Source organism: Lagenorhynchus albirostris, chromosome 11, assembly GCF_949774975.1.
Source record: "Lagenorhynchus albirostris chromosome 11, mLagAlb1.1, whole genome shotgun sequence".
Taxonomy (NCBI): domain Eukaryota; kingdom Metazoa; phylum Chordata; class Mammalia; order Artiodactyla; family Delphinidae; genus Lagenorhynchus; species Lagenorhynchus albirostris.
In genome coordinates this window covers 57187365-57259453 of record NC_083105.1, presented here as the reverse complement: position 1 = coordinate 57259453, position 72089 = coordinate 57187365, and positions in this window count along the sequence as shown.

Genomic DNA, 72089 nt, shown 5'->3' with positions numbered 1-72089 from the left:
TTGGCATAGAGTTGCTTGTAGTAATCTCTCATAATCTTTTGTATTTCTGCAGTGTCAGTTGTTACTTCTCCTTTTTCATTTCTAATTCTATTGATTTGAGTCTTCTCCCTTTTTTCTTGATGAGTCCGGCTAATGGTTTATCAATTTTGTTTATCTTCTCAAAGAACCAGCTTTTAGTTTTGTAGATCTTTGCTATCGTTTCCTTCATTTCCTTTTTATTTATTTCTGATCTGATTTTTATGATTTCTTTCCTTTTGCTAACTTTGGGGTTTTTTTGTTCTTCTTTCTCTAATTGCTTTAGGTGCAAGGTTAGGTTGTTTATTCGAGATGTTTCCTGTTTCTTAAGGTAGGATTGTATTGCTATTAACTTCCCTCTTAGAACTGCTTTTGCTGCATCCCATAGGTTTTGGGTCGTCGAGTCTCCATTGTCATTTGTTTCTAGGTATTTTTTGATATCCTCTTTGATTTCTTCAGTGATCACTTCGTTATTAAGTAGTGTATTGTTTAGCCTCCATGTGTTTGTATTTTTCACAGATCTTTTCCTATAATTGATATCTAGTCTCATAGCATTGTGGTCGGAAAAGATACTTGATACAATTTCAGTTTTCTTAAATTTACCAAGGCTTGATTTGTGACCAAGATATGATCTATCCTGGAGAACATTCCATGAGCACTTGAGAAAAATGTGTATTCTGTTGTTTTTGGATGGAATGTCCTATAAATATCAATTAAGTCCATCTTGTTTAATGTATCATTTAAAGCTTGTGTTTCCTTATTTATTTTCATTTTGGATGATCTGTCCATTGGTGAGAGTGGGGTGTTAAAGTCCCCTACTATGAATGTGTTACTGTTGATTTCCCCTTTTATGGCTGTTAGTATTTGTCTTATGTATTGAGGTGCTTCTATGTTGGGTGCATAAATATCTACAATTGTTATATCTTCTTCTTGGATCGATCCCTTGATCATTATGTAGTGTCCTTCTTTGTCTCTTCTAATAGTCTTTATTTTAAAGTCTATTTTGTCTGATATGAGAATTGCTACTCCAGCTTTCTTTTGGTTTCCATTTGCATGAAATATCTTTTTCCATCCCCTTACTTTCAGTTGTATGTGTCTCTAGGTCTGAAGTGGGTCTCTTGTAGACAGCAAATATATGGGTCTTGTTTTTGTATCCATTCAGCCAATCTGTGTCTTTTGGTGGGAGCATTTAGTCCATTTACATTTAAGGTTATTATCGATATGTATGTTCCTACTCCCATTTTCTTAATTGTTTTGGGTTCGTTATTGTAGGTCTTTTCCTTCTCTTGTGTTTCTTGCCTAGAGAAGTTCTTTTAGCAGTTGTTGTAAAGCTGGTTTGATGGTGCTGAACTCTCCCAGCTTTTGCTTGTCTGTAAAGGTTTTAATTTCTCCATCAAATCTGAATGAGATCCTTGCTGGGTAGAGTAATCTTGGTTGCAGGTTTTTCTCCTTCATCACTTTAAATATGTCCTGCCAGTCCTTTCTGGCTTGCAGAGTTTCTGCTCAAAGATCAGCTGTTAACCTTATGGGGATTCCCTTGTGTGTTATTTGTTTTTCCCTTGCTGCTTTTAATATGTTTTCTTTGTATTTAATTTTTGACAGTTTGATTAATATGTGTCTTGGTGTGTTTCTCCTTGGATTTATCCTGTATGGGACTCTCTGTGCTTCCTGGACTTGATTAACTATTTCCTTTCCCATTATAGGGAAGTTTTCAACCATAATCTCTTCAAATATTTTCTCAGTCCCTTTCTTTTTCTCTTCTTCTTCTGGAACCCCTATAATTCGAATGTTGGTGTGTTTAATGTTGTCCCAGAAGTCTCTGAGACTGTCCTCAGTTCTTTTCATTCTTTTTTCTTTATTCTGCTCTGCAGTAGTTATTTCCACTATTTTATCTTCCAGGTCATCTATCCGTTCTTGTGCCTCAGTTATTCTGCTATTGATCCCATCTAGAGTATTTTTCATTTCATTTATTGTGTTGTTCATTGTTGTTTGTTTCATCTTTAGTTCTTCTAGGTCCTTGTTAAATGTTTCTTGCATTTTGTCTATTCTATTTCCAAGATTTTGGATCATCTTTACTATCATTATTCTGAATTCTTTTTCAGGTAGACTGCCCATTTCCTCTTCATTTGTTAGGTCTGGTGGGTTTTTATCTTGCTCCTTCATCTGTTGTGTGTTTTTTGTTTTCTCATTTTGCTTATCTTACTGTGTTTGGGGTCTCCTTTTCGCAGGCTGCAGGTTCGTAGTTCCCGTTGTTTTTGGTGTCTGTCCCCAGTGGCTAAGGTTGGTTCAGTGGGTTATGTAGGCTTCCTGGTGGAGGGGACTAGTGCCTGTGTTCTGGTGGATGAGGCTGGATCTTGTCTTTCTGGTGGGCAGGTCCACGTCTGGTGGTGTGTTTTGGGGTGTCTGTGGTCTTATTATGATTTTAGGCAGCCTCTCTGCTAATGGGTGGGGTTGTGTTCCTGTCTTGCTAGTTGTTTGGCATAGGATGTCCAGCACTGTAGCTTGCTGGTTGTTGAGTGAAGCTGGGTGCTGGTGTTGAGATGGAGATCTCTGGGAGATTTTCGCTGTTTGATATTATGTGGAGCTGGGAGGTCTCTTGTGGACCAGTGTCCTGAAGTTGGTTCTCCCACCTCAGAGGCGCAGCCCTGACTCCTGGCTGAAGCACCAAGAGCCTTTCATCCACACCGCTCCTTAATTTGGGATGATTTGTTGTCTATTCTGGTATTCCACAGATGCAGGGCACATTAAGTTGATTGTGGAGCTTTAATCCGCTACTCCTGAGGCTGCTGGGAGAGATTTCCCTTTCTCTTCTTTGTTCTGATAGCTCCCAGGTGCTCAGCTTTGGATTTGGCCCCGCCTCTGCGTGTAGGTCTCTGGAGCTCGTCTGTTCTTCGCTCAGACAGGATGGGGTTAAAGGAGCCGCTGATTTGGGGGTGTGGCTCACTCAGGCCGGGGCGAGGGAGGGGCACGGAGGGCGGGGCGAGCCTGCGGCTGCAGAGGCCGGCATGACGTTGCACCGGCCTGAGGCGCGCTGTGCGTTCTTCCGGGGAAGTCTTCCCTGGATCCCGGGACCCTGTCAGTGGCGGGCTGCACAGGCTCCCCGGAAGGGGGGTGTGGATAGTGACTTGTGCTCGCACACAGGCTTCTTGGCGGCGGCAGCAGCAGCCTTAGCGTCTCCTGCCCGTCTCTGGGGTCCGCGCTTTTAGCCGCGGCTCGCGGCCGTCACTGGAGCTCCTTTAAGCAGCGCTCTTAATCCCCTCTCCTCGAGCACCAGGAAACAAAGAGGTAAGATAACGTCTCTTGCCTCTTCGGCAGGTGCAGACTTTTCTCCAGACTCCCTCCCAGCTAGCCGTGGCGCACTAACCCCCTGCAGGCTGTGTTCACGCCGCCAACCCCAGTCCTCTCCCTGCGCTCCGACCGAAACCCAAGCCTCAGCTCCCAGCCCCGCCCGCCTCGGCAGGTGAGCAGACAAGCCTCTCGGCCTGGTTAGTGCTGGTCGGCACCGATCCTTTGTGCGGGAATCTCCCCGCTTTGCCCTCCGCACCCCTGTTGCTGTATTCTCCTCCGCAGCTCCGAAGCTTTCCCCCTCCGCCACCCGCAGTCTCTGCCTGCGAAGGGGCTTCCTAGTGTTTGGAAACCTTTCCTCTTTCATAGCTCCCTCCCACTGGAGGTCCCGTCCCTATTCTTTTGTCTGTGTTGTTTCTTTTGCCCTACCCAGGTACGTGGGGGGTTTCTTGCATTTTGGGAGGTCTGAAGTCTAATGCCAGCGTTCAGTAGGTGTTCTGTAGGAGTTGTTTCACGGGTAGATGTATTTCTGGTGTATTTGTGGGCAGGAAGGTGATCTTCGCGTCTTACTCTTCCACCATCTTCCCGGAAAAACCCTTTATCCTTATTCTCCTGACGTCAGAGGCACTCAGACCTACGGTTGAAGAGGTACCATTAAAGGTGGGAAACTGGGAGAGAGAGGGCACAGTTTCTCATTAAACACCTGTGACTGATATTAGTCCAGGTGAGAGTGAAGTCATTTACCCGTCGTGGGCAGAAGTGGCAGATTTTTTTCAAAGTAAAAATCACGCTGATGCAGAATCTATATTATGCCAACTCTGGTGAGAATTTCGGCGGCCTTTGCTCTTCACTTAGGGCTCAGAACTCCACTTGAGTTCTGAGGTTCACTGTACTGATCATTGACCATGATGTTGGAAAGGATGTTAGCAAGGGATTAATTAATTTTCTTAGTTCTATTGAGATGTAACTGATATATGCCTCCAATTTTATAGTTGAAGAAACCGACTTGTTCAGTGTCACACTACTGAGGTGGCAATGGTGTGCATGTCTTCCTGGCTAACAGTCTCAACTGAAAGCAGCAGTAATAAAGGCAGATGACTAGCCATTAGGTCTGTGGCACTTCCAGAGGGTGAGAGAAGGCAGGAGAGGGGCCAGATTTGATCATCAATACTTAGGATAAGGTTGAGAAGGGTGAGTGTGGCAGGGACTCACACGGACATCAGCAACACATGGGACTGTGTTCAATGTGGGCAGGTGGGCTGTAAAGCCGGATCCATGCTCTGAGCCAGAGGGTGACGAGAGTTATCCCTTTGGGATCTCAACCACACCTTTTGTCTGTCTAATGCCCTTTATCTCCACATAGTAAAGCCGTATCTGGAGCCCTAGCCCTGCCTGGCTGCACACTGCTGCAGCCTTCCTCTTCCAGCTGGTCCTAGGGAGTTTTTTTGCTGCATTTCCTGGGGTGGTGACCTTAAGTCTCCCTGGTGGGTGGACTCTTATTCTGAGCTCACATTATGTGGGAGCAACAATAGGACGATAGCATTTTAGAGCTGGAGGCCAGACCACGTGAATGTAGATATACAGGAAAGGAAGAGGCTATAGGTTTACAAGATGGGTCCCTCAGGGTACATTTGAGAAGAACCTAGTTTGCTTTCTGTTTGCTGAGCTGCGACAACAGAATTGTATAGAAAACCAAAGTATACCCGCGAATTAAACAAGATAGAAGCTTGTTTGCCTGTCTGGTAAAGTCTGGGCAGCTGGATCAGGAATGTGTCACTTTGTAGTGTCAGAGACCCCTCCTTCTATCTTTCTGCTTGACTGCGTGTGACCACAACTGCATGGTCCAACATGGCAACCTGGCCATCTAGCTTGCAGGAGAAAGGGATAAAGAAGAGGCAAAGCCTGCACTCATGAGGATGATTGAGTTAAAGGTGGTGAATGAAAACTACCACATGCTACAGCTGTCTGCTTCCCATTGACCATAATGTAGTCCATGCCCACACTTAACTGCAAGGGAGTCTGGGAAATAGTATTTATTCTATTCTTAGGTAGCCAAAGCATCTACCTAAAAATTGGGAGTCCTTATAGCAATCTCTGCCACATATACATTATCTTACTTGATCCTTACAGTGACTCAGATGAGTGTCATTAGACCCCTTTTTACAAAGGGAAGTAAACATCAAAAGGCCACACAGGTGGAGGTATCAGCACTAGACCCCAGGCTGTCTGATTACTAATACTGTGTTTGTCTCAATATGTTACGTCCCACCAGTGTTTAGCAAGTGCTTCACACATAGTAAGTTCTCAGTAAATGACAGTTATTTCTATTTCTGCAACCATACATAGTATAAAATAGAGCTCTGCTATTTCTTTGGATTATTTTAGGCTGCCTTTTAGTTCCCAGGGTCCCAGTTTTCTGCACTGTGTACCCTGTCTTGTACTGCAGGATGATTTCAGCCCTGTGACAAGACCATTTCTCTCCCAGGGAAAAGAGTCTGCTTAAATATTTGAATTGCTTGGATCTGCATTGCTTTCCAAAGTGAATCAAGCCAATGGTGTATGAAGGGCAATTCTTAATAACTGGATGGGTTTTCTCATTTTGGTCTTGTTAGTCAATTCAGTGCAGTACACTTAAATCAGGAGAGAGGGGACATTCAGTAAAATGGGTTTATTCCCAGCCTCCAGCATCTCTCTTCTGCTCTGGAACATTGTTGGATGAGAGATTTTCTTTTTTTTTCTGCCTGAGGTAGCCAGTGTGCAGTGGCTTAATTGATTTGTATAAGTTCCATTTCTATGGGGCCAAAGGTTATGAGATCATATGAGGAAAAGTGTTCATATAGGTGGTTGAATTATTTAATTAATAGACTGATTATAACTAATGTGAATCTGGCCCTAGAGGTGGCTCACAACGACTGAGTGTTATGTGAACTGTGCTATCTCCTTATTTTTATTTTATTTTATTTTTTTAATCTCCTCGTTTTGCTTTTAAAAATCACCTTGTCCTGTGCCTGAGAATGTACCATGGATGGCAAATTAAATATTAATTGTCTGCAATTCAAATGCATTGTCTTACACTTGTTAATCTTCCTATAGCCAGTTATATATTATCTGACTAAAAGAAAGGCCTTGGGGTCTATATATATTTAAAAAGTCACTTTATTACGGTCATAGCATTTTTCTCACTAAGATTTTTCTCTCCTCTTTATTTCCCCTTTAGGTCTTACCAAAGAAAATATAAATCTGGAGTGTTTTGTACAAAAAAGTACACGAGCATACAAACAGAACGTTTATTTATTGAATTGGATAATTTATCTCTACATCCCAAAACACTTTGCTAAGAAGTGTGTTATTTCCAAACCTTAGTTAGTAAAGCTCCTTCCAGAAGCCTTGGTCATTGCTCTACTCAGAGACAGTGGGAGATGTGAAAACAAGAACCTGGTCTCTGAGAGGGGGTTGTAGGTGCTGGTTGGGACCCAGCCCTTGTCACTAGCCTGACTGCCTTTGAATCTCAGATTTTCTATTTGCCAGCCATGTCACCTTAGGCAATTTACTTAATTTCTCTGTTTTAAATTACTATCTGTAAATTAGGGCTGACAGTAATAATACCTAATGTGTAGGCTTTTGAGGATTAAAAATAAACATTATTATATTTATACAGTGCCTGCCACATATACTAAATGCTACATTAAGTGTATACTATAAACATTTGGTCTTTTTCTCTAAGGCATGGTTTTTACTTGACATGAACATTAATAGGAGACATACAGCATCTCCAAGATGGCCTGAAAGACACACAACACCACTGCAAATGGCCTGACGCAGCTTCTGATTTGGCCATTTATCACTCAGGATGGCTCAGGCTCACGTGAGTTGAGGCCAGAGTGGAGTTGTCATGAGCAAGGGCTTTTGGAGTTGAACAGGTAGGGATTAAACCTTGGCTCTGCCACTTGTCAGCTGGGTGACCTTAGGCAGGTCCCTTACTTCTTCTGAGTCATGGTTTCTTCACCTGTGAAGGATCACTGGGGAGGGATTAAAAGAGGCGAAGTATGGAAAGCACTTTGCACAGTATGTTGTTGGTCCATGGTAAGTGCTCAATAAAGGCTAGATTTTTTTAACCTTTAATATTTTATTTTTAAAATTTTACTTTTACATTTTTTATATTTATACAGTTTTAAAGGTTATTTTCCATTTATAGTTATTACAAAATATTGGCTGTATTCCCTATCCTGTACAGTACATCCTTGAGCTTATCTTACACCCAGTAGTTTGTACCTCTCACTCCCCCATCCCTATATTGCTCCCCCATCACTAGTAACCACTAGTTTTTTTTCTATATCTGTGAGTCTGCTTCTTTTATGTTATATTCACTAGTTTGTTGTATTTTTGAGATTCCACATATAAGCGGTATCACACAGTATTTATCTTTCTCTATCTGACATATTTCACATAGCATAATGCCCTCCAAGTCCATCCATGTTGCTGCAAATAGCAAAATTTCATTCTTTTTTATGGCTGAATAGTATTCCATTGCATATATTTACCACATCTTCTTTATCCATTCATCTGTTGATGGGCACTTAGGTTGTTTCCATGTCTTGGCAATTGTAAATAATGCTGCTGTGAACATTGGGGTGTATTTATCTTTTCAAATTAGTGTTTTTGGTTTTTTTGAGTATATACCCAGGAGTGGAATTGCTAGGTCACATGGTAGTTTTATTTTTCGTTTTTTGAGAAACCTCCATAATGTTTTCAACAGTGACTGCACCAATTTACAGTCCCACCAACAGTGTACAAGGGTTCCCTTTTCTCTGCATCCTCACCAACATTTGTATTTGTAGACTTTTTGATGATAGCCATTCTGTTAGGTTTGAGGTGATACCTCATTGTGGGTTTTTTTTTAAAGATAAATTTATTGTTTATTTAATTCATTTTTGGCTGCATTGGGTCTTAGTTGCGGCACGTGAGATCTTCGTTGAGGCATGCGGGATCTTTCGTTGCGGTGTGGGCGCTATGTTTCAGCATGCGGGCTTCTCTCTAGTTGTGGTGTGAGGGTTTTTTCTTCTCTAGTGTAGTGCATAGGCTCCAGGGTGCGTGGGCTCTGTAGTTGCGGTGCACGGGTTCCAGAGCTTGTGGGGTCTGTAGTTTGCAACACACAGGCTCTAGTTGAGGCGTGCGAGCTCCGTAGTTGTGGCACGTGGGCTTAGTTGCCCCGCGGCATGTGGGATTTTCCCTGACCAGGGATCGAACCTGTGTCCCCTGCATTGGAAGGCATATTCTTTACCACTGGACCACCAGGGAAGTCCCTCTCATTGTGGTTTTATTTATTTATTTTGCGGTATGCAGGCCTCTCGCTGTTGTGGCCTCTCCCGTTGCGGAGCACAGGCTCTGGATGTGCAGGCTCAGTGGCCGAGGCTCACGGGCCTAGCCGTTCTGCGGCATGTGGGATCTTCCCGGACCGGGGCACGAACCTGTGTCCCCTGCATCGGCAGGCAGACTCTCAAGCACTGTGCCACCAGGGAAGCCCGTGGTTTTATTTATTTACTTATTATTGCTTCAGTAGTTGTACCACACGGGCTCAGTAGTTGTGGCTCGCGAGCTCTAGCGTGCAGGCTCAGTGGTTGTGGCACACAGGCTTCTCATTGCGGTGGCTTCTCTTGTTGTGGAGAACAGGCTCTAGGTGCGTGGACTTCAGTAGTTGTGGCTCACGGGCTCTAGAGTGCAGGCTCACTAGTTGTGGCGCACGGGCTTAGTTGCTCCGCGGCATGTGGGATCTTCCCGGACCAGGGCTCGAACCCGTGTCCCCTGCATTGGCAGGCGGATTCTTAACCACTGCGCCACCAGGGAATCCCCCTCTCACTTTGGTTTTGATTTGCATTTCTCTGATGATTAGCGATGTTGAGTTAAGTGCTCAATAAAAGCTAGTTTTTTTTGTTTTTTTAATCATTGTGACTAAGTCCCAGAGGGAGACAATCCAAAAGCTTAGATTAAGAAGGGCCGAACAGCATTTTCCCCCTTTATGTCTTTATTTTCCCTCGGTGTAAAGTTAAAACAAATCCTTTGATCAAAAAATGTCTCCAAAAGGTACTAATGTTAGCTGCATGTTGACTAGTTAAATTCAGTTATTCAGGATAGGTGGGAAACCTTTTGATAAACTGGACCAAATTACAGCTGAACTTTCCAATTCATAGCACATATCGAAATTTCACTGTAAGGCTGTGTCTATGTACATACAATTAAAAAACCTACATTCTTCTAAATCACCATTTGGATGGAATTTTTAAACTTTTCAAACAGTTGTTTTTCTGCCATGTTATAAGAGAAGGAACAAGTTAAGCTGTATACACATTTAAATGCTAAAATCACTACTGTTGATAATTTGCCTCCAATATTGTACAATACAGTTGTAACTATTGTGAAGTGGAGCATAATTATATGAACGGTGTTGAATACAGCTGCCTTGTAGCTGTAACAATCACTGTTTGCTATTATAGTTGTCATATTTTGGATAACATATCACATCAACAAACATTTATTGCATTTTATAAGCAAAGGAGCATGATAAACTCAGAAAGAAACCTAAAGCAAAGCCTTAAAAACTTGTCTTAAATAAATAACTTTTTATTTCAACCCAGTTCTAATACTTATCCAAGAGTGAAAGAAATTCTCTCTGATGGGACATGATGTGAAAAGTGATGGGGAAAGTAACTGAGTTCCAGAAGCCTGGGAACAAAGCTGTGGCCCTCGCCCCTCCCTTTGCTTACCTGGGTACCATCAGTTCCTGTCCTGGAAGATACATCAGCTTCTTGGAGAAACCACCTGTTCACTCTTAATGACTCCGTGGTTTGCTGGTGGTTTGAGACAGACATTAGTGCCAAGAGTTTGCTCAGTCCATCTAGGCTGTTCAATAAATATCAATTAATGATCAGAAGACTTTATTAAAGAGATCCCAGCTTTCAAAATTGACTTCACTGTAACTCTTTTTATTTAAAAAATATTTACATAAAAACTATTCAAAATAAAACAGATTAAAATGGTTTATAGTGAAAAAATTAGAAAATATTACTATAGTACAATCATTATATTGTACACCTGTACATTTAATATTATACATGAACTATATGTCAATAAAAAATAAATTGAAAAAATAGAATAAAAAAATAGAAAATATTATAAACATAAAAAGGTAAATAAGACCCAGCATCACAAATTCATTTGTAAATCCTATTAGTATCATGGTGTATATCTTATTATAAGGACTTTAAAAAACATATAGTCTGGGAACTAAGAAACTAAGGAAACCTGGAATGAAACTATATTATTTTAAATGAAAAGTGCTGAAACAGAGCACTCAGGATTAACTGGTCTCCAGTTCTAGCCTTTTCTGTTCTCCAGTACCCTTTTCTTCACACCACTTCGTTCATGTTGCTTTCCTTACCTTACTGTCTCCCAATTAAACATTTTAAGTTTAAATCTATCTTGCTATCATGACATAATAGGAATAGTAATAATAGCAGTTACAGTTTATTGTTAGCCAACTATATACTAAGCACCATGTTGGGTTTTCTAACATTCCATCCTCACAACTACTATATGAGGCATGTACCCTCATTTCACAGATTAAAAAAAGGTGAAATGCAAGGAATTGATTATCTTGTCCAAAGTTGTATGTTAAGTGGCAGACTGGCAAAATCAAATTGCCACCTGACATTTAAGGTCTTCTTTCATCTGGACCGTACTTCTATTACGTGTTTCTTAATAGAAATAGTAACTATAGGTCTATTTACTGCTCTCTAAACTCTGTGTCAGGGTTCTGTGTACTAATGTTCCATTCCATGAGAGCCAGTTAAGTCCTATCTTCATTTATCCATCCATCCATTCATTGCTTTAACCTTTATTGCACACCTCAGTATGCCAGGCGCTGTGCTAGGTGCCACTGTGGATCATTTCCCAGTTTTTGTTGACTGGTCCGTGATTGTTAGGTCGTTTTTGTATATTTTGTATATTTCTCCCCAGCTAGATTGTAACCAACTAGCAGTGGGAACCTTTAGGGAACATTTGAAAAGGGTATGCCATCTGTGTTATTATAATGACAGTATATAATGACTGTGATGTATGTTATAATGAGGTGCCACTGGTATTAGTGCCTGGAGGCCTGGGATATTAAATATTGCACAATGTATGGAATAGTGCTGCACAGTAGAGCATTGTCCCACCCAAAATGACAGTAGTGCCCTCCTCCAGAAGCACTGCTGCAAGTGGATCTAAGGGCAAATGTCTTTCTTTTAATAAGTTCTCTGTATCTTTATCAAGCCTGGTATACTACTCATTGAAAGCATTGGTTTTCTGTAATGACAATGTTCTCTTGATTAACCAGAAAGTTTAAGTGAGATATTCAGAGAGATGCATTCATGGAGACATGGAATGTGATGATTTCTAGGACTGATTTATTTTTTATTCTTTTCTTTAAAAATAATTTATTAGTTTTGGATCACAAAATATAGGGAAGACACAAGGGCAATGCCTGTGACCCCTTGGGCCATACTTCCCTTCCATAAACACCTTTTAGAACCCCAGACTCGTGCTGCCCAAGCATTCTCTCACATCCTAACAGCTGCAAAGTATAGTACCTGACCATGTGGGAAGCTTAAATAGACTGTCTAGGACTGATTTAGATGAAAGAAAATTATGCTTTCTAAAGCAAATAGGAAATTTCTCTTCACCCATATGTGAAAACTTGAGACTATAGGAATGTAGAAACTCCTCCCTTGACTCATGAAACATTCCCCTCAAATATTTCTATGTACCTCCTAAAGAAGATGGTAGAGTTCACTGCTGTTGCTAAGGTTACTTGTTTTCTAGTCACTAGGCTGTGAGCCAAGGCCACAGCCCCTTCAAGATCCACTGATTTTAAGCAGACTAACAAGATGCTTTGATAAATGGTATGTGAGAGAAACAATATCCTCGTCTCTAGTGGATATCTGTCATTTTTGTTTGGTGCCCCAGTAGTTAAACTTCTTTCTTATTCTTGGGGAGTCCTCGATCAGGTGTAGTCTTGGTGGAAGGCAGGATTTCCATCTCACCACATCGTAGCTGCCAGGACATGAGCACGGGATTTAGCGTGGACAATCAGGTACTGCGGCCCGGACCTTGGCTCTCAAGTGAGCGACTCAAAGATGAAAGGTCAGCTAGAATTTATTCCTGTCAGTAGGAAGCGATGCCTGGTGTTGGTGGTGGCAGTGCTCTGCAGCAGGGGTGGTGGTAGCCTAGCTGACTGTTCTCGTTTGGAGATGATGTCTCTTCTGCTTCTTGTTCTCTAGAGCTTCCTGGGGTCTTTGTCTGTTCGGGCTGCTATAACAAAATACCACAGACTGGGTGGCTTATAAACAGTAGAAACATTTCTCACAGTTCTGGAAGCTGGAAGTCTGAGATCAAGGTGCCAGCATAGTTGAGTGAAGGCCTGCTTCTGCGTTCCAGACTTCCTGTATCCTCACATGGTGGAAGGGCCTAGGGACCCCTGTGGGTCTCTTTGCTAAGAGCATTAATCCAAAATTCTGGAGGGCTCCCCGCTTATGACCTAATCACCTCAATATCCTTTCTCTTTTTATTTTAAGAAAAAGACCCCCTACATCCTAAATTTTAGCTTGGCATTGAGCTACCTAGCTGGAGACTAGATTTTTCCAGCTTCTCTTGCAGCTAGGGGTGACTAGGTGACTGATTCTGGCCAGTTGCCAGTAGGTGGGAGTGATGTGCACAACTTTCAGGTCACATCGTTAAAGGAAGCTGTTTATTGCCTCTTTCTCCTTGGCTGGAGCCTGGATGTGGTGCTGGTAATGCCACCTTGCAGATTAAGACAGTGTCTTAGAGAATGGAAAGCCAAGTGGCAGAAGCCTGGGTAGAGCAGCCTACACTCCTGTTTCCTTCTCCCTACACAGGAAAGAAACAAATTTTCTATGTTGGTTAAGTCACTGTTGTCTGGCCTGTACTAAAGAAGAAGGATCTGTATCCTAATTAGTAGAGAGACTGCCCATTTTCTAAGCCTAGTCCTCCAACCTCCTGTTGTTCCATAAGCCCTCAGTACTTTCCAACAAACTCCCTTTTGTTTAGAATTGTCAGAATCTATTTCTGTTTTTTTTTGCAACTGTTAATAGGAATATTTTAGATAGATACACCTAAAAATGTGGAATTGGCTGATCCCAGGGAGCTGAGTGGAGAGCAACGAGGTCTCACTATCCAAGTCTGGAAAATTATCTGTTCTTACTACTAGTAGTGGAACATCTGGTTGACCTAAGGCCTGACCTATAATTTAGTTCTTCGATCTTTTGCCTACAGGGGCAGCAGCATTAGGAAACTTAGTAGAAAAAATTAAGGTTGTTGGCGTATTTTGACTCCTTCTTGCAAACTTTACTAAGGTCTTACTGAAAGGAGTTTGCTTAGCCTGCAATTGAAAAGAGAGGGAAAAACCTGGCAACTTTGCAGAGAGGCCTTTGATGTAGTGGTCTATAATCCAAAGTGGTTTGAGGTCTAGCAGGTTTAAAAAATCTCTTTCCCAAGCTAAAGTTAGTACAAGCAAAAGCAAGGAAGTAAAAGACTCAGCTGCAGATAAGGTCGGAGCTGAGAGAAGCATGATTCCCCCAGACTCTTCCCAGGCACCTCCTGCTATGTACTCCCTGCTGGAGAGCAGAAACAGTTACTGCTCTCAGGAAGGCCCCGCTGGGATTGGGCCCTTGGAGAGGAGTCTATTAATGGTGCCTTCCTTGCACAGTCTGCTTGGAATTGGCCCAAGGTAAAGGCCACTAAGTCAAGGGCAGATCATCAGAAGAAAAAAGTTCTTAGTCTTAGACTTAAAGTCTACAATATGACAAGATATATGTCTTGGTTACTAGTCACATTGATTGGTTCAGGGATAAGCACAGGATTCCCACAATTAAGAGTTAAGGAGATGTTTCTAGAATCTTCTGGAAAGGGAGCTTTCCTGAGGTTCTTCGGGTGGTACTAGAAAACTGCCCTTTGCCCCTGAGCTTGAATAAGGAAGCGTGTAACCCTGGGACCTCCCTGTGACTATGAGAGAGCCAGGCCTAGGATAAACCTGACCCTCTGGGAGGCAGAGAAGAGAGATGGAAAGACATTTTTTTCTCTAATATGGTTGAGTGGCACATCAAGTCTAGCCTAAAGTCTCTTTATCTCTGGACTTTTTAGTTAATGGAGCTAATAAGTCTACTTTGCTATTTAATCCAGGCTAAACAGAATTTTAGTTGCAACAGAAAGTAAAAGTGATATCTTTTTCTCAGTCATCTAACTTAGCAGTTTGGCCTTTTAACATTTGAGAATCTGCAGGGTCTCTACCAGTATTACTGAAACTAGTTTATGACAGGTCTTGCCAATGAGAGATTCTTGTAAGTGCTGAATATCTAACACTAAGTTCAACCTTCTGGGACTTCCCTGGTGGTGCAGTGGTTAAGGATCTGCGTGCTAATGCAGCGGATACGGGTTCGAGCCCTGGTCCAGGAAGATCCCACATGCCGCGGAGCAACTAAGCCCATGTGCCACAACTACTGAGCCTGTGCTCTAGAGCCATCGAGCCACAACTACTGAGCCTGTGTGCCACAACTACTGAAGCCCATGCGCCTAGAGCCTGTGCTCTGCAACAAGAGAAGCCACTGCAATGAGAAGCCTGCGCACTGCAACAGAGAGTAGCCCCTGTTCGCCGCAACTAGAGAAAGCCCGTGTGCAACAACAAAGACCCAACTCAGCAAAAATAAATAAATTAATTAATTTAAAAAAAGAAGAAGTTCAACCTTCTTCCAAGAATTCAGTACCATCTTAGTTAAGATCTGAGTGGCTGTTCCAGACATCGCTAAAACCCCAGGCACCTCTCTTCCACCTTTATGGTTAGTCCAGTCAACTGTGTCAATAATACTCCAATTTTACGTGGTACCTGGGGCAGAGCACTTCCCAGAGATTTGCCTTCAAACTTTCTACTTGCAACAAGAACTTTTGTCATCATTTCTTCCAGCTTTTAGTGAAGTCATCATAACAATCACCATATTTAATGTTTCTCTTCCTTTGCCTTGGGCAAGATTTGGAGATAACAATTTGTTCTTGCATAAATAGCACCAAAACTGGTATGCACCTTTCTCAGAAGACAAAGTTTACATTATTTCACCAAATGGGATATTTATTCATGCAAAATTGCTGTGACAATTCTTGTTTCAAAAATGGAGCCAGATTGTTCTTTAATGTGGTTAGTAAAGGTCAGTGAGGAACCTGCTCATTTAATAATTCTTGAATGGGGTATGAGGGATGACTGAATTTCATCATAGCCAGTCATTTCTGTCCAAAAAGATTACAGGGGCACTGGGTCATTTCCTCTTTAAAGCAGTCACCTCTCTGAGGGCCAAACCTTCTACGTATACTTACCAGGGTGAGAGGTCCAAATCCGCATTGTTCATATGAAAAAAAGAATCCACCTCATAAACAGGGCCCAGAAAGGAGCAGTAACACCTGAATTTTTTGTTTTTTGTTTTGGTTTTTTTTCAGTAGAGAATTAAGGACAGAATAACTGATGACTCTCTCTAGGTCTTTGGTCAGTTTTGAGATTTTCTCCTCATTGCATGTTTTTAAGGAACCTAAAATTAGGTCTAACCGAAACAAGGAAATTACCCCAAGTTGTGGCAAGTGCCTATGAGTGTTATGCTAGTGAAAATCCTCTGGCAGTGGAGGTGATGCTCTTTCCTAATCCTAACAAGTAAACGATGCACCACGGATGCTGTTTACTTTCTTTTGGGGCTCAGCAAGGTTAGTATTTATCCAGTGATTTCAAAATGACCTGATGAGAATACTCTTTGGAGTAAGTCATTGGGTATGCAGAAAGGAAATGCATTCTGCTTTAACGCCCCTCTGCTCAGAAATGGTGATCTGTGCCCTAGGCTATCAAACATCAGCGCACAAAATTATTCACGAAGTGTTTATGGTTCAAGTGGTAAATTCAGGCATTTGCAAAATGTTGACCCAAGTGAGTCAGCATGGAAAGCTTGATCTTTCAGTTTGATGAAAATGTAATTTTATGGACATCAAGTTGAAGTTCAAAAGTGACATGTCGTGTCACACAGATAAATAGTTTTGCCAAAAACAATGCCATAATTCATAAGCACTTGTCTGGCTAGTGGTACCTATCTGGCTGATAAAGCGAAATGCTTGCTAGTAAATGCAATCTTTATCCCATATTATACATTTAGTCTTTTCTGAATAATAAAGATTGTCCTTTTTTTTTGATTTTTCAAACTTAATTTAATTTTTTTTATTTTTTGAATTTATATTTTATTTTATACAGTTCTTATTAGTTATCTATTTTATACATATTAGTGTGTATATGTCAATCCCAATCTCCCAGTTCATCCCACCACCACCACACCCCACACCCCCTGCTTTCCCCTCTTGGTGTCCATATGTTTGTCCTCTATATGTGTGTCTCTATTTCTGCCTTTCAGACAGGTTCATCTGTACCATTTTTCTAGATTCCACATATATGCGCTAATATACAATATTTGTTTTTCTCTTTCTGACTTTCTTCACTCTGTATGACAGTCTCTAGGTCCATCCACGTCTCTACCAATTACCCAATTTCGTTCCTTTTTTTTTTTTTTTTTTGCGATACGCGGGCCTCTCACTGTTGTGGCCTCTCCCGTTGCGGAGCACAGGCTCCGGACGCGCAGGCCCAGCGGCCATGGCCCACGGGCCCAGCCGCTCCGCGGCATGCGGGATCCTCCCGGGCCGGGGCACGAACCCGTGTCCCCTGCATCGGCAGGCGGACTCTCAACCACTGCGCCACCAGGGAAGCCCCGTTCCTTTTTATGGCTGAGTAATATTCCATTGTATATATGCACCACATCTTCTTTATCCATTTGTTGATGGGGATTTAGGTTGCTTCCATGACCTGGCCATTGTAAATAGTGCTGCAACGAACATTGGGGTGTATATGTCTCTTTGAATTATAGTTTTCTCTGGGTATATGCCCAGTAGTGGGATTGCTGGGTCATATGGTAATTTTATTTTTAGTTTTTTAAGGAACCTCCATACTGTTCTCCATAGTGGCTGTATCAGTTTACATTCCCATCAACAGTGCAAGAGGGTTCCCTATTCTCCACACCCTCTCCAGCATTTGTTGTTTATAGATTTTCTGATGATGCCCATTCTAACTGGTGTGAGGTGATACCTCATTGTAATTTTGATTTGCATTTCTCTACTAATTAGTGATGTTGAGCAGCTCTTCATGTGCTTCGTGGCCATCCGTATGTCTTCTTTGGAGAGATGTCTATTTAGGTCTTCTGTCCATTTTTTGATTGGGTTGTTCTTTTAATATTGAGCTGCATGAGCTGTTTATATATTTTGGAGATTAATCCTTTGTCTGTTGATTTGTTTGCAACTATTTTCTCCCATTCTGAGTGTTGTATTTTCATCTAGTTTATAGTTTCCTTTGCTGTGCAAAAGCTTTTAAGTTTCATTAGGTCCCATTTGTTTATTTTTGTTTTTATTTCCATTATTATTGGAGGTGGGTCAAAAAAGATCTTGCTGTGATTTATGTCAAAGAGTGTTCTTCCAATGTTTTCCTCTAAGAGTTTTATAGTGTCCAGTCTTACATTTAGGTCTTTAATCCATTTTGAGTTTGTTTTTGTGTATGGTGTTATGGAGTGTTCCAATTTCATTCTTTAACATGTAGCTGTCCAGTTTTCCCAGCACCACTTATTGAAGAGACTGTCTTTTCTCCATTGTATATCCTTGCCTCCTTTGTCATAGATTAGTTGACCATAGGTGCGTGGGTTTATCTCTGGGCTTTCTATCCTGTTCCATTGATCTATATTTCTGTTTTTGTGCCAGTACCATATTGTCTTGATTACTGTAGCTTTGTAGTATAGTCTGAAGTCAGGGGGTCTGATTCCTCCAGCTCCATTTTTTTCTCTCAAGATTACTTTGGCTATTCGGTGTCTTTTGTGTCTCCATACAAATTTTAAGATATTTTGTTTTAGTTCTGTAAAAAATGCCATTGGTAATTTGCTAGGGATTGCACTGAATCTGTAGATTGCTTTGGGAAGTGTAGTCATTTTCACAATATTGAGACTTCCAATCCAAGAACATGGTATATCTCTCCATCTGTTTGTGTCATCTTCGATTTCTTTCATCTGTGTCTTATAGTTTTCTGAGTACAGGTCTTTTATCTCCTTAGGTAGGTTTACTCCTAGGTATTTTATTCTTTTTGTTGCAGTGGTGAATGGGATTGTTTCCTTAATTGCTCTTTCTGATCTTTCATTGTTAGTGTATAGGAATGCAAGAGAATTCTGTGCATTAATTTTGTATCCTGCAACTTTACCAAATTCATTAATTAGCTCTAGTAATTTTCTGGTGGCATCTTTCGGATTCTCTATGTATAGTATCATGTCACCTGCAAACAGTGACAGTTTTATTTCTTCTTTCCCAATTTGTATTCCTTGTATTTCTTTTTCTTCTCTGATTGCCGTGGCTAGGACTTCCAAAACTATGTTGAATAATAGTGGTGAGAGTGGACATCCTTGTCTTGTTCCTGATCTTAGAGAAAATGCTTTCAGTTTTTCACCATTGAGAATGATGTTTGCTGTGGGTTTGTCATATATGGCCTTTATTATGTTGAGGTAGGTTCCCTCTATGCCCACTTTCTGGAGAGTTTTTATCATAAATGGATGTTGAATTTGGTGAAAAACTTTTTCTGCATCTATTGAGATGATCATATGGTTTTTATTCTTCAATTTGTTAATATGGTGTATCACATTGATTGATTTGTGTATATAGAAGAATCCTTGCATCTCTGGGATCAATCCCACTTGATCATGGTGGATGATCCTGTTAATGTGCTGTTGGATTTTGTTTGCTAGTATTTTGTTAGGATTTTTGCATCTATATTCATGAGTGATATTGGTCTGTAATTTTCTTTTTTTATAGTATCTTTGTCTGGTTTTGGTATCAGAGTGATGGTGGCCTTGTAGAATGAGTTTAAGAGTGTTCCTTCCTCTGCAGTTTTTTGGAAGAGTTTGAGAAGGATAGGTGTTAGCTCGTCTCTAAATGTTTGATAGAATTTGCCTGTGAAGCCATCTGGTCCTGGACTTCTGTTTGTTGGAAGATTTTTAATCACAGTTTCAATTTCATTTCTTGTGTTCAGTCTTGGAAGGTTATACCTTTCTAAGAATTTGTCCCTTTCTTCCAGATTTTCCATTTTACTGGCATAGAGTTGCTTGTAGTAGTCTCTTAGGATGCTTTGTATTTCTGTGGTGTCCACTGTAACTTCTTTTTCATTTCTAATTTTATTGATTTGAGTCCTCTCCCTCTTTTTCTTGATGAATCTGGCTAATGGTTTATCAATTTTGTTTATCTTCTCAAAGAAACAGCTTTTAGTTTTATTGATCTTTGCTACTATTTCTTTGTTTCTATTTCATTTATTTCTGCTCTGATCTTTATTATGTCTTTCCTTCTACTAACTTTGGGGTTTGTTTATTCATCTTTCTCTAGTTCCTTTAGGGGTAAGGTTAGATTCCTTATTTGAGATTTTTCTTGTTTCTTGAGGTAGGATTGTATTGCTATAAAATTCCCTCTTAGAACTGCTTTTGCTGCATCCCACAGGTTTTGGATCATCATGTTTTCGTTGTTATTTGTCTCTAGGTATTTTTTTATTTCCTCTTTGATTTCTTCAGTGATCTCTTGCTTGTTTAGTAACATACTGTTTAGCCTCCATGTGTTTGTGTTTTTTACTTTTTTTCCCTGTATTTGATTTCTAATCTCATAGCATTGTGGTCGGAAAAGATGCTTGATAAGGTTTCAGTTTTCTTAAATTTACCAAGGCTTGATTTGTGACCCAAGATGTGATCTATCCTGGAGAATGTTCCGTGTGCATTTGCGAAGAAAGTGTAATCCGCTGTTTTTGGATGGAATGTCCTGTAAATGTCAATTAAATGTATCTGGTCTGTTGCTCATTTAAAGCTTGTGTTTCCTTATTAATTTTCTGTCTGGATGATCTGTCCATTGGTGTAAGTGAGGTGTTAAAATCCCCCACTATTATTGTGTTACTGTTGATTTCCTCTTTTATAGCTGTTAGCATTTGCCTTATTTATTGAGATGCTCCTATGTTGGATGCGTATATATTTATAATGTTATATCTTCTTGGATTGATTCATTGATCATTATGTAGTATCCTTCCTTGTCTCTTGTAACATTATTTATTTTAAAGTCTATGTTTTCTGATATGAGTATTGCTACTCCAGATTTCTTTTGATTTCCATTTGCATGGAATATCTTTTTCCATCCCCTCACTTTCATTGTGTATGTATCCCTAGGTCTGAAGTGGGTCTCTTGTAGAAGACATATATATGGGTCTTGTTTTTGTATCCATTCAGTAAGCCTGTGTCTTTTGGTTGGAGCATTTAATCCATTCACATTTAAGGTAATTATCGATATGTATGTTCCTATTACCATTTTCTTATTGTTTTGGGTTTGTTTTTGTAGGTCTGTTTCTTCTCTTTTGTTTCCCACTTAGAGAAGTTTCTTTAGCATTTATTGTAGAGCTGGTTTGGTGGTGCTGAATTCTCTTAGCTTTTGCTTGTCTGTAAAGCTTTTGATTTCTCTGACGAATCTGAATGAGATCCTTGCTGGGTAGAGTAATCTTGGTTGTAGGTTCTTCCCTTTCATCACCTTAAATATATCATGCCACTCCCTTCTGGCTTGTAGAGTTTCTGCTGAGAAATCAGCTGTTAACCTTATGGGAGTTCCCTTTTATGTTATGTGCTGTTTTTCCCTTGTTGCTTTTAATAATTTTTCTTTGTGTTTGATTTTTGGTAGTTTGATTACTATGTGTCTCAGCATGTTTCTCCTTGGGTTTATCCTGCCTGGGACTCTCTGCGCTTCCTGGACTTGGGTGGCTCTTTCCTTTCCCATATTAGGAAAGCTTTTGACTATAACCTCTTCAAATATTTTTTCGAGTCCTCCCTCTCTCTCTTCTCCTCTGGGACCCGTTTAATGTGAATGCTGGTGTGTTTAGTGTTGTCCCAGAGGTCTCTTAGGCTGTCTTCATTTGTTTTCATTTTATTTTCTTTGTTCTGTTCTGCGGCAGTGAATTCCACCATTCTGTCTTCCAGGTCACTTGTCTATTCATCTGCCTCAGTTATTCTGCTTTTGATCCCTTCTAGTGTATTTTTCATTTCAGTTATTGTATTGTTCATCTCTATTTGTTTGGTCTTTAATTCTTCCAGGTGTTTGTTCTTTAATTCTTCTAGGTCTTTGTTAAACATTTCTTGCATCTTCTCAATCTTTGCCTCCATTCGTCTTCCGAGGTCCTGGATCATCTTCACTATCATTATTCTGAATTCTTTTCCTGGAAGGTTGTCTACCTCCACTTCACTTAGTTGTTTTTCTGGGGTTTTATCTTTTCCTTCATCTGTCACATAGTCCTCTCCCTTTTCATTTTGTGTATCTTTCTGTGAATGTGGTTTTCGTTCCACAGGCTGCAGGATTGTAGTTCTTCTTGCTTCTGCTGTCTTCCCTCTGGTGGATGAGGCTATCTAAGAGGCCTATGCAAGCTTCCTGATGGGAGGGACTGGTGGTGGGTAGAGCTGGGTGTTGCTCTGGTGGGCAGAGCTCAGTAAAACTTTAATCTGCTTGTCTGCTGATGGGTAGGCTCAGTTCCCTCCCTGTTGGTTGTTTGGCCAGTGGCAACGCAGCCCACAGGCTCCTTGGTGGGGCTAATGGAGGACTCTGGGAGAGTTCATGCCAAGGAGCACTTCCCAGAATTTCTGCTGCCAGTGTCCTTGTCCCCGTGGTGAGCCACAGCCACCCCCTTCCTCTGCAGGAGACCCTCCAACACTAGCAGATAGGTCTGGTTCAGTCTCCTATGGGGTCACTGCTCCTTCCCCTGGGTCCTGATGCGCACACTACTTTGTGCCCTCCAAGAGTGGAGTCTCTGTTTTCCCCAGTCCTGTCGAAGTCCTGCAATCAAATCCTGCTAGCCTTCAGAATCTGATTCTCTGGGAATTCCTCCTACTGTTGCTGGACCCCCAGGTTGGGAAACCTGACGTGGAGCTCAGAACCTTCACTCCAGTGGGTGGACTTCTGTAGTTTAATTGTTCTCCAGTTTGTGAGTCTCCCACTCAGTGGTTATGGGATTTGATTTTATTGTGATTGCACCCCTCCTACCATCTCATTGCGGCTTCTCCTTTGTCTTTCTCGATGTAGGGTATCTTTTTTGGTGAGTTCCAGTGTCTTCCTGTCAATGATTGTTCAGCAGTTAATTGTCATTCCAGTGTTCTCACAAGAGGGAGTGAGCGCATGTCCTTCTCATCCACCATCTTGAGCCAGTCCTTCTCCAAGATTGTCCTATTTAAGAACTGAAATCAGAGTTAGAAGTCAAGATCTAACATAAAGACACATTTGTTACTTTTGTGCTTCTTTTGCCCTCACAAAGATTAATTTTAGAACAATATAAAACCATAAATTGTGAGTATCTGACAGTACTTCTCTCCTTAGCTCCCCATAGACCAACTGGATAACAATGCTGGGGGTAAAAAAATGTAAAATAAATAAAATAGCTATTGTTCTTGAAGTGCATTTAGTGCTGAGGAGGAAATAGAAGTCTTGTACACAAAAGACTTTCTTTACACTCTGGCCCAGATCTGCTTTCAGTCAGATCTGCTGTAGTCCCTGACACTCTGATCTCAGACTCTGGAAAGCCCCTGCTCTTTTCTACCATGGAGCCCTGCAAACCTTGCCTGGTTATTATGCCTGGTGTGGCCTTCTCTCCCATTCATCTCATGGAGACTTCCGCTCCTCTCTCAACACACAATTCATTTTCTGCCTTTTGAAAACATCTTTCACTTGCCAGGTAGAACTGTTTTTCTGTTGTAACTTGATTATGCTGTTACCACACTCATTACATTATTTTTTTAAATTGAAGCATAGTTGATTTATAATATATTAGTTTCAGGTCTACAGTATAGTGATTCAGTATTTTTACAGTTCATACTCCATTAAAAGTTATTACAAAATATTGGCTATAATTCCCTGTGGTATACAATATAACCTTGTTGCTTCTCTATTTTATAAATAATAATTTATACCTTTTGATCCCATACCCCTAATGTGTCCCTCTGCCATCCCTCTTCCCGGTGGTAACCACTAGTTTGTTCTCTGTATCTGTGAGTCTGCTTGTGTTTTGCTACATACACTCATTGGTATTATTTTTTAGATTCCATATATGAGTGATATCATACAGTATTTATCTTTGTCTGACTTATTTCACTAAGCATAATATTATCTAACTCCATCCATTTTGCTTCTAAAGGCAGAATTTCATTCTTTTTTATGGTTGAATAATACTTCATTGTATAAGACGTAGGGAATGGACTTGAGGACACGGGGAGGGGGAAGGGTAAGCTGGGACGAAGTGAGAGAGTAACATTGAGATATATACACTACCAAATGTAAAATAGGTAGTTAGTGGGAAGCAGCTGCATAGCACAGGGAGATCAGCTCGGTGCTTTGTGACCACCTAGAGGGGTGGGATAAGGAAGGTGGGAGGGAGATGCAAGAGGGAGGGGATATGGGGATATACGTATGCATATAGCTGATTCCCCTTGTTATACAGCAGAAACTAACACAACATTGTAAAGCAATTATACTCCAATAAAGATGTTAAAGAAAATTTCATCGTATATATACCACATCTTCTTTATCTATTCATCTGTTGATGGACACTTGGGTTGTTTCCATATCTTGGCTATTTTAAGTTATGCTGGTATGAAACTTGAGGTGCATGTACCTTTCCTAATTAGTGTTTTCATTTTTTCCAGATATATGCCCAGGAGTCTCTACTGGAGAGCATATGTCTCTACTATTCTCTCTGAAGACAGGATTCAGGTATTTTATTTTTTATATTTACAGTGCCCAGTGCAGTGACTGGCACATACTAAGTAGTGAATGAACAATTGACTCTATTCAAAATTTAACTTGTTCAAAAATCTTTCCCAGAATACAGCCTGCCTGCTCCCTAATTCAACAACGATCATTCATTTATTTATCATTCTTCCATGTTAGAGACATTCTTTGTATCAAATGATTTTGCTCTTGTACATATACTACTTTGCATGTTGACCTCATCTTATTAATAATTTTGCCTGTTTAGGCAAATTCTTCCGCCTCCTTAATAAAATTTTTGCCTTCTTAAGTGGAAGTCACTATTTTGTATATATTTTTTCTAACTCTCCTCTCTCATGTTATATGTGTACACTGCCCTGCTCATAGGAGGAACTGAGTACATACCTGTGGAAGAAATGAAATTAAAGAGATTATCTGGTATATTGAAATTCCATTTTTGATCTTCTTCTCTCATCTCATTATTCAACAAGAAATCAAAATGGTAGTCAGTAAACCTTTAATTTTAACAAGTTGATTTATATTCAAAAAGTTAGTGTGGTCTTTATCTTGAATTTATAAGGACAGCTGCTCTTTGAATTTCTGTGAAAAGTAAAGGTCAAACTATAAATAATTAAGTGCATTAATATTGGCTATTTCTGTCAGTCATGAAACAGAGTGGAAATGTATATATTTTCTATGGAAAGAGATTTTGATCACAAATCACTCTTTTCAGACATCCTTGACAAATTGATAGCAAGGACATCCTTTGAGAAATGGATTTGCTGATCTTTTCTGTAAGGATTTCCTTTGGCTCATTTCTGGAAGTGATACAGGTGAGTTTCTTAATTCCTAAATGATGTGACCTTTGAAGGTGCGCAACAGCTGGTGAGAAAAGGAGATGATGAAATGTCATCATCAGGAAGATACTTTGTTTCTTTGAATTTAGGCAATTTGATATTAATACACTTCTCCGGCACACTGAAAATGCATATCTTATGCATTCATATCTGCAGCTTTGGTACACATCTGAGGCTTTCTTACAAATAACAGTAGAGATGCTTCTGGAGCACCAAACCCAGGCTACCCACTGACAACACAGACTTTGTACTCACCGTGTCATGTCTGCTAACTAGGTATTGACAGCAGAGAAAGTCCCATCTCCTTGGCCTAATTCATCTCTTATGTAACTCTTGTTCTCTGACCTTGTTTTCAACACTTGGAATCTCATAAAAGATACATTTTTGGTAATAGTTCAAATAGATTATACAGAAGCATTTCCACTTCAAGAGAATGTTTCCTTTATACTATCTTTACCGACTAACTCAATCACCTGGGCCACAAATCTTCACTGGATCACGAAGCTCCCGGCTGGGCTATTTTGGTGAGGGCCATGACAATACATCTATAATTCTGGAATAGATCCAGCTTCTCACCAGTTTCACTGTCCCTCACAAGGATATTATTTATTTATTTATTTAAAAATTTTATTTATTTTTATTTTTTGGTTGTTTTGGGTCTTCATTGCTGTGTGCGGGCTTTCTCTAGTTGTGGCGAGCGGGGGCTACTCTTCGTTGCGGTTCGCGGCCTTCTCATTGCGGTGGCTTCTCTTGTTGTGGAGCATAGGCTTTAGGCGTGCGGGCTTCAGTAGTTGTGGCTCGTGGGCTCAGTAGTTGTGGCACACAGGCTTAGTTGCTCCACGGCATGTGGGATCTTCCCGGACCAGGGCTTGAACCCGTGTCTCCTGCATTGGCAGGCGGATTCTTAACTACTGCGCCACCAGGTAAGTCCAAGGATATTATTTCATATTTGTGATACTTTATTGTGAATGTGGACATACTAAGGAGGACCTTTCAGTCTCAGGTTTTATCCTATCCAGAACCTGTGCTTTGCTTTCAGTTCAACAAATGTTATATTTTGGTTGATCCTCAACATGTTGATCTTGCCTCATTCTTATTTCCAAAGAATATTGTGAGGGAGATTTAACTTTTTTCTTTGCCAAATTTCTCTTCAAACAATCTTCTGCTATTTGAAAAGTCCCACATGTCGATTTTACCCAACAAAGCATTTGATTAGGGAGTAGGTAGCAAGAAGTGGAATTGAAATAGCTCAATTTGTCATTTTGGGGGGAAGGAGACCTTTTAAAGTTGTTTTAATTCTACCTGTATCATTTTTCCTGACATGTTCCCCTTTCTTTGTGTGTTTTGGTAAGTTTCTGTTTCTCACAAAGTATGGAATCACTCAGATTCATTCCAGCATTTTATTTTGTATTATTTACTTCATCACATTGATTAGAGCATGAATTCAAGGCTCTCTGGGCTGACTCAGTGAGTAGGTCCTTTTACTCAGACAGGAAACAGTGTGCTGCTGTGAAATCATTGCCTTTCCTCATTTGTAGGTCTCTCCCAGTCTCGTCTCTAAATTAAACCTGCCCCAGGTCTTTAGTGACCTACTGAAGACTCTGCTAGCAAAAAGATAGTCATGAAGCCAGTTGCACCTAGTGGGAATAAAATATTATACATCACTCATATCTACCGGAGGATAGTGGTAAACTCTGTTTCCCACTATCCCTCTCCCCGTCAAAAGAAAATCAAAGTAATGAAATGAAAAGGAAATACATGCATAGCCACCACAAAGCCAAGTAAAGCTGACACATAAAGAAGGCAAAGGGACTTATTTGTTCAGCTTAATCCCCATCACCAGAAAGTGCCCACCTGGCACTTGGATTTGACACCTTAGAGGGCAAGTTTGAAGAGCATGGTTTTTGTCCTTTGGGGGTTTTTAACATGTAAACAGATGTGCAAAAGATTAGCTAAAATTAAATAATGAACCTTAAACAAATAGAGGAATAAATATTCATGTTTTACAAATAGTAGCTAATGATGGACTAATGCCATTAACATCTACAGCATAAAAGTGCTTTAGAAATAATTTTCTACAGTTTGGTTTTAGAATTCTGTTTGCCAGCTTTAACCAGAGCATAGTTAGAAATTCATCTTGCCAACTGTTTCATGGGGTTTACATCTGGCTTTATTTGTATTTAACATATGCCTGCATAACATCTATCATGTCCCAGGCTATTCTTAGCCCGTTATAAGTAGTAACTCATTTAATCCTCATAACAACCCTAGAGGTAGGTACCATTATTTTTTCTTTTTCCGTACATGGGGAAATTGGGACACAAAGCAGTTAATCAACTTCCCAGGTCACTCACCTCATGAGGGGCAGAGCCAAAATAGACCCCAGACACTCTGGAGCTCAGGAGGCCGACACTCAGCCCCTATGCTGTAACTACCCCTCCACGTTCAGAGGCATTTCCAAAAGATGAGTTCCAAAGCTGATGTCGGCATTGCCCACATCAATGTCAATGACGTTGTATGTGTTGTTGATGTCAAAGACTTAAGTGTGTGGCCCCCCCAAAAAGACCACACTGATTTTGCTGTTTCCCTGTCATTGAAAAAATCCATTTTATTCCTCTCTGGATGTGGCTTATATTTGAATTCAATTTATTATGTAAACTATTTGAGGTATCAACCACTTTAGTTGTTGATGTAAAATACAAGCCAAATAAAATTCTTATTAATTCAAACACAGTTTTGACTCATATGATAATGATAAAAAGAAAAGATTATTATTCAATAATTATTGACCTGGATGCTCACAAGTCCTATGACCAGACGCAAGACCTTCCATCTCTCCATGTGTAAAATGTGGTTATTGGATAGACGATCTCTAAACTGTCTTTCTAGAACTGATGCTATACTAGTTTATAATTCTATGTACAAATATTAATTTGCAAATCAGTGTTCCCTACTGTCAACCATAATGCACAGACTTTAGCTGCTATGTGTATTTAGAATCTCTGTCTATCCCCCTCCACATATATTTATAATTTATAAACACACACACACACCCCTCACTTTTTAATGGCTTCCAGTCATTTTCAGGATAAAGTTGAAGCTCCTTGACTTGGCACACAAGGTCCACCATCATCTACCCTTTGCCCACCTCTCCAGTCTCTTCTCTTGCCATGCCCCCTCCTCCTATGCCCTACAAAGACATTGTTCCATCAAAATGGATTTTTTTTTTGCGGTACGCGGACCTCTCACTGTTGTGGCCTCTCCCGTTGCGGAGCACAGGCTCCGGACGCGCAGGCTCAGCGGCCATGGCTCACGGGCCCAGCCGCTCCGCTGCATGTGGGATCTTCCCGGACCAGGGCACGAACCCGTGTCCCCTGCATCGGCAGGCAGACTCTCAACCACTGTGCCACCAGGGAAGTCCAAAATGGATGTTTTGACACAGTTCTCTGCCTTTGAACATTATTCTCTCTCCCTGAAAAATGTTCTCCTTTTATTCCCACCCAGTAAACTTTTCTCTCAAGATTCAGTTAGGCTTTTGGGGAGGCTTTCTTTGAATTCCTCTTTTCCCTCCCCTCTGTAGAATGAATCAGGAGCCCATCCTATGTGTCCCCATAGGACCCTGTGTACCCTTTTTATGGCACCTGCCACATTGGAAATCTCTGGATTTCTTGCTTGTCTTCCCCATTGGGCTGTGATTGGAACAGACAATATTTCACCTGTGTCTGTCTGGTGGTTACAAGTGTTTGGCAAAGTGACGATCCTCAATGTATGTTAACTGAATAGAAGAACAAATGAAATACGAAGCTCAAATTGTTCCTACAGGATGTAGTTAGTTATAATAGTCAATTGTCTTCAGTTCAGGAACTTTTGTGGAGGTGGAATTCCTAGAATGGATTCAATGTTGAGAGAGAGAGAGAGAGAGAGAGAGAGAGAGAGAGAATGAAAGATGAAAGAGAGAGAATGAATGAGAATGGAATGGTGGTGGTGGCGTTGAGTCCTGATATACTTACAGAATGAATATAATGTAAAAAGAAAAACCTGAAGAATTTAAGGAACAACCCATAAATTCTTTTGTTGACTGAAAATTATTGTTCATTTTTTCAGTCCAGGCATTTGGAGGACGCTGACCAAGAGGAATGCACATAGTTTCAGTCCTCTAGAAATTCTCTAACATGGGAAAAATGATAATTTTAGATTGAAACATATGAATATTGGCAGTTTCATCTGTTGAACCAATTTAAGGCAGAGTAAGAGGATATATGGTAAAGTTCGTCCATGGGACTTCAGGGGAGAATGAAATCTTATTCAGTTGGAGGAAGCAGAAAGGTCTTAAACAGGAGACAGTCTTTGAGATGAGTCTGAACAGGTGGGTAGGTTATCAGAGGGAGAGATAGCATCAAAGCGGGCCAGTTCTACAGAAGTGAGAACCACCAGGGCATGTTTGGGAAAGAACAGTAATCTATTCTGGCTGTATCCACAGGGGAGCGAGGAGTTATTGATGAGAGTTTTGAATGCCAGGCCAGTGGCAAGCAATATGGAGCCCTTGAGGATTTCTGAGCACAGGAGAGGTTTCATTGGAACTTCATTGTAGGAAGAAGCTGATGTCATTTTTAGATTGGATTGGTACACTCTGTCTTATTCCTCTGCCCGTGCCTTCCCTGTTCCTTCCAGCTGGGCGCGTGAATATGGTACATAGCTACTGAGCCTCTGCCCCATGGATACTCTGCTAGGTTCTTGGATATAAAGAAAGTGAAATCTAATTATCTGTGCTCAAGAGGCTTAAATGGATGTCTGTTTAAAGCACTTTCCAAACCAGTGCTTTTCTCTGGTTTGCCCTCGATCCAGTTAGGTGGGTATTTACGTGGTGTTTTACAGAGCTGTGCTTTGGGCAGCTGTTTATCTGGTGTCTCCCTCGTGTTATGTAACATGTTGGCAGTGCTCCCAAGCCTTGACAGAGGCAGTCATCTCTGGTTCTGAGCCCATCACTGCTGGCTTGGGCTCGACACAGACCCACAGGTAAATGTGGTGTGGAGAGAATTCTAAACCAGGGGAGAGACGGTCTGTGCTCAGCCTGACTCCATCACTGACTAAAACTGTGACCTCCCGTCAGGGCTTTAACCTCGCTGAGACTCAATTTGCTCATTTTTTTTTTTAACATCTTTATTGGAGTATAATTGCTTTACAGTGGTGTGTTAGTTTCTGCTTTATAACAAAGTGAATCAGCTATACATACACATATATCCCCATATCTCCTCCCTTTTGTGTCTCCCTCCCACCCTCCCTGTCCCGCCCCTCTAGGTGGTCACAAAGCACCGAGCTTCGAGTGATCTCCCTGTGCCATGTGGCTGCTTCCCACTAGCTATTTTACATATGGTGGTGTATATATGTCCATGCCACTCTCTCACCTCATCCAGCTTACCCTTCCCCTCCCCGTGTCCTCAAGTCCGTTCTCTATGTCTGCATTTTTATTCCTGTCCTGCCCCTAGGTTCTTCAGAACGATTGTTTTTTAGATTCCATATATGTGTTAGCATACGGTGTTTGTTTTTCTCTTTCTGACTTACTTCATTCTGTATGACAGACTCTAGGTCCATCCACCTCACTACAAATAACTCAATTTCATTTCTTTTTATGGCTGAGTAATACTCTGTTGTATATATGTGCCATATAGGGTGTGGAGGAAAGGGAACCCTCTTGCACTGTTGGTGGGAATGTAAATTGATACAGCCACTATGGAGAACAGTATGGAGGTTCCTTAAAAAACTAAAAACGGAACTACCATACGACCCAGCAATCCCACTACTGGGCATATACCCTGAGAAAACCATAATTCAAAAAGAGTCATGTACCACAGTGTTCATTGCAGCTCTATGTACAATAGCCGGGACATGGGAGCAACCTAAGTGTCCATCGACAGATGAATGGATAAAGAAGATGTTGCTCATTTTTAAAATGGAGATAATACCATTGGCTCTCCCTACCTTGCTGGGCTGTAGTGGGATAAATGAGCTACGTGTAGGTATTCATGTTTAGATTGTTACAAAGTCCTATGCACTTTTATTGGCTCTTTTATATTAACCACTGGAGAAGATTCTTCTGGAACTTACCTGCTGTGTTTATTACATAAAGAATATTGCTTAATTTTAAGACTTAAAAAATATCTAGTAAACCAACCAGAAAAGCTTAAATTTGCCTCCAGTGTCAGCTGCTCAGACTCAACAACAACAACAACAAAATTAGAGATTTAAATCAAAGCTAGGCCAAAGCTTAGCCCAGTAACAGGCTTTAGGACTTTAATGATAAGGCTACTGTAGCTACTTTTCCTGCACTGGATTTGCTAAAAGCAATTTCTGGTTTTTAACCCAGGTAGACAGCCCCAGTCCCCCAGGGGTTCATTAGCTTGGCGTTCCACGGGCAGTCTCTTTCCTGCTATTTGTCTGAAGCGTGAAGGTACAACAACAGATGGGGAAGGTTTAGCCTCACCTTTGTGGTTAATGCTTATAATCTTATTAAAGGCTAAAGAAATACAGGATCAGCTAACTCTTTGTACCACTAAAAACTGATTTACCAGCATCACATCAAATATTTACCTTGCCCTAAGCTACCAGTAATTACAAGCTGATTATTGTTCAGGCTCAAACAAACACAGAGTAATGAATTTCTGCTAATTATTAGGCACTGATGAAAAATGGGATTTGCCCACTCCCAGATTTATCCCGGCACCTCATCTTTCTTCACAAGGGAAAACTTCAATTGATATGAATATATTCAGTGCTGCTGGAAAGCACTTCAGTGATGTCAACCAGAAATAATTACCAGTGTGTCTGGGAAAGTGAGTAAAATGGTTTAGAATTAAGATTTTGGTTTGCTATAGTTATTTCTATACAAATACGCCACATTTTTCAACTGACATGGGTGTCTTAATTAAAAACAGGCTAACGCTGTAGAATAACAAAAGATTTTTAAATTCAGCCTAACCTCACACTATAAAAAATAATGATTCCAGCCTTAGCTGCAAATGAAAGTAATCTTTCTCCCCGTTTTAGATTTTATTGGGCTTTTTAAAAAGTTCCACCGCAGACTGTTACTGATTTGGGTATTTCCTGATGGAATACTCAAATATTTCAGATACTTTACTTTGCAGCCCCTTTGTTCAAAAACAGGAGAAGAGTGCGTCTCTTGTTTGTCTGCCCCCTTGGGGAAGAGTCCGATGATGCCTTCTTATATTTCTCCTACAGTTGGCATCAGCAAGGGACCTCCAGAGATGACTGATTTTTTTCCTTTCTAACTTGAAGGGAGAGGGGAAAGAGTGTAGAAACCTACATTGGGCCCAGACCCCAGACCTCACCTTGAGGCCCTCCTCTTTCTTTGTATTTCCTATTTCTGCTTCTCTTAAACTCTCCAATTTAATCAGATATGGAGGGTTCAAAAGGTACATCGGGGGACCTTTTAATACTCTGTAATTTTTTCAGGCCCAACCTGAGAAATCAATTATAGACCAAGGTTTTTTAAACCCAATAGGTAGCACCTGTTTTCTCCTTTCCTTTCCCCTCTCCTTTTTGGAAATTATGTTCTCTATGGCTGTTTTCTAGGTGGTTATCCCAGCTCTGTTAACTTGTATACTTACAGTCTAAAGTTATATAGATAACATATGTAGTACATCAAAATGCTTTTGGTGATTTAATCCAAAGCAGAAGTAATGTGAAAATTCTAGGAGTTAAAAAAGTTTTTTAGGAGTTGTAAGATCAATAAGGAGAATATTTTAGGGCCAGGATCTATTTTTCAAATTGCACTGGAGAGGGAATTCCCTGGGGGTAGGGATTCCCAGTGGTTAGGACTCAGTGCTCTCACTGCCGTGGACCTGGGTTCGATCCCTGGTTGGGGAACTAAGACCCTGCAAGCCGCATAGCGTGGCCAAAAAAAAAAAAAAACTGCATTGGAGAGAACTCCTAATAATATCAATTCCATCTTCAGTCTTCTTCTCTCCCTCTCGGTATACACCCTCTGGGAAAATTTTTTAATGCCCAGGACTTCAACTATCCCTTATATATGCTAATACCTTCCAAAGCCACTTCTTCATTCCCCCCTTGTGAGATTCAGACCCTGTTGTCTGCTGCTATTGCCACCTCAGTGTCACCATGTCTAGAACTGCATCTCTTCCTCACCCTTGCTCCCTTTGGCCAATCACCCACCTGCCCATATCCTGAAATCTTAATCTTGGTTATTGTGCTACTATCCAGAGAGCGGCTAGAGCCAGAAACTGGAGAAGCATCCCTGACTATTTAACATTTCCTGTTTCCCATCTCTCCAAGTTCTACTGATATTCCTAACTACCTTTCAGTTCTGTCCCCCATGTCCTCCGTACTCCCTGCCTCCCCATCTCCAACTGGCACTGCTTTATGTCTGTGTTTCACCATGTATTGCTTGGGCTAATTGTCTCCTAACTCCCGTCCCTGAATTTCCTCCTCTAACCCTCCCAACATGTCTTTCCATCCATTGTCTTTCTGTCTCTTGCTTGGAATCTTCCATGATCATCCACTGCCCACAGATAAAGTCAAAACCTCTAGCCATGTTGCGGTGGGCATCAGATTGTGCCCTCCCCACTCCCAGCATCTATTCATTCTTCTAGTATCAGTAGCATTGTTGTGATTCTGTCTTTATTGAAAACTGGAGCCACGGTGGAGCCTTAGGCAAAAGGAAAAATCAGTAATACTGATCTTGTCTTTATTTAAAAATTTGATATTTTGTTCATCACAGATTGCTTTTTGAATTTATAAAATATTGCAGTAAAATATTATTGATCTTGATTTCTGAGTTTTTGGGTGACCCTTTAAATTTGTGCATGAGGTGGTGAGTGCTTCCCTCATCCTACTCTAGTGTGGGCCCTGGGTGGATTCTGGAGCTGATTCTGGAAATTTTCATGTGAAGTCTGAGGATGAAGCCAACTCAGCAGAAGGCTGGGGAGAACCTGAGCTGTACGGACATCATTTGAATTCTGAATCTAGTTATGCCTGAAGCCTACACCTTGATCTTTCTGTTGTTGTTCTTTTTTGTTTTTGCTTAAGCCAGTTGGAATTGGGTTCTTTTTCACTTGTGGCAGGAAAGTTCTTGAACGATAAAAGGGGCATATGAGACTCCTGATGACATGGCCCTCCTTTTACTTCTCCAGCCTCACTCCTGACTGTTTATAAGAGCATCCCGTGTCTCTGTTGCACTGCACAGCGTGCTGTGCTCCTCTGTGTATGGAATCCCCTCTTCTTGGAACATTTTTCCCCACCTGGCCTGTCTGGTGAAAACCCACTCATTCTTTATTACGATGTTTAAATGCCACCATAGGTGGGCCTGAATAATGTCTATGGTTCTTTTCTTTGTTCTGGAGTTTTTTTCTTTAAATTTTCAAATATATGAAATAACAACTCATCCAATTGCAGTGCTGTTAAATTCCCTACTCAGCCAATTTTCTTTGCAGAGTTAGAATTTTTCATCCCCAAATAATGTCCCATAAAATATAATGCAACTTAAATGGAAATTAAAAACTTGGAACACTCCAATGGTAAGTAGTGCCAAATTCTAGTTGTCTCTTCAGAGAGACCCTCAGTGCCTTTTCTCTCTCTGTCTTACTCTCAGTATACACTGGCCCAATAACAGAAATTTTCTTCTTATAAAATAAATATAGTATTTAATAACATAGATGGTAAATGCTGGGCTTTCTTTATCCTAGCCAGTCTTAAAAGCCTCATAATTATGAAAAGAAAATGAACAAAGGAAATAGTTTAGCAGACACTGGACTTCTAAGATTTAAGTATCTTCTCCCATGGTATTTTTTTGGTGCATGAATTCACAGTTAAACACAGATTGTAAACTCCTTGGGACAGCATTTTTCCCTTTTAGACTTTATTTTACACTGCATGCTCTATAGCTTCCGAACAAATGCTACTTCAGCTTCCATAAGGGGGAGAGGAGTCATCTCTTTACAAGGTTAGAGCCCAAAGTACCATCCCAAATACAATGAGTCCACCTTCTTTCCCACATTATGCCCTTGGGTTTCTTAAGTTATAGGAAAAAAGGTAATGAAAACTTAAAAGGTGAAAGCAGGCCTGACAGTTGAAGGTCTTTCCAATGTCTTCAGAGACTTAAATTTGAGCATCAGAGTTTCTGCTAAATGATGCACATGCTCAGTCAAGGCCCCCAATTCCCCAATTCCCGGGACTCAAAGGTCCTGGGCTACTCAGTTAAGACTCTCTTGGTCCTTTCCTAGAGCCTCCTACGCATCACTGCAGGTAATGAATACGAGGGTACGCAAGATCCATTGAGATCTAACGGCAATAAAGGGGTAGGGGATTGAGAGCTACAAACTATTATGTATAAAATAAGCTACAAGGATATATTGTACAACACAGGGAATATCTTATAATAACTATAAGTGGAGTATAACCTTTAAAAATTGTGAATCACTGTATTCTACACCTATAACATCTATAATATTGTACATCAACTATACTTCAATTAAAAAAAAGATTTAATGACATTGGAATTGGCTTTGGAAAGGTGAGGTGGGGAGAAGTGACAGCATTTACCCTATAGGGAGTATTTTAGGGTAGACCCCTTCCCATATCCCTCTTTGTGTTTCTGTTTCTTTGCCACTTATGAGTCCCCTTTGCCCCATCCTCTCATGCTGTCTCCCACCCGTATAAAGCTCCCCACTTGCCTCAGAGATGTCCATGCTCCCTCCTTTCTGGAGCAGCCGTGCCCGTTAGTGACAGAGACCTAGGGATCATCTTGCCAATCCAGTAACAGCTCCCATTTAGGGTAATACTACCTCTAGTTTTGTGATCTCCTTAACAGGTTAAGAATGTGGATTGATGTTGAATTTTATAAAATTATGGCTCAATGTTGAATTTTAGGAAATACATTTTCTGCACTTTTTAATACCATGGTCACATGGCATTTCTCTGTTTTTTTCAAACATTTTAAATTGCCTTAAATTTTTTATTCTTGAAATTTCAAGCATATACAAAAATAATCAAAAAATAAATTAAAAAATACATCTTTATTTTTATATTTTTCTTTGTCTAGGATTCCTATTATCTGGATATTAGCACTTCTACTGCTAGGCTCCATCTTTGTTAGCTACTATTTCTTCATCCTTTCTTCATTTTGGGAGGTTTCCATAATCTATTCTTTCCAATCTCTGATTTGTCCCCTGGATATTTCCATTCTGCCATTTATTTCTTCCATTTACATTCTATGTATATTTTATACTTCACATTTCTTCTTGGCTTTATCTTTTCTCCTCACCCAACAACTTGCCAGGTCAGAGTTTCACCCTTTGCCCTTCCTCCCCAAGAGGAAGCAATCTTGGGATGCTCTCATTTGCATGGTTATTCGCCAGCCCTGGGGCTTGGATGTGGGCAAGGGTGGAGAAGCAACGGTCCAGGGTTAGTTAGTCCTCATTTATGTTCTTCAGCTCTTCACACAAGCACAGGATTTCCATCGTGCCCTGATCTCACTCTGGAGGACAGCTGGACCAGGTGTGGGTCAGGCACCGTTTGTCCGAGGGCAATGGCGAGGAACGTGGGATAAGCAGGGCCCAGACTCCCATAGTTCTGTTCCTATTTCATCCTTTCCCCGCTGTGCAGGTTACCTTCCCCTGCCAAAGCCACCATCCCACACGAGCACTTATCAAAGTAGAACTTCACCTCATCCTCACCCCACAGCTCTCAGGGTTTTCTCCACTTTCTCTCAGGAGATGCTGCTCTTGGAGGCTGGAGCCAGCAAACGTGCTGGTTTAGCCGTTTGGTCCATTAGCTGTTCCTTTGCTTTGCCTGAATATCTAACTACAAAGGGGCTCACCCAGAGATTGAGAAAGGTCTCAAGCCAATTTTTTAAAGCTCCTTCTATGTTAAGAGATGAAAAAATAGCAAAATAAGACTCAGAAAATTGGGCTCCATTTCAAAAATTTACTATGGATAAATTAACACTTTCAATATAACTAATACACTGATTATACCTTACGCTTAATTTAGAGTGCACATAAATGTAAATTTGGGTTTTTTGGTGGATGTGAAATAGTTCTCCTGTCTTCACCTATGTTAACCCTGCCCCAGTCTGGTTGGAGTCTGGTTTTGGGCTGCAAAATTAGGTCATTTGCTTCTCCCTTTTTACTGAGTCTCAGCTGGTGGTATTTAAAAAATCTTAGGCCCACTTTTAATTTATTACAGCTCCTTTATCTGGGGGCAGTCTGAAGATTTTCCTGGGGGAACATGAGAAGGCAGTTTGAAATTGAGTGTGCCTTACTCCCATCAAAGTTCTTCAGTCCCTGGCAAACAGTAGCTCCAGACTGAGACTGTTCACTGAACTTTCTCTTCTCTCCAGTGAGTTCCTTCTGCCCTATGTAGAGCAACCAGGAGATTATTTCTTCATGGCTCATGGGTCAGATACCTGGGCCAGTATCAGTCTAGTCTGATGGGTCACTGTCTTTCCCAGGCTAAAGAGGCCTCATGCTAATAAATACCTGACTTGGCCTGACTCAAGGACTTCCCTGGATTTCCGGTAGATACTGAAACTAGGCCAGGGGTCAAACTCATATGCCCAAAGAGGCAAAGTTTGCAGGAAGCTAGTAGGGTCAAAAAATGGCTATGATGAAGACTAGTTTTGCCCAATGCACTGCCACTTCGTAATTTCTGAAACAAGTGCTCTACACAATAAGAAAACTGAGACCCAGAGAGGTCATGACAGAGCAAGAAGAAAAACCCATGTGCCAGAAACCAGATCCTAAAATAACTGGATTTTTTTCCAATCACATTTTTCTGTGAGGAAGAAAAGATCACTCAAAAGGATTATGTTGGAAGGCCTATCTAATTTTCCCAGATAGCTGAAAAAAAGTACAAACTACTCCATATTCCTGAAACTGCTGACTACTAAAATTGCATCTTGTTTATTTGCTGATAGGGAAAAACTCACGAAAATTTCAGGGAGAAAAAGATTTTTCCTTCGCTCTTAACATTTCTAAACATTCCAAGCATGGAAATTTAATGAGCAGGCAACTTGTATATAATTTGTTTTATATTTCTGCATTTAAACAGTGATTTTATATCTGTGTTGCATATATATGTCTTTATTCACAAATTTCAACAAAAAAATTTAGTTTTATCTTAAATCTCTTCCCCTATACACCTATGGTTTCCAAACTTTACTCTTCCTTCTCCTTTATCAAAACCCTTCTTCTGTTGACATATCTAATATAATCTGATAAAACAACTTTAAGCTTCCTTTGGACTATTCCCCTTGGCTAATGGGTCTCTAGTGGGTCAAGTACCTCTCAAATGGTGAGAAGGTCTTGTGTGTATGAAAAATATGTAGGCATTGATGCTTGAGTTATAGACAGGGTTTTGGGGGAGGCCTTGGAGCAGAATTTCTCAATTGGAGCTATTGACATTTTGAGCCAGATAATTTTTTTGTTGTCAGGGGGGCTGTCTTGTGCACTGTAGGATGTTTAGCAGAATCTCTGGCCTCTACTCAATGGAGTAGTAGATGCTAGGAGCTGTTTCCCCACCTTCCAGTTGTGACAGTCAAAAACGCCTGCCAAATGTCCTGGCAGATGTGTGTGAATGTACACAAAATCACCCCCGGTGGAGAACCACTGCCTTAAAGTATTTTTTTTGGTAACAAAACAAAAATGGCAGCAGTACTACTTTATTGAGTACATCTCATGTAACAGATGCTGTATTAATAAGCTCCCTCTGTCTCTCTCTCTCTCTAGATACATGTATATATATGTTTGTGTGTGCATGTATGTGAAATCTCAGTGAGTCTCAAAGTATGGTTCCCTGTTCAGAAACATCAGCAAATTGTAGGCCTCATCTGTTGAGTCAGAAACTAGGTCTGGAGCATTAAGAGTGGGGCCCAGCACTCTGAGTTTTAGCAAACCCTCCAGGTTATTCTGATGCTTGATTCAGTTCGAAAGTTTGAGAACCCCTGATATATATATATATAATCTTGTTTCATGTTCCTGTCTAATCTAATCTGAGTGGTATTTAGGGTACCTTATAGATGTTGAAACTGAGGTTCTGAGAGATTAAGTAATTTGTCCCAGATTACCAGGTAGATAACCAACTTGTCCAAGGTGACATAGCTAGTATCCGAATCTATATTTAGGGGTGTTTGAGTGGTCCAATAAATAACATTCCTCTTACCTGCTTGAGTTTCAGTTAAATTAAGAATAAAACAAAGGAATCGAATGGAGGCCAAATGATCACCTTAATTACCAATAAAGTCAGGGTTAGAATATATGGCTTGGTGTGAGGGCCAAAAAGCCTGATGACTGAATCCACAAACTGGAGAGAGCGGCCCTCACAGTCATGGCAGCCTTGGGTCTGGGGAGACCTCTGTGTCTGAGGGAAGAGCAGCAGAGAACACAGACTCCGTCAAGTATCCCCATCCCTGAGGGAGACAGGGCAGAGCTGCGCAGGCATGCCTTGTTAAATCTCCCTAAATTACCAACCAGAGCCATCGCTCCAGCTCCTTGGGGACAGAGAGGGTCCAAGATTTATACCTTTGAACTTCCTTCCTGTGGATGGAATAATTTGGAATAAGGGAGAAGTGTTTCCCCTGGTTTAACATAGGCTCTTAACATTGGCAAGTTACTGACTCAGTTTCTGTTCTTGTACTCTGTTAAATATTTGCCTCTCTTCCTTTTTTTTTTTTGCCAGCTGACCTTTTGTGTCAAATATTGTTTAGATTCATAGCAGTAGCTTTAGATTTATAGCAACTAATTGGGGTGTATGTGTGTGTGCATGCACGTGTGTGTGTGTGTGTGTGTGTGTGTGTGTGTGTGGTGGTGTGATATTGTCAAAAACACATGGGAAGCATTCTAGGATTTCACTTCTGGCTCTGTGCTTTTCTTGTAAGTTACTTAATTTTTTTTCTGATTCTTTTTATTTATTTTTAGTTAGTTTTTATTGGAGTGTAGTTGTTTTACAATGTTGTGTTAGTTTCTGCTGTACATAAAAGTGGTTTACTTAAACTTTTTGAGGATTAGTTTTTTTTTTTTGCGGTATGCAGGCCTCTCACTGCTGTGGCCTCTCCCGTTGCGGAGCACAGGCTCCGGACGCGCAGGCTCAGCGGCCACGGCTCACGGGCCCAGCCGCTCCGCGGCATGTGGGATCTTCCCGGACCAGGGCACGAACCCGTGTCCCCTGCATCGGCAGGCAGACTCTCAACCACTGTGCCACCAGAGAAGCCCTGAGGATTAGTTTTTTCTTTTTAAAATCTAGAAATAAAGGGGCAGTAATAATGAGACAGCTCAGTCTTTTATGAGAATCACATTAGACAAATACTAATATTAACATAGCTATCTGTCATCCTGTACACCTCTCCATTTATAAATGGTCACTATGCTAAGAGTAACAATTGTTGTATTAGTAAATGTGTAGTCAAAACTCTACAGATGTGCTTCCTTGTTGATGTAGTGTGGTTGTTTTCCCACAATTTAAAACATTCAAGGGAACAAAGCAAACCCATTGAGAGAGGGACCCTGGGGATACAAAGATGAATGTGAGCTCAGAGTCCATCCAGGCGACCCCAGGCAGACATGACAGTATGTTTGTAGACATTTGGAGATTACAGATAAAGGTGTGATGTGGGCGAACCTCCCAGGGGAGTGTGTGAGCGTGTGGGGTGCTGGTCATGGGGATGTGTCCTCTGCTCTGAAAGCCCAGACACTCACTCTTTTTTTTCTGGCCGTGCTGCGCGGCATGTGAGATCTTAGTTCCTGGACCAGGGATCGAACCTGCATCCCTTGCATTGGAAGCGCAGAGTCTTAGCCACTGGACTTCCAGGAAAGTCCCCAGAGACTCACTCTTAATGATGATGACAGCACTTCACAAACTTTAGCACATTTAATTCTCCAGTCACTCTATGTGGGAGGAATTATTATACACATTTTTATCAATGTGTAAAGCAAGGCTTAGGGAAGTTAAAACTTGCTTAGAATCACACACTGCCTTAGAAAAGCAGAATTGGCATTTGAACCCAGGTCTAAGTGACTTAAAATCTCATAATCTTTGGCACTAGGCCATATCACCTTCCTCTTTTAAGAGTACTGGGAGGTCATCAAGCACTGGTGGCTGACCTATACTAAGTAAAATGCACATGGGGCTGATTTAACACAAAAATGTCAATTTAGTAATTTAGAGTGAGAAAGAACTTCATAGGAACCAGAATGAGCTGTCTGATTAGGGCTGTATGAGCAGGTCATTTCCCCCTATTCCTTACCAAATCAGTGAGTAGGTCAAAATGAAAGGGATTTAGTTAACCTCAGGAAAAATCCTTTTACAAAATCTCTCTAGAGCCTCCCCACCTCTAGGGGCAGCCTTCAGCTGGGCCCAGTATATTCTGAGTGTGCTGGCTGGGGCACCCTAGTCTAGGCCAGTGTCTGCTTTGCTTTTTCCATGGGGCAGTTCTGAATATTTCCCATTGCTTCTCTCTCTCTCTGTCTCTGCTCTGGACATTAGGTATTCTACAGCTCCAACATGATAATAAATTTTGTTTTGAGTGGCCCTCAGATTACTTAATTTGAGGAAGTTCTTCAGCTCTTCAGCCATTATGGTGGATAACTTCTCCCAGTAAGGTTCATTTTTTAGTCTGTCAAGGGAGATCTTCTCTCTCTCATTTCCAAGTTCTTGGAAGATAGCTTTCTGTAGTCCTCTGGTATCAATAAGAGATTAATGAACAAAATGTAAATATAATTATATAACTCAATTAAGAAAGCATACGTACTGTAACAATAATGTCCTATAAATATTAATTCTGGTTCAACAAACTCTATGTGAACAAGGGTGTACAGAAGAAAAAAATCCAGACATTTAGTGAGCTTTTATCAGCACTGATAATTTAGCCAGTATACTGTGGTATATTCCTACTAAAATTTTATAGCTGGTGTTTGCTGTGATTGTCGGGTGACCACGCCATACTGGTGGTAAAATATTTTGAATATCATCCCTGGCTTCTGCCAGGTTCTGGGCACGGTTCTAGGTGTTTTTACATGTTAGTCAATTGAATCCCAAAGTATTAAATTCTATTTGTTCTACAGTCCTGATAGCTAAAGCTCTGGCACCTTTGAAAGTTTATCATCTACTGAAAATCTAAAGTAGTTGAAGATCAAAAGTCAGGAATAAAGATGCGCATGCATGGAGTGTGTGTGCCTGTGTGCGTGTGCGCGCGTGTGTGTGCCTGTGCGTGTGTTTATAGGAGCACCAAATACGTGACAGATTTAAAGGAAGCATAAGGCTTGAAGGGACCTCCAGAGAGCCTCATGTCATCTCTCTGCTATAGAAAGAGAAAGCTTGATATATTTTATATTATGTGCTGACCAACCTGTGACATAATAAGAAATATATATTCGGTCTCTGTCTCCAGTTCCTGACACAGAGCTCCTAAAACCTTTACAATTTCCTGCAATGGGAGTGATAGGAGCATCTAATACAGAACTCCTAAATCCCTTGGAAATTCTTGGGCGATAGGAATGTCTTTTGTTCTAATGAAATGACCCCAGGTGGGCTCCTGGATGGCTTCAGGATGGGGCTGGTCACCTAAGACCACGCCATGATTAGAAGCTTGAAACTTTCAGCACACTTCTCATTCTCTGGGGAGAGTAAAAGGGCTGGAGATTGAATTAATAATCGATTGTGGCTATGTGATAAAGCCTCCATAAAAATGGCTAAACTGTAGGGTTCAGAGAGCTTCTGGGATGGTGAAAGTACCGATGTGCTGGGAGAGTGGTGCACCCAGTGGGGGTGGGGTGTCCCCAACCCCATGGGAACAGAAGCTCCTGCACTCAGGACCCTTCCAGACCTGGTCCTACGGTACCTCTTCATCTGGCCCTTCATTTGTATACTTTGTAATCTCATTGGTAATAAATCAGTAAACATACATAGCGTGTTTCTCTGAGTTCTGTGAGCAATTATAGCAAATTATTGAACCTGAGAAGGGATTGTGGGTATCCTGATTTGTAGCTAAGTCAGACCAAAGTGTGGGTAACTTGGGAGCACACTACTTGAGATTGGCATCTGAAGAGGGAGGCAGCCTTATGGGACTGAGCCATTAACCTCGGGGGTCTGTGGTAGCTCAGAATTTAATTACATTTTAAGAATCGCAGTTGGTGTGTGCAGAGAACTGGAGAATTGCTTGGTGTGGAACACCCACCTACACATTTGTGCCAGGACTGTTGTGAGTAAAGAGACAGTTTTCCTTTGCCACCCTAGCTTCAAAATGCTTGAGGGGTTGGCACCGCACTTAGAGGTCCATTAAGAAGCATTTCCTCACATACAGACCCATCTGTCTTGCTGAACTCTTTTATTTAGAGTGCATTCAAAACATATAGTGGAATTTACATTTTCAGTCCTAAGCTCTGGAAACAAGATTGACATTTGGTTGCACAAGAGTCTTCCCCATCAATTTGCAATGCAAAAGCTGTCAGCTAACTTAAATACAGTATTCAAAACAAGAAATCAGATTTTTAGAGATGGTAAGGATGGGTTGTACCACGTGGTGGAATTGCTTGACAGCTTCCCTATTTTCTCTGAAGACAAAACAGCCTTTCTACCAGCAAGAAAGTTTCAATGGGGATGGTAATAGCCACAGCTAAATTTCGAATTATAGTTGATGCAGTTATTTTTCTCCAGCTGAATTTAAAGTATACCTTTATTGATTTAAATTGTCCTCCTTCTCATATTACTTGGATTAAACGATTAGCTTTTCAAAACATGGGAGAAACAGTCTAGGAGGCCTTAATGGGAAATCTCAATGTGAAAGACACAATGTCATTTGAACTGATATGTGAGCTAGTCAATCACAAACACCCCTTCTTCAACGCAGTTCACTGAATCGAAGAGGGTAGCGAGGGGTAACGATTCAAAATGTTCTTATCAATATTTTAATTATTTTTAAATAATTTATAAAGAGTATATTAAATCACTGTAAAAATTAAAACACTGAAAGGCAGTTTAAGTAGAATAAAAAGTGGTCCCTATTTTACCTTTATTCCTTCACTTGTGGGGGTAACCACTGTTAATAGTTTGGTATAAATCATTCCAGTTCATTCTATATGGACTTGTAAATTGTGTGCACATTTATCAGTATGTATGTATGTATGTATTTATGTATGCATATTTTATTTGTATAAAAATGAAATTATATATTTAGTATATCCTCACTAAATGTGCAAAAAAAAAAGGTGTAGGATGGTTTTCAAGATCCTGGACACCAGACAACAAAGGCCAGGGATCCCTGAGAGACAGGAATCAAATGAGGTGAGTTCTGTGATTGCACCAGCTTATTGCCTTTTGCATCCGTTCAGATCTTTAGCCCATTGCTGAGCTCAAGATATACGTGTAAATGTTGAATATACTAGAAGGATGTGTAGGAGGAAAATTTTGTTGTATTGAATGAAGAAGGCCTTTCTTAGGATGTCACGGAAAGCAGAAATGTTAGAAGGTAATTGAAAATTTCTGTAGAATGAAATAATTCACAAACAAACTTAAAGAACAAAAGAAGTATCCAGCAAAATGTGGGAGCTGTGACCCACCTCTAAATGCTTCAGGACTCAGCTCTGGGCCCTCTTCCCCTCTTAGTTCCATGAATTTAAATACCGTATATGTGCTGATGACTCCCAAATCTATATCTCTACCCCAATTTATGCATACAGTATCTACTTGGCACCCATCTTGGGCACTTGGATATCTTATGGGCATATAAGACTTAAAATGTTCAAAATGCTTGATTCTTAATTACTTGCCCTCATCCCCAAATCTTTCCTTCTCCATCCCCTCAGTCTTCATTTGAGTAAATGATGCCTCATCACCTGGCTGCTCAACCAAAATATCTAGTGGTAGTTTTTGCTTCCTCTTTCTCTTCCTGCCCCATGGTCAATCTATCAGCAAGTCCTATTGGCTCTACCTTCAAGATACATCTCAAATTCAATCCCACTTCTTTTGTCTTCACTGTCCAAGTGCCATCACCACTTACTCGGCCTATGGTAATAGCATCTAACTGTTCTCCTGCCTTCCACTTTCTTGCTGTTATCTATTCTACACAGAGCAGCCAGAATAAATGGTCTCAGTGTTAATTTGAGTCACTGTTCTTGCTTAAAAACTTTTAGTGACTTCCCAGTGGACATGTTGAGATATCATTTGTCCATCTTCTTTCTCTAGTAGACAAGTTTTTGTCATGTCTTGTCTGAGGTTATTTCCTATTCTGTTATTTTTGTCTCTGCTTTTTAATACCTTTCTTGTCCTTGGCAGTCATTTTACTGGAATTTAGGAGAGAGAGGAGTATATAAGGGCCTGTTTTCAATTAACTGTGTTTATCCAGTCCCTTAATCTTGTGTTTATTGTCTACCCCTCCCCCGTATAAATACCTTGAGGGTAGGGACTTTGTCTTGCTTACTTTTCTGTATCAGGCCTCTAGCAGTGCCTGGCATAGAGGGGGGGCTTAAAAAATATGTGTTGAATGAATGGATAAAGAAATTTCATAGTTGTGGTTACCTCGTGACTTTATTTTAAAAAGCATGTTGAGATACAATTCACATATCATATAATTCACCCATTTAAAGTGTACAGTTCAATGGTTTTTAGTATATTCACAGAATTGTGAAACCATCACCATGATGAAGTTTAGAACATTTTCAGTAACCCAAAAAGGAACCCTGTATCTATTAGGAGTCCCTCTCCATTTTCTCCAATCCCTCAGTCCTAGGCAAACACGAATCTACTTTCTGTCTCTATAGGTTTACCTATTCCGGATATTTCATACAAATGGAAAAGACCATATTTGGTCTTTTTTAGCTTGCTTCTTTCACTTAATGTTTTCAAAGTTCATCCATGTTGGTGGGGTTGGTCAATATGAGAGCATAGGAAGACCCTGAGCGCACCTCCTCTTGTGGGCACACTGAATCTATGCCTGCATATAGAGCAATTCCTCCTGAAGAAGACCCAAGCGCTGATTAACAGCTACTGCACGTAGAAGGACCACATAGAAACTGGTAGGAAAGTTGAAGACATGGTATCCACAGGAACCCCACCCTGCCATGGCAACCCGCAGTAGGGAGGGATAGTTGAGGGCTCTGAACATAGACTCACCCACCCTGGGACACAGCGGAAAAGCAGCAGTTTAAAGGGTACCTAGACTATATGGGAAGAAAAGCCATTTACTAACCTTAGAGCTTCTGCCAGATGACAGCCCTCCCTCGGGTTGGAGGCACTGGTGAATGCCGTTGTTTGAGTTCCCCTGGGTTGTCTCCCCAGCCCATGCGCACTCCATCCCCAGCTGCCCCACCAAGGCAGCCTCAGGGGCAGCGCTCTCCAGGGACGGGACTGCCCCCTACCGGGGCTGCTCCACCTTCCATCAGCCTGACCAAGCCGCCAGACACAAGCAGTCTACACACGGGATGCTCCCACACAAGGCCACTCCTTCAAGACCAGGAGAGGCAGCTGTTTTGCTTAATTCATAGAACCAAAGTCTGAAAGTCACACAAAATGAGGAGAAAGAGGAATATGTTCCAAATAAAAGGACAAAATAAAGCCCAGGAAAAAACCCTAATGAAATGGAGATAATTTACCTGATAAAGAGTTCAAAGAAACAGTCATAAAGAGGCTCACAGAACTCAGGGGAAGAATAGAGGAACTCAGTGACTAAACAAAAGCAAAAATAAACAAGTGGGACTATGTCACACTAAAAGCTTACAGGAAACCACTAACAAAACGAAAAGGCAACCTACCGAATGGGAGAAGATATTTGCAAATGGTATATCCAGTAAAGGGTAAATATCCAAAATATGCAAAAAAAAACTTGTACAAGTCAACATAAAAGAACAAAGACGTTTATTAAAACATGGGCAAAGGATCTGAAAAAACATTTTTTCAGAGAAGATATACAGATGGCCAAGAGGCACATGAAAAGGTTCTCAGCATCACAAATCATCAGAGAAAGGCAAATCAGAATCACAATAAGTTATCAACTCACATCTGTCAGAACAGCTATTATGAGAAACCGCAAGTGTTGATGAGGGTGTGGAGAAAAGGGAACCCTTGTGCACTGTTGGTGAGAAGGTAAATTGGTACAGCCACTATGGAAAAAAGTATGGAGGTTTCTCAAAAAACTAAAAATAGAACTCCTGTAAAATCTAGCAATTCCACCTCTGGGAATATATATATATATATATTTGGGATTATATAATATATATATTATATATTTATATATAATTCTTTCTTATGGTTGAGTACACTATATATATAAAAAATGAAATCTTGCCAATTGTGACCACGTGGATGTATGATATGATTTCACTCATATGTGGAACTAAAAAAGAAAACAAATGAACCAACAAAAGAAAATAGAAGTAGACTCATAGATACAGAGAACAAACTAGTGGTTGCCAGAGGGCAGTGGGGCTGGGGGACAGACAAAATAGGTGAAGGAGGTTAGGAGGTACAAACCTCCAGCTATAAAATAAATAAGTCACAGGGTTGTAACGTACACCCAGGGAATATAGTCAATAATATTGTAACACCTCTGTATGGTGATGGATGGTAACTGTACTTACAGTGATGAGTATTTCATAATGTATAAAAATATAGATTACTATGTTGTATATCTAAAACTAATATAATATTGTATGTCAAGTATAACTTGATTAAAAAAAACAAAATTTATCCATGTGGTAGCAAGTATCAGGACTTCATTTCTTTTTTTTTTTTTTGTGGTACGCGGGCCTCTCACTGTTGTGGCCTCTCCCGTTGTGGAGCACAGGCTCCAGACGTGCAGGCTCAGCGGCTATGGCTCATGGGCCCAGCCGCTCCGCAGCATGTGGGATCTTCCCGGACCAGGGCACGAACCCGTGTCCCCTGCATTGGCAGGCGGGCTCTCAACCACTGCGCCACCAGGGAAGCCCAAGACTTCATTTCTTTTTATGGCAGAATAATATTACGTTGTATGGATAGGTTACATTTTATTTATCCATTCATTAGTAGATGGACTTTTGGGTTGTTTCTACTTTTTGTCAATTATGAATAATGCTGCCATGAACATTGATGTACACTTCTTTTTGTGTGGGTATGTTTTCATTTTTCCTGGGTACATACTTCAAAGTGGAATTGCAAGATCATATAGGTAACTCTATGCTTAACTTTTTGAGGAACTGCCAAACTGTTTTCTAAAGTTCTTGAACCATTTTACATTTCCACCAGTAGTGTATAAGTGTTACAATTTCTCCATATCCTCTTACATCCATACTTGTTATTACCTGTCTTTTATGTTACAGCCATGCTTGTGGTTGTAAAGTGGTATCTCATTGTAGAAATTTGTGACTTAAATCAAATAAACATTTGCTAAGTACCTAATACAGGCCACACACTGTGCTCTAAAAATTTCGAAAGCAAATGAGTCAAGAACCTGGCATCCTATAGGGATGGCAAACGCAGGGCATTTGAGCTGGGTCTTCCTGTCCCATTTTCAGTTCTTACTCAGTAACCTTTTCTTCTTTTGCTCCTTTTTCCTTTCATTTGTAGCTAAATCCCATCTTTATTATGACAGGAGCGATGAGCAGTGTTAGTGAGATATCTGTATTAAGTAAAAAGGGAATCTCCACATTCTTAAGTGAAATGAGAAATAATTAGTCCCCAGGAGTGCTCAAATTTTCATCAGAATAGCCTCAACACGTTTCTGTCTACTTTCTGGAGTGACATTCCTTTCTTCATCTTCCTGTCAAACTCCTGCTCATCCTTTGAGGACTGGATCAGAAGTTGCCTCCTCTGCAAGGGCCCTCTTAGTCTCCCCAGGCAGTTGTATTCCTTTTGCACCTTAGGACATGTCTCTAACCTTCTCATTTTCTTTGTTTTCTTGTCCCTTCCAGGCTTCTGTAGCTTCTTAGAGGCAGGCACTCAATCTGGTGGTACCCGGAATATTCTTGTTAAATGAATATTTATTAAAACTGCTTTTCTTTAAGCATCAACGTTCAACATAACTAAGCACTGATAATTTACTTTGGAATGGATTGCTTTTATATTTTTTCTTAATGGTTAATTGCAAGAATTGCAAAAGTATTTGCTGTTGATAATATCTTCTGTAATACTTATGGCATTGAAGTCTTATCCTAATTTAAATATGTTTCTGTGAGCTGTCTTGGCACCAACCCACTGTTTCTAATGTTGTTTCTATGGGAAAAGTAGAGTTCAAATTCTAAACCACTGATTTACAAAGATTTTGAATACAGCTTGGTTATAAATGCAGAGGTCCTTATCAGTTAAACCAGGGTATTGAGCATAATATCCTTTTTAGTAGAAAAAGGATAAGCCAGTCTTCAAGAACCTGGAGTCCTTTAGTACCCATAGTGAGAGGCTGCACTGGGAATGGCATTTCACTTAGCAAATTTCAATCTGAAGTCACTGTCGTTTAGTGGAAAGAGTATTTTTTTTTTTTTTCTGTGGTACTCGGGCCTCTCACCGCCGCGGCCTCTCCCGTCGTGGAGCACAGGCTCTGGACGCGCAGGGCCAGCGGCCATGGCTCACAGGCCCAGCCACTCCGTGGCATGTGGGATCTTCCCGGACCGGGGCACGAACCCGCGTCCCCTGCATCGGCAGGCAGACTACCAACCACTGCGCCACCAGGGAAGCCCTGGAAAGAGTATTTTTAAAGAGAGAGGTGAGCTTGGGCAAGTCACCAATGCTCTTTGGATCCCATTTTCCTCATCTGTGAAATGAAAGAACAGGATGAGGTGATTTTTCAAAGGACTCTTCTAGCTCTAACAGACTACAGTGTATAAAAGCCAAAATTACTGTGTTAACTTGTGAGTTTTCATTCTAAGTTTAAGCTCTTTTGTTTTAATAATTGAGTCTTCATTCCTCAGACAGACTCATAAAAACACTACCCAAGGTAAGATCCGACTCCAGCTGAACTGAGGTCATAGCCTACTGTAGAAAGCCGAAGCTGTTGGAGATGTTCCATTTATCTGCTGGAAGTACTTTCTCCAGGTTTATCCTTGAAGTCCTTGGACTGCTGACAAAAGTAATTAAATCCAAGTGTACAATTCACCCAGTCTGCTTTTCCATAATAAAAATGAATAGTTCTTTTCCATGGATGGACTACACTGATACATTTACCTCATCCAGGAAAGGGCACGTTAGGGATGTTAACTAAATAAATCCCAAGTTTGCAGCCACAGACTGGGGTTCCAGAGCACCAAAGTGCTGGGTATCGAATGGGGATGTGGGCTGAGGGTCTTCCTCTGATACTGTGGGTGTTTTCAGGACCTATTGGTATTGTCCGTTAATGTGACCTCAGGAGTAGGAGCCTTTGGGACATTTTTAGCTGCATTCTGTTCTCCTCTGATGGAAGGTGAAGGGGATTAGAAGGAAGGTGGCTTTCTGTGTTGCAGCTGTGTTTTGTTAAACTGCTAATTGTACTCCACTTCTCCCCCGAGGAAGTGCGTGGACTTTGGCTTGGCAGATGACAGTTCATTTGTCAAAATGTTTGGATGCTTCATGTAAACAAGACTAAGACTCTATTTGTACACAGATCACGTATCTTGCAAAAGATGGCAATTTAGTCAGACACTGTGCTCTGGTGACATACTTGTCAGTGACCATCTGCATTTTGGTTCTTTGACTCAGTGCAACCATTTCTGTAGAGTAGCCTGAAGCAGCATTAAAAAATTTTCCTAGGTGGTCATTCTTTTCATTTTCTAGAGTCTTTAGCTCTGGGTACTTTCAGAAAAGCCAGGGTACAGTGGGATTCTAACACTAGGTACTGAATTCAAGTCACTGTCAGAAGAGTCAGGGAGCATATGGGTTAAATGTGGCCCCACCCACAGGGCCAGACACAAGTCCCATAGTCCTTGTTTGTTTTAAACAGCGTTTTTGCTCCACTTCTCCAGGTAAATTGTCTATTCCTGATCCTCCTGGGCAGCTTCTGCCCGAAACCAACCCGACCACTGTGACTGCTGACATCCCCACCTTTCCCAGGGAGAGGGGCGCATTCTGTCTCACCAGTGCTGTCCAGCCTTTGTGCGTCCTGGAGGTCTCAAACCCGTGACGTCTTTTAGATGTTCCAAATAATATGATAGGGTAGGTGTGAGTTGTGCTTTCCCAATACCGCTCTAATCAATGTGTGTGTGTCTGTGATCAAAGCCCATCTTTTCTGGTACACATACATCTGCTTTTCACATCCTTGGAATCTCACTTCAGTTAACTTGGCTTTTTCTAGTCCTGCACTCTGGATGCCAAATCTCCACAAAAATCAATCCTTATATATTTCTACTCTCCCCATCCCACGTAAGTGGGGCTTGATTTCTAACTCTTCCCCAGAATGGCATTAAGGTACTCATCATAGGGCTCTGGGGAGGGTTCTTTCTTATTAAAAAACCCCAATTTTTCTGATTCTCTTTCTCTCTCTCTCTCTCTCTCTCTCTTACACACACACACACACACACACATTGGGGTAGGGAGGGTTTGAGTCTTCCATTCTCTGAATGCAGCAGAAAGTAGTGTAGCTGACCTCTCCTTCCATGTCACGTTATTGTAAAGTTATAGGTGATAATAGCAGTCCTCTCCAGGGCTCACTGGGCTAAGTTCTTTTTCTTGCATCATCTCATTTCTTCTCTCCAAGAACCCTGTAAGGCAGATACTACTAGCATTTCCATTTTACAGACAAGAAAACTGAGGGCCAGAGAGGTTGAAACTTGCTCAGGTTCACACAGCCAGTAAGTGTCTACCCAAACTGGCATCTGATTCCAAATTTATGTGTTTACCATCCTCACTGCCTATGGATCTATTGAATCCCTGAGAAACCTGGAGCCTCCTTTATCCTCACCAGTTGACCTTCACCTTCTGCAGCGGAGTGTGAGTGGTGGGGGAGGGCCATGGCTGTGTGTGCAGACTTCATCCCATTTTCAAGATCCATTGATCCCTTCCCCTGGTCAATCTCCTGCTACTAACACTTCCTGCCACCACTTCCATTTCTTTCTTCCTTCCTTTGTTTATTTTACTTTGAATGTATCACTAATTAAATATTCCAAGGAGGATAGGAAGTGAGAAAATGACTTGTCAGGTGTTGAACCAAGTTTCAGATGTTGGCAGCAGCCTGTCAAGAGGAAAGGAAAGAGTGGGAGGATAGGCCAAATCACTTTGTGGTTTAACTTTAGACCTTTTCACTCAATGGAAACAGCTCTTTCAAATGTCAACTGTTAGACACAGAATCCTCATTGTGATGTGCCAGGCCCTCCACAGTGTGGTACCCATCAACAGCCCAGGAAACCAAGTGCCTGTTCTGGAAGACATCCACCCTGTTATGCCTTTGCTGGTGCCCCACCTCCACCTGTTGACATCCCACCCACCAGCCTATCCCAAATGACACCCACAGGGTCATTGTTGTTGCCTTGGAGCACTTCTAAATCTTTCTTTATGACATGTATGATGTTACCTACAGGTACAATGATTAGTGTATTTGCCTTATCTCCCACCTTATCTCCCTAATTAGACCTTGAGCTCTTGGAAGGCCAGGACTATTTCTGAGTCAACTCCAAATCTCCAGTGCATAGTACAGGGTTTCCTACTTGCCAAGCGCTCCAGGGATTGGAGACAGGGATTGAATTAGGAAAAGCCACATTGTAACAAGTGTCTGATTGTGCCTTTTATTCTAGGACCACAGCCCTTCATTCTCTATATTTCCCCTTTCTGCTGGTTTTAGGTATAGAACAGGTATGTAGATATAGAACTGATGCCTCTACTATGTCTCTAAATTTTAGTATCTGGTTTACCTTCACAGAGGAGGTGGCACTATATCACCCTCAGCAGAGACTTATCTTATTCCATTTTTTTTTTATATTGCTTTTGCTGGTTGTTTTCAGTAGATAATTGTTCTGGAAAATGCCCTAGAGTTCATCATATACTTAGAAGAACAAGTACTATAAATCACTTTGTGACTCTGTAATTCTATGCTAAATTAGATATTTTGTAAGTTTTTATCTATGGCTTCATGAATAGGTTGAAATCTCCTAGGATCTTGTGGGCTAAGCGTTGGAAAAGGCATTGATCATCTCCTCCTATCTTCTTGCTGTCTCTTGAGTGTCACATTGTCTCTGCCCTCACAGACTTGTTGACAAGAGAGGCTTAATTTAGGGAGGCCACATGGTATAGCGAAAAGAGCATGGCCCTTAGAGTCGGGCAAATTATGAACTCCACTTCCGCCACTGAGGAATGTCACTCTGAGCCTCAGTTTCTTAATCTGTTAAAAAAAAAAAAAAAAAAGGAAAGTAAAATACTCACTGTATGTGGTTATACAGTGAGACAATATGTTAAAAGTGACTGACAGACTCAAGTCAGTGCTTAATTGATATAAATCCTCTTCCTCCTAACAGAACTAATATCTTTCAGTATCTAAAATGTCAGAAATTCCTCTGCTACATTAAAGTACTAGCATTTACATGGCCCATCATAATGCTGAGGAGGATTTATGTGAGGATAACACAAATTTTTAAAACCCGAGTTTACCTTATGAAGGTAGTATTTAAACCTTTTATAAACTTTTCTGTGGGTGCATATAAACCCATGAACGTGCTCTTCTTTCCTACAGAAAGTGTTGAATATCATAAGTTGCTTGTTCTTATTATAGATTACATTTTAAAAATTGTGATTGTTTATTTTGTAAAGATTTAGCATTTTTTACTCTTTTTTCAGAATAATGATGTTAATCAACATCTGTAACCATTAAGAAGCATAACAGTAGTAATCAAAGACTTGAAAAAAATTATAAAAAACGAAGGAAAAAGCTAATTTAAATGGCCAGCTAATGTGAATATAGACAATGAGCTAATTCCTTATTTTGGGTGCTTTTGAAGGTGAACACTACACACATTAGTCATATAATAGATTATAGATAAGAGAAATCTAATTTCCTAGAACTAAACTAAATCAGAAACATTAAAAAAATAGCGATCTTACTGTTCAAAAATAGTGTAATACGGAAATGATATTAATTAAGTTGTCTTGAATGATGGTATCATTCAGCTAAGCTGTTATAATGGGAGGGCTTTTCTTGCAGAGGGAACAGAATCAGCAAAGGTAAGAAGATGGAAACACACTTGAATATTTGGAACAAAATGTATTTAGAAATGAAAAAGCCGCAATTTCATAAAATAAGAAGGTTACAGGTTTCAATTTGTGAGTTGAGTGCTAAAACGTGTGTAGCGTCAAACAGCTCGAAACCCGTGCTCTGGGGCGGTGGTTACAAGAGCCCTGAAGTAGACGCAGAAAAGCAGAGGGTTCTGTGCTTACTTCCTGCACGCCCCAAGACTCCTGATACTTTCTCAACACCCTAAGGCTCCTGTTCCAGGTCTCAGAGCTGTAAGTTCAGGTAAAGTTGTAAAGTAGGTTAAGCTTATCTTGAGTCAACCCCATGTCCTTTCTTTCCAGAGCCTTCCTTTTTTCCTCTCTGTCTCACAGATACCCACTGTTCTGTGGTAACTGTCCAAACCCTCTCTCTGGCCCGTTCACCCAACTCTGTCCTTATTAGCAGTACCGTGTCTTAGATGTTTGGTTATGGGCAAAGCTATCACTCAAAGATTGACTCCTGTGTGGCAGGCCACTGAAGGAGACAGCTTTGGCTGGTGGGGAGGAAGCATGTGGGCTTTCCCTTCGCTCACAGGACACTGTCTTAGAGCCAGTGGTACATTCAGGGGAATGTTGGGAATCCCCCTGGGAGGAAGTCATGGTCACAGTGGGTGCTGCTTGCCTTTCCACGTCACGGGAATGAGGCTGTTCATTCCTTGGGGAGAAGTTAATCATCCTCCTAAATGTAGTTATATTTTGTGCTTCTCACGTGCAGTTCTCTGAGGCTGATGGTGAGAGGGGAAAGCTAAGAGCCTGGAACGGAACTTGTCACCTTGAGAATCCAATCGTAATTGATAACCAGAGTGCACTTTGCGTTTGAGACCTATTTGATGTCTGAGAGATTTTGGTATATAAATGTCTTCCAGCTCTTTGTCTTAACAGACTGAGATGATTGATATGTGATGTCTAAGGAGATAAAATGAGCAAGGCTACAACGTGTGGAGTTTTTCTGACAGGGGACTTGTAGAAGGCATTAGAGAAGCATGGGTCTGTTTCTTTAACTGACACCTTAATTTTCTGTGTTTCACCCTGGCTGACAAATCAGAGACCTCCCCATCTCCTCGCCAAAGTGCTCTCAGGGGAATAAACTGATTGTGTGTTGCAGTGGCTGTGGCTTAGGTTTAGAATCTTGCTTACTTTTAAATCAAGTGGAGCTTTAGTTTCAGTTATTTCACTGTGAAAACTGAAAAATTGTGTTTGGAAAATATTGCCTTCCTTCTATTTAAATGTCCTTTCTCCTTAAAAATTAGGCTTGTTATTTTAGAAGAAAATGATTCTCAAGCCTCATGAAATGAATTCTGATGTTTGCAATTCTATGACTACTTCGCTGGGGATTAACATCTCTCATCTTGTAAAGAAACTTCATTAACAAAGGTAACAGTCTTGGTGGAAAGCTTTTGAGGCACCAACTGAGTTCATGATTATTAGCAAGAAATTTCCTTTCAGTCATTTTAGGTGTAGCTGGAGAGATGAGCAACACTACCTGTTCCTTTTGGGGTTCTCCCAATTAGGAACTGGGCTCATGGTCTAAAATTCGGGAGAATATTATAATATCCTATTTTAATTTGTTGTTTCTGTGTGGGATAAACGAGATTCCTGAGGGCCTCTGTTTATCATATTTCTTGGTTATATTAGTTATAATCCTTACCACCCCCCAAAAAAAAGTGCTTTTATGATATTTTCCCAGGGAGACTATAAAACTCCTATGGAAGTTTTCACATATTCATTCATTCACCAAAGAAGTTGTTGGGTGCTTTTATTTTGCTAGGTACTGTGATAAGTGCTAGGGCAAAGAAAGAAGAACTGGGCACAGATTTGTCTACAAATGATTTAAAGACTGGTAGGGAGGTAGACACACACACACACACACACACACACACACACACACACAGACACATACAGGCATATCATATTTACACAGCCCTCGACTTTATTCTGCACTGAGTTGGACTCAAGGACTGCACTGAGTTGGGCTCAATCAATGCTTTTTGGCTGAGAGTTAACTAGAAGAGATTGTGGATATCATCCTGTCCAGTTCATCCCTATCACTGGGGAGGAAAATACTCAGAAAGGCTTAGCCACGTGCCCAAGGCAACGCAGCTAATTAGAGGCCAAGCCAAAGATGTCTGATTCCGAGTCTGAGGCACTTCTGTCTTCTAAAGAAGCTGCATTTCCTGATTTCACTGCATCCAAATTCATACTCCAGATTCATAACCAGACTTAGCTCACTAAATTCCCTTGAGGATTTTGCCATGCCCAAGATAAAGTTAGAAGTTGGGGGCTCTGGATTGAACTAACACAAAGAGATCACACCTGGCTTTTTTTTTTAATTTAAAATTTTATTGGAGCATAGTTGATTTACAATGTTGTGTTAGTTTCAGGTGTACAGCAAAGTGAATCAGTTATACATTTATATATACCCACTCTTTTTTTTTAAGATTCTTTTCCCATATAGATCATTACAGAGTATTGAGTAGAGTTCCCTATGCCTTACAATAGGTTCTTATTAGTTATCTATTTTATGTATAGTAGTGTGTGTATGTCAATTCCAGTCTCCCGATTTATCCCCCCCCACCATCCCCTGGTAACCATAAGTTTGTTTTCTATGTCTGTGAGTCTGTTTCGGTTTGGTATATAAGTTCATTTGTGTCATATTTTAGATTCCACATATAAGCGATATCATATGGTATTTGTCTTTCTCTGTCTGACCTACTTCACTCAGTATGACAATCTCTAGGTCCATCCATGTTGCTGCAAATGGCATTATTTTGTTCTTTTTTATGGCTAATATTCCATTCTATATATGTACCACATCTTCTTTATCCACTCCTTTGTTGATGGACATTTAGGTTGCTTCCATGTCCTGGCTATTGTAAATAGTGCTGCAGTGAATATTGGGGTGCGTGTATCTTTTCGAATTATGGTTTTCTCCAGGTGTATGCCTAAGAATGGGATTGCTGGGTCATATGGTAGTTCTATTTTTAGCTTTTAAAGGAAACTCCATACTGTTCTCCATAGTGGCTGTACCAATTTATATTCCCACCAACAGTGTAGGAGCGTTCCCTTTTCTCCATACCCTCTCCAGTGTTTATTGTTTGTAGATTTTTTTTGTTGATGGCCATTCTGACCGGTGTGAGGTGATATGTCATTGTAATTTTGATTTGCATTTCTCTAATTATTAGTGATGTTGAGAATCTTTTCATGTGCTTCTTGGCCATCTGTATGTCTTCTTTGGAGAAATGTCTATTTAGATCTTCTGGCCATTTTTTGATTGGGTTGTTTGTTTTTTTGATATTGAGCTGCATGAACTGTTTTTTTATTTTGGAGATTAAACCCTTGTTGGTTGCATCATTTGCAAATGTTTTCTCCCAGTCTGAGCGTTGTCTTTTTGTTTTGTTTATGGTTTCCTTTGCTGTGCAAAAGCTTTTACTTTTAATTAGATCCCATTTGTTTATTTTTGTTTTTATTTTCATTAGTCTAGGAGGTGGATTGAAAAAGATCTTGCTGTGATTTATGTGAAAGAGTGTTCTGCCTATGTTTTCCTCTAAGAGTTTTATAGTGTCTGGTCTTACATTTAGGTCTTTAATCCATTTTGAATTTATTTTTTGTATGGTGTTAGGGGATGTTCTAATTTCATTCTTTTACATGTAGCTGTCCAGTTTTCCCAGCACCACTTATTGAAGAGACTGTCTTTTCTCCATTGTATATTCTTGCCTCCTTTGTCATAGATTAGGTGACCATAGGTGTGTGAGTTTATCTTTGTTCCGTTGATCCATATTTCTGTTTTTATGCCAGTACCATACCATTTTGATGACTGTAGCTTTGTAGTATAGTCTTAAGTCAGGGAGCCTGAATCCTCTAGCTCTGTTTTTCTTTCTCAAGATTGCTTTGGCTAGTCAGGGTCTTTTCTGTTTCCATACAAATTGTAAAAATTTTTGTTCTAATTCTGTGGAAAATGCCATTGGTAATTTGATAGAGATTGCATTGAATCTGTAGATTGCTTTGTGTAGTATAGTCATTTTGAGAATATTGATTCTTCCAATCCAAGAACATGGTATATCTCTCCATCTGTTTGTGTCATCTTTTATTTCTTTCATCGTTATCTCATAATTTTCTGAGTACGGGTCTTTTGCCTCCTTAGGTAGGTTTATTCCTAGGTATTTTATTCTTTTTGTTGCCACACCTGGCTTTTGTATGTTACAAAATCTCATTCAAATATGTAACAGTTTCTCCTTTTCTTCAATTTGGGTTTTTTTTTTTTTTTATCTCACATTTTTGTCTTCAGAGATGGAATTGGTAAGAAGACTGAAGATTCCAGTTTCAGGCCTGCCAGCCCTGCTACCAACGCTAATTATTTTTCAGTGTGCAAATAATATGACTGTGGCAGGGGGAGTGTGGAGAGAAGAAGGAAAACCATCACAGGAAGTATAAGTATTTGTGATCATATCCACATTTTTTTTTGCCTTTAATTAAAAATCAGGTTGAAATTTTTCCTGGTTTGCAGTCAATCTTTTTCATTGAGCAGTTATTGCTGAATGATCCGATTTCAACTTATTTTTCTTATAGGTGTCACAGTTGGTCCAATGCTAGACTAATGAGTGTGAAGTAGATTTCTGACAACTGAAACACCTAGATCCATTTGGGAAAATATATTTTCTGTATATGCATGTTTTCCCAAATGTAATGCAAAACCTGTATATTTAAAATCCATAAAAGGCAGCTCCAAAGCACATTGAAAAAGTGGAAAAGGGGAAAATCAATACTCTATTAGCTATAACATTACACAGAATTTCTATTCATAGATAAGGAAAAAAACCCCTTTGATTTCATCTTTTGTCAAAATAAATAACTAGCTTTATTTTAAAATCAATTTCCCCCTTTTACATTTAAGTTCTCAAGCCTTTAAAACTGTATACCAAATGACAAAACGGGAACTGAAATCATTAATACCATCAATAAATTGCAATTATCATGTGTTGCAGTTTTGTTTGTTTTTTTTTAAATCAATTCTCTAACACTGTCTCTGGTGGAGTGAAATGCACAGTTTAAATGAGCACATTAAATTCAACACAACCTTGCTATTTGAGAAGTTAATATTATACGGACTACTTTTCTTTTGTTGTCAAAAGAAAGTGGCTGTCTAATTACAGAAAAAGGGTGTCCAGAGAATATTGTCAAATTATTGGCTAAATAGGCCGTTGTCTCCTTCTGTCTTAACTCAGATTGTCTTCACAGAGAAGAATGTAGGTTTGAGTGTTGGGGTGTAGGAGAGAAATGCAGTCTTTGCACAGCTTTCAGCCACTTCCATTTATCCCTCTTCCCTGCTTCACTCCTGTTCTCTTTTTTCAAAAGTGTGACCTGGGTTAGCAGAGTGACTGCACTTGGCAGGGAAAGAGAAACAGGGAGCAACTCATGGTTCTTCTCATTCTTGGCTTTTCAGCTTTGGGAGGAATCTAACAAAGTAGCTTCTGAAATCAGTTACGAACATAAAGAAACTTATTTTTCAACATGTTTCTGCTACTGATTTCTGCCAAGGCAAATACTTATGGCATATTTGCATATTTGATAATTTGGAGAGATAAATCTTTTAAATAATCACGTTTTGCTTTTGGTAGCACCTTTCCTGTGAATATTTTTCAAAATTCATAGTAATTGGAGTGAAATCCCATGGAAGACCAGGCTCTACCTTAGAGCTCAGTTGGATCATTTAGAAGGCCCTGCAGGGGTTTGCTGAGAGGTCTTATAACAGGATGGAGGTGCCCAAGGCCGGCCAGGTGTGCTCTCACTTCACACCACATCTGAGTGCATTAGAGAATCTCATGGCAGGAAGAGGTGGAACCCTCATCTCCAGGACAGTTGAGGTAATCAATTCCCAATCATTGTGGTGTTCCATGCCAACTATTGCATGAGGACAAAAGAGCCCAAGATAAGAAACAATTAAAATAATACAGATGCTTTATGTGTGAAGGGGAAAAGATCAGCAAAAATATTCTGAAAGTGCTAATGTTTTATCTTTTTCTTTGAGTGGGGATTTGTTGTTGGGACTATTTTATTCATTGGCTATTGAAAAAGTACTTAATGGACTACAAGCTTTTCAAGGGCCTACAACATTAGAAATTTTAAATTTCTTTTCTCCAAAATTAAAAAAAACCCAATTCTACAAAATTGAAATTAATTAATACTTAATTTCAATATCTTTTTTTTTTTTGGAGCAGAGAAAGTTTTATTGCAGGGCCAAGCAAGGAGAATGGGTGGCTTGTGCTCAAAAAAACACTAACTCCTTAATTTAACTATCTTTAGAACATAATGTTATATCAAGTAGTCTACCACAACTCAACCAGTAGAGTTTTAAGTAATTTGCATGACTTGTTTTAATATGTTTGATATATTATGGTGGTAGTACCTCTGAAGTAAGAACTCCTGAATCTTTCAAGAGTCTTAAAATTCGATGTGTGTGCGTGGGGGGTGGTGGTGGTGGAGGATGGGTGAGAGTGAGGGTGGCATAGGGTGAAGGGAGGGGATGAGGTTTTGGATGGAGGGAAAACTTCTTGAAAACTATGGCCAAAGTTAAAAGCCATGGTGTTAAATATGATAATTTCTGAGAAACTCATACGTGACTTGAAAAGTGCTTCTTAAATACCAAATTGTTTCCTTTTGAACAAAGACAACAACTTAATTTTGAAATGATAAACAGGATTAAATAGAAGTTGTGATGTACAACTCAGGTTTCAGAATTGGCAGCCATCATTCGTGGAGCAACGAACTAGAAAATCTATTCTTAGTGACCATAATAAGCCTATGTGCAGATGTGTTTTTCTTGGAAAACCTGATATACTGTAGTTGGAATTCACAAAATAGATATGTCAAGGAGTTGCTTTATCAAATGATTCTTTGCTTTATAAAAGGGTTTTATTGCAGATTAGTTTAAGGACATGCACATACTTGAAACATTTGTTTAGAGACCACTGTCTCTTTGGGGGGCTGATTAGAGAATCATAAAGCCCAAACCCAACCCGTCTGTTTTAGTCTGTTTGGGCGGCTGTAACAAAATACTGTAGACCAGGTGGCTTATAAACAGCAGCAATTTATTACTCACAGTCTGGAGGCTGGAAGTCCAAGACCAGGGTGCCAGCATTGTCGGGTTCTGGTGAGAACCCACTTCCTGGTTCCTCTTCAGTTTCTTTTCTCTGTGTCCTCACATGGCAGAAGGGCCTAGGGAGCTCTGGGGGGGTGTCTTTTATAAGAGCACTAATCTAAATCAGGAGGGTTCTGCCCTCATGACCTAATTACCTCCCAAAGGCTCCATCTCCTAATGCCATAAACCTGGGATTTGAACATATGAATTTGGGGGTGGGGCACACAAACGTTCAGACTATAGCAATGTCCAAAACTCAATCCATTACCATCCCAAGTTAAACCCATTGTCACCCTTCCTCATAGCCTCTACTTGTCCTTGCCCACCTCCATTCAAGGCATCTTTGCTCACTCAGTTGCTGAAGCCAGAAGGCTCTCTCCCATCAACTAGTTCTTCTCATCTTGCAGTCACCAATTAATTCTATTATCTGTGCCTCCTCCTTGTGTCTTGTCTTGGAAGGAGATCTTTTTGTTTTGTATTTTTCTTTTAGCAATTCTTATGTCTGTGGAAGGATTTTTTCAATGAGTCAGTCAGATGCTCTATACATTTTCTGTGTGTCATCCTAAAATCAGTCCTTACAGTTCTCTTGTAATATACGTTATCCAGATTAGGAACAGAGGCAGAGAGATTAGGGAGGGTGAAGGTAGGGATGTGTGAAGAGATAATAAACTAGCATTCACTGAGCCCCCATTATGAGTCTGGCTTTCTGCTGGGTGCTTCATATATGTCATCCAGTTTCTTACATCCACCCTTGATGTAGATGATGTAGAGATTATACTTATTTTTTACTAATGAGGATGCAGCTGAGGCCCAGGGGTTAAAACATGTTCAAGCTCACAAAAGCGGTAGGTGGTGAAGTAAGACTTGGGAGCCAGGCTGGTTTCTCATCATTATACCATTCTCCCTTAACTGTATTCCCTGGCAAGGAAAAACGTGCTTAAAATTGAAGTCTTCTGATTTCTAGTCTAGTTTCCAAATGCCCTTCTTCTAGGTTACCCTTTTAACAAGTTAATATAGCTGACATAAAATAATAGAATACATGTATATAATTAGTGATAGTTCTAGTGATAGAGGACTCTAAGGCATTTTGAAGAACTCTAAGGCATCTGACTGCCTGCTTTACTTTTTAAAAATATCTTTTCATTCTTTTTAAAGGAATCTTGCTTCTCCAAAAAGAACCCTAACAGCTCCCTAGAAATTGCAATTTTTTACACTTAATGGAGTGTCAGTGGATTTTCAGAGGAATTTTTGAATACAGGAGTTAAATGTATGAGGGCACAGCCAAAGCTGAGCAGCCCGGAAGCTTTCCTTACTAGTCATGGTGCTGATCATCTGTACAGAAAGGCTCAGATTCATAATTTTGGACAACATTAACAGAGCTGAGAACTTATCAACAGTGGAATTTGTATAGCGTAAATACAGACAAAAAGTAGATAAATACCAAAAAATGCGTTAGCTCACGACAAGCAGTCAAAAATTGATTACTTATATATAGTTTAAGATCCCATATTAAGTGTGTTGAAGAGGCCTCTTGATTGTTTAGAAAAACTGGAATTAGGAGAAAATATGCCTCTTTTGGGTCAGTGAAAAGATCCCTGATTTTGGGAGTTCAGGGGTTTGTACCACCTCTGCCATTAACTCACCACGTAAAGGTGGGTGAGTCTCCTACAAATAGAGGGGTTAGACTAACTCTCTAAGGCCCTTCAGCTCTCCCAATATACACCAAGATTCAAATTTTTTGCGACAGTTCTCTTCACCTCATAAAGAGAAAGATAATAATTCACTCTTTTCCATATTCATGAAGATTAATGTCATAACAGCTCTCAGTCTTCACATTCGTTCTCTTTATGAATTGCAATCCCAGAACTTGTGCTGTGCTGGATTCAGGGAAAAACAAATGACTTCCATGCATAACGAGGTACGAATGTTGCTAATCTGTCTTGTAGAAACGCAGTCCCCAAGGTATAACAATCATTCTTAACTACACATTTGTTTAGATTTCTTGACATGCAACTGTACTTATTTAAAAAGAGGCTTATGCTTTTATAATTCTGAAGTAAGACATTGATTTGTTATTATTACTTTTCCAGAAATGATTCCATCTATTTGCAGAAACACAATTGAACTGAATCACCTTAAGTAATATAAATAGGTATCATGAATAAGGCAAAAAAATTCAGACTACTCCTTAGAACATGCCTTATTTTCTAGTAAATTTATGTTGATATGCCAATTAAGATATGAGGTCAAAATTTATTTCAGAACCCCAGAAAAGAGCTAAGGAATCACTGTAACTACAAGGGCAAACTGCAAGTATAAGCTCTGACCACTAAATGCACACCCCTCCCCGTCTCCCCTCATTTCTGGTCTCCATGCTGGGGTCATTGCCACTCTCCACGGGGGAGGAAATGGAAGCTGTCAAGTCCCAGGCAGCCCTGTGGAGGCTGCTTCATAGGTCATTTCTGAGGAGATTTTGTTTGTGAGCCACAAAATTGGATCCATAACAAAGCAGGTGACTGAGGAGCAGACAAAAAGCCAGAGATTTACAGGGCAAACTGCAGTGCCTGAAAATTCTTCAAGGAGGGAAAACATTTTATGGAGTTGAATGAAACAAGGTGTAGAAGATTGGGCCAAGTAAAAAGTTCGAAGTGTAACTTAGCCTTATTCAATTTTTAAAACAGATTGATCCCTCTAAAAGGGGGTTTAAAGGAAACTAAAAAGGAAAGGTTCTCTTTAGGAAGAGGAGCCATTAGCAACTCCATTCCCGGAGGGCCAAAGCCGGGTCTGGGTGAGTTGCTGGCTGGGTTTGCCATCACCAGCCCCTTTGCCTTGCTCCATTAGGGGTCTTCCTTCTCATCTTACACTCTTTCACATTCTCCCTACTTTCCTGTTTTTCAATGCCACCCTCCATGAACATTCCTAATATTTTACAGTTTATCAAAGAACCCTTCATGTCGCTTTGCTGGAAGATTGTGTCTGCTTGTCAGCCACGTTATCTACCAAGGGAAGCTATTACACTTTAATTGTTTTCTTATGAGTATGACATGCAGCATGTAGTCTGTGGAGCAGAAGATAAAGGTCCCTTGAAACTGAGCTCAAAGAAACCTTCTTTGGTGGTTTCTCTGACCTCCCCAGGGAGAGGAACAGTAAATGTTAACATTTATTAAGGAGCTTGTGGTGTGTCAGGCACCATAATTTAAATGCATTAAGTCACTGAATCCTTACAATGGCCTCATGAGAGAACTACAGGCAGGCCTCCTTTTATTGCGCTTTGCAGATATTGCATTTTTTTAAACAAATTGAAGGTTTGTGGCAACCTTGCATCAAGCAAGTCTGTCGGTGCCGTTTTTCCAACAGCATTTGCTCCCTTCATGTCTCTGTGTCACATTTTGGTAATTCTCGCAATATTTCAAATCTTCCACCAGCAGAAAGATAATGACTTGCTGAAGGCTCAGATGATCATTAGCATTTTTTGTTTGTTTGTTTGTTTTTCCGGTACGCGGGCCTCTCACTGTTGTGGCCTCTCCCGTTGCGGAGCACAGGCTCCAGACGCACAGCCTCAGCGGCCACGGCTCACGGGCCCAGCCGCTCCACGGCATGTGGGATCTTCCCGGACCGGGGCACGAACCCGTGTCCCCTGCATCGGCAGGCGGACTCTCAGCCACTGCGCCACCAGGGAAGCCCTGATCGTTAGCATTTTTTAACAAGAAAGTATTTTTAAATTACGGTATGTATATATATCTTTAGACATAATGCTATTGCATACTTAATAGACTACAGTATACTATAAGCACAACTTTTATATGTGCTGAGCAGCCAAAAAATTCGTGTGACTGCTTTATTGCAATATTCATTTTTTTGTGGTGGTCTGGAACCAAACCCACAATATCTCCCAAGTATGCCTGTATTTTTGTTTCCATTTTACAAATGGGGAAGCTGAGGTACATAGCTGGTAAGGGGTATGGGGCAGACTGTGGAGTGGGAAGTCAGAGCAGAGACGCTCAGATGTTCAGGCTCCATTCCTCACACACCAGATGCTGGGTTTGCTGGATAAGAGCCACAAGAGCCATGACAATCCCCACCAGATGGTGGCACGGAGGCCACAGATAGACTTGCTGCTTCCTTTGAGGTCTGGCTCGGTAACTGAGAAGCAACTGGTTTGTGGGTAGATTCGACAGGGAGCAAAGACAAAGTCAGGAGGATCGGCCCGCATTTTCTAGTCTGCCGTTGCTGGAAGCAGAGGTCTGAGGCAGGTTGGCTGCTGCTGTTCTTCTGTCTTCCGTCAGCTTGTTTCCGGACGTTTCGGGGTTTCACACAAGCCCAGAGTCTGTCTGCGCACACACAGGGTATCGCTGCAGGCACACGAGTCCCCTTTTTTTCATAACTAACTCAACAAGGCCCTGTTTACTGGGGTCCTTGGGCATTTTCCTGAATCAGCCTCTATCCACACGCCGTCCAAAACCCTCACGGCTACCATTCTTCCTGTTTGTAGCCTTTCACGCTCTCCGTGTGTGACTTATCTCATTTGTATCCTCAGTGTCTAGCACAGTGCCTGGCATAGGGTTGACACTCAAGAAATGCTTACTAAATGAATAAATGGACGCATGAGTGAGACATAGGACTTGATCACATATTGACAGGGTCAACAGGGAAGCGCCCAGCATTATGTAGCTCTGACACCAATTTTTGGCATGCAAACATCTGTCTTCATTTTTAATCTATTTTCCATCTCACATGCTAAATTGAGTTCTCAGGACTTTTCATTTCTTGTATTTCATTACTATGTGTATATTGTTTCATGCTTGAATGAGGCAGACATTTAAGGTTTTGACAAGCATTTAAAAATTTTTAACTACAGTTTTTTGAATGAAGCTTTGTACCTCACCTCAAGAAACAAACATTTTGAGAGAAAATCTTGAATGAATAAGTAGAATGGGTCATCTTGATTCTCTCGAAAATAAGAATACTAAATATTTTTATTGAACCTTATTCCATTGACTTATAATGTTGAAATTATTCCACTAAATATTAACTTGTGTTATTGCTATAAATTTTTTCCTTTAATTCAGCCTGGATAACGAATTTGGATGATGAAATTGCATGTTTGAATATGAAACCTACTCTTGAGTACAAAAAATAATGAGAGACAAGAATAGCAGATTGAAATGCCCCCCAAATCTACACATCTAATTTTAATACTTTTTTTCAATCTCACTAAGCTTTTTAGCAAGTAGCAGGCGAGCAGAATGGACTGATGGCTTTTCTAATCCCTGTTCATCCTCCTACAGAAGTCCCGACCTGTAGTGCAGTGGCCAAGAGCTCTGAAGGGGGGAGGCATAAAGAGAAGCACAGATTCCGGTTAATTCACAAATTGCCCAGTCAGCTCCTGGAATAATTGAGAGTCAGCTGTAACAAATCTTGTTTCCATCTCAGGCACGAAAAATGCTGGGCATCAACTCTGTATTTTTTTTTTTTCCTATCTCAGAACCATTCCAGGCCATGATTCCTTTTCTATTACTTTAAAAATAATCCAATAAAGAATAAACCTGTCTCTTTTTTGGTCCCCAATACCTGGCATTTCATCTACAGAAATAAAAATCTTAAGAGCAGTTCAGCAAGTGAGCAAATAAAACATATTCTTTGATTTCCGTGTGACACCTGGGATGAGTATATTTATCTTTTTTTCTGGCTTTTTTTTCTGTGTCTGAGAAATGAAAGAACTAGTTCTGGTTCATTACTTAAAACTGCATTGGAGATTTACCGCTCCAGGAAAAAATTATGTAAAGTAATGGGTATTTGCAATTGTACGCTCCTCTTACGTTCCATGGAGGAATGATCCTTTGTTCTCTTGGCCTGAGACAGGGCCTCTGTTGTGCTGAATGAGATGTGGGGTTGGGAGTGGGGAGAAGAAAGGCAGAAGTTAAGAATAATTTAGGTTCCTTTGTTTTAGAAAGAAGAGGAGAGGACAAGGAGACTCAAGGGCAGAGGCATGGAGGGAAGAAGAGAGAGGAGGGAGGGAGAGAGAGACAGACAATAAGAGTGAATAAATCTGGGAGTATCATGAGCTGCTGGGAGGTGAGAGACAGAGTTTGGATGTGCCACGTGCTCAGGCTGTACTCCAGGGAGCCCAGTTTTATGCAGGTTACACTATTAAACACGGAGAGATCAGCATTCATAAGTGTGACAATTCTCACAGTTAATTATATACAAGATCTTCATGACTTTGTTTTCGCCTCGCGTCTTTTCTGTGGTGTATTTTTGCGTTATCTTTTATTCTCTTGAGCACAACCAGAATAATAATGATAGACATGTTGTTTTTATAACATACAGTTCTGTTGAGGGTTAAATTTAATTTTTATAGTCTGGAATTGCTGTGGTTCCTCTCAGGAACTCTTAAGTATGCTTTTATCTTTAACATATTTTATGTATTTATAAATTTTTATAAGTTGAGAAAGCTTCATTTGGAAAATCAACTAAGTCGTAGTCTGGACTCTTAGAATGTTATTGCACATCAATATTAACATGACTTTGATACCATACAAATGTGAATGTCTTTTTCTATTTTTTTTTTTTGCGGTATGCGGGCCTCTCACTGTTGTGGCCTCTCCTGTTGCGGAGCACAGGCTCCGGACGCGCAGGCTCAGCGGCCATGGCTCACGGGCCCAGCTGCTCCACGGCATGTGGGATCTTCCCGGACTGGGGCACGAACCCGTGTCCCCTGCATCGGCAGGTGGACTCTCAACCACTGCGCCACCAGGGAAGCCCTCTATCTTTTTATTTGAACAGAAACCAGGGTTTTGTTGGCACTGGTTCCCAATATAATTTTAAAAATCTGTATTTATCTTATTTTAAAATCTTTCTCTCATCATTAATTCCGTTTTATTCATTAGATATTTTTGCTCTTGCTGGTGTCTCACCAGCAACCTTTTTGTAGGTTTCGGCGCAGTAAAGTAACTTTCCTTTAGTGCACAGCACAAGGCTTTGCATAAAGTAAATACTCACGTATTGAATAAATGTAGACTAACAGCATTCTCCAGTTAGTTTTAGAGGACAAAGAGTATGATGGCTCCTTGATGTGTCAGCTTGGCTGGACTGAACAATAGTCCTTAGGTATTCAGTCAAACACGCATTTAGGGGCTACAATGAAGGGATTTGAAGTTTAAAGTCCCTAATCAGATGACTTTAACAAAAGGAAGCTTATCCTGGGTCTGGCCTAATCAGGTGAGCTCTTTCAAAGAGGTCTTCTTTGGGCCCAAGACTCCAACAGCTGCTGGGTCTGTATTGGCTCTCGTTCGCTGAATGTTGGGGTTTCAGCCTGCTTATAATTTCCCCTTCTTTTACTGGCCTGGGGACAGCAAACTTCAGCTTGTGCCTGTGGGGTTTCATCCTGCTTGTAATCTTGCTTTGCGATTGTCTGTGGGCAGGACCTTCAGCCTGTGTCCATAGGTAACAGCTTTCTCATTTCTTCCCTTTTTTTTTTTTTTTTTTTTTGCGATACGCGGGCCTCTCACTGTTGTGGCCTCTCTCATTGCGGAGCACAGGCTCCGGACGCGCAGGCTCAGCGGCCATGGCTCACGGGCCCAGCCGCTCCACGGCATATGGGATCTTCCCGGACCGGGGCATGAACCCGTGTCCCCTGCATCGGCAGGCGGACTCTCGACCACTGCGCCACCAGGGAAGCCCATTTCTTCCCTTTTTGAGTGTCGGCCCTATGGACTTATTTAACTGGCCCTCACGATCTCATAAACCAGTTCCTTGTTAATGCGCGCGCGCGCACACACACACACACACACACACACACACACACACACACACACACACACACACACACACACACACACACACACACACACACACACACACACACACACACAGTTTTTGCTGGTTTTGCTTCCCTTGTTGAACTCTGATTGACTGAGTGGGTATCTGATTCCTCCTCTTTTATTCCCAATGACAGTCATTAAGTTTAGTTCTCATAAATCTTGGCTGAATGACTCCTGGAATCCTCAAGGGCTAAAATGGACTCTAAATTATACTTGAAGTATAATTTTAATAAACATATAGGCTTTGGACAAACTAGTGTACCTTGGGAGGTCAGTGTTTCCTTTTTATTTCAAATGTTTTCTCTTTTATTATTTATTATTTTTTGTTTTCCTTTTTATTTTGATGAAAGAAAAATAGCTGAGAAGTTTTGAACATGTTCAGTGAGCAAAGAAACTAACCGTAAGCGCAGCCCAGAAAAAATGGCTCTGTTGGAGCTACCAACAGCTACGAAGAGCTCCATTCCAGCTACTGAAAGATGCTTGAGGATGACGGCTGGTTTTATCCAAGGTTGCTGGGCTGAGGGGGTTTTCATCATACACTCTCATTTCCTTCCCTCCCTCCTTTGCTTTCTCCCCTCCTTCTCCTTCTCTTCCTTCTTTGCTTTCTTCTCTCCTTTCATTTTTTCCCAACCTCTCTTTTTCTCTTTCCTTCCACAAGCAGTTATGGTGAGGGGAAATTGTGATAAGATGTGTCAGGAATACTTCTCATTGGCAGGTTATCAGAGACCTGGAAGGCCAAGCCCGGCCTGGTTGGAGTAGGGATTGGGGGTCAACTTGTGAGGAAAGGAAGCAGGAAGTGGACCGTTTGATCCTGCTTTGATCAGAGGCTGGGCTAAAGGCATTCACTTATCTGTATTTCTGCTTGTTTTTTTTAATTTTTATTTATGACCATTTATTTTTTTGTTTTTTAGATTCCATATATATGTGTTAGCATATGGTATTTGTTTTTCTCTTTCTGACTTACTTCACTCTGTATGACAGACTCTAGGTCCATCCACCTCACTACAAATAACTCAAGTTCGTTTGTTTTTATGGCTGAGTAATATTCCATTGTATATATGTGCCACATCTTCTTTATCCATTCATCTGTTGATGGACACTTAGGTTGCTTCCATGTCCTGGCTATTGTAAATAGAGCTGCAATGAACATTTTGGTACATGACTCTTCTTGAATTATGGTTTTCTCAGGGTATATGCCCAGTAGTGGGATTGCTGGGTCGTATGGTAGTTCTATTTGTAGTTTTTTAAGGAACCTCCATACTGTTCTTCATAGTGGCTGTATCAATTTACATTCCCACCAACAGTGCAAGAGGGTTCCCTTTTCTCCACACCCTCTCCAGCATTTATTGTTTGTAGATTTTTTGATGATGGCCATCCTGACCGGTGTGAGATGATATCTCATTGTAGTTTTTTTTTTTTGCGGTATGCAGGCCTCTCACTGCTGTGGCCTCTCCCGTTGCGGAGTACAGGCTCCGTATGCGCAGGCTCAGCGGTCATGGCTCACGGGCCCAGCCGCTCCGCGGCATGTGGGATCTTCCCAGACCGGGACACGAACCCATGTCCCCTGCATCGGCAGGCGGACTCTCAACTACTGCGCCACCAGGGAAGCCCTTCATTGTAGTTTTGATTTGCATTTCTCTAATGATTAATGATGTTGAGCATTCTTTCATGTGTTTGTTGGCAATCTGTATATCTTCTTTGGATAATGTCTATTTAGGTCTTCTGCCCATTTTTGGATTGGGTTGTTTGCTTTTTGAATGTTGAGCTGCATGAGCTACTTGTATATTCTGGAGATTAATCCTTTGTCCGTTGCTTCATCTGTAAATATTTTCTCCCATTCTGAGGGTTGTCTTTTCGTCTTGTTTATGGTTTCCTTTGCTGTGCAAAAGGTTGTTTTTTTTTTGTGGTATGTGGACCTCTCACTGTTGTGGCCTCTCCCTTGCGGAGCACAGGCTCTGGACGCGCAGGCTCAACGGCCATGGCTCACGGGCCTAGCCGCTCCACGGCATGTGGGATCTTCCCGGACCAGGGCACGAACCCGTGTCCCCTGCATTGGCAGGTGGACTCTCAACCAGTGCGCCACAAGGGAAGCCCTGTGCAAAAGCTTTTAAGTTTCATTAGGTCCCATTTGTTTAGTTTTGTTTTTATTTCCATTTCTCTAGGAGGTGGGTCAAAAAGGATTTTGCTGTGATTTACGTCACAGAGTGTTCTGCCTATGTTTTCCTCTAAGAGTTTGATAGTATCTGGCCTTACATTTAGGTCTTTAATCCATTTTGAGGTTATTTTTGTGTATGGTGTTAGGGAGTGTTCTAATTTCATTCTTTTACATGTACCTGTCCAGTTTTCCCAGCACCACTTATTGAAGAGGCTGTCTTTTCTCCATTGTATATCCTCGCCTCCTTTGTCATAGTTTAGTTGACCATAGGTGCATGGGTTTATCTCTGGGCTTTCTATCCTGTTCCATTGATCTGTATTTCTGTTTTTGTGCCAGTACCATACTGTCTTGATTACTGTAGCTTTGTAGTATAGATTGTTTCTGCTTGTTTTTTGTCTTGGGAAGCTGGTGCTAGGAATGCCTCTAACTTGGAGTCACCCTAGAGAAGAAGCAGGACCACAGTGGGGCCCAGGTGGAAGGGGGTGGGGGAAGCTGGCTGTCATCCAGACTTGTGCCAAAGGCAAGAGAGAGTTTGAGGCCCACAGCTGCCCTGGCCCAGTTCACCATGGCTGGAGGGAGGCAAGTTCAGGTGTCCAGCCACAGTGCACATTTTCCAGGAGTGTCTTCTTGCTGTGTCTCCAGAGAAATACAAAGGTGGACTGGCCATGGTGCCGGAGAAAGTAGCTGCCGTGTGGCTGTCATGATAGACAGATGGTCTTGGATTTAGGAACTCAGAATCC